The sequence below is a fragment of the Castanea sativa genome, chromosome 2 (genome assembly GCF_040712315.1).
Source record: "Castanea sativa cultivar Marrone di Chiusa Pesio chromosome 2, ASM4071231v1".
In the NCBI taxonomy this organism is placed as follows: Eukaryota; Viridiplantae; Streptophyta; class Magnoliopsida; order Fagales; family Fagaceae; genus Castanea; species Castanea sativa.
In genome coordinates, this window is record NC_134014.1 from 18,422,678 (window position 1) to 18,494,332 (window position 71,655).

The 71,655-nt window shown below is 37.5% G+C and overlaps 5 protein-coding genes, 2 long non-coding RNA genes and 1 pseudogene across 9 annotated transcripts; 6 read left to right on the plus strand and 2 right to left on the minus strand.

Moving 5' to 3' along the window:
• Positions 1-20,713: 20,713 nt before the first annotated feature.
• Positions 20,714-25,555, plus strand: LOC142623291 (protein FAR1-RELATED SEQUENCE 5-like). The gene is made up of 4 exons (XM_075796684.1): positions 20,714-20,818; positions 22,622-22,700; positions 23,017-23,145; positions 24,427-25,555. The coding sequence occupies exon 4, from the start codon at positions 24,453-24,455 to the stop codon at positions 25,404-25,406; it is 954 nt and encodes a 317-aa protein (XP_075652799.1). The 5' UTR covers positions 20,714-20,818; positions 22,622-22,700; positions 23,017-23,145; positions 24,427-24,452; the 3' UTR covers positions 25,407-25,555.
• Positions 25,488-26,804, plus strand: LOC142624987 (protein FAR1-RELATED SEQUENCE 5-like). Its single transcript, XM_075798703.1, has one exon. It carries the CDS (start codon positions 25,488-25,490, stop codon positions 26,802-26,804), a length of 1,317 nt encoding a protein of 438 aa, XP_075654818.1.
• A 1,006-nt stretch (positions 26,805-27,810) lies between these two features.
• Positions 27,811-29,655, plus strand: LOC142624988 (chaperone protein dnaJ 10-like). The gene is made up of 4 exons (XM_075798704.1): positions 27,811-28,055; positions 28,668-28,727; positions 28,922-29,004; positions 29,487-29,655. Exons 1-4 carry the CDS (start codon positions 27,969-27,971, stop codon positions 29,653-29,655), a joined length of 399 nt encoding a protein of 132 aa, XP_075654819.1. The 5' UTR covers positions 27,811-27,968.
• Positions 29,656-29,736: 81 nt separating this feature from the next.
• On the plus strand, positions 29,737-32,298 carry LOC142623789 (uncharacterized). 3 transcript variants are annotated; one of them, XR_012842228.1, is made up of 5 exons: positions 29,737-29,877; positions 29,999-30,088; positions 30,923-31,065; positions 31,163-31,306; positions 31,422-32,298. It is a non-coding gene; the product is annotated as an uncharacterized LOC142623789 (long non-coding RNA). The 3 variants fall into 3 exon arrangements; XR_012842230.1 differs by having other exon boundaries at positions 30,044-30,088; XR_012842229.1 differs by lacking the exon at positions 29,999-30,088 and having other exon boundaries at positions 31,422-32,296.
• A 13-nt stretch (positions 32,299-32,311) lies between these two features.
• LOC142623790 (uncharacterized) lies at positions 32,312-33,590 on the plus strand. Its single transcript, XR_012842231.1, has 2 exons — positions 32,312-32,421; positions 32,970-33,590. It is a non-coding gene; the product is annotated as an uncharacterized LOC142623790 (long non-coding RNA).
• Positions 33,591-35,512: 1,922 nt separating this feature from the next.
• Positions 35,513-39,538, minus strand: LOC142624989 (uncharacterized). Its single transcript, XM_075798705.1, has 14 exons — positions 39,497-39,538; positions 39,073-39,204; positions 38,377-38,985; positions 38,125-38,271; positions 37,897-38,010; positions 37,350-37,805; positions 37,085-37,258; positions 36,893-36,996; positions 36,722-36,806; positions 36,552-36,638; positions 36,318-36,419; positions 36,103-36,240; positions 35,789-35,803; positions 35,513-35,650 (listed from the first exon to the last, which is right to left on the minus strand). Exons 1-14 carry the CDS (start codon positions 39,536-39,538, stop codon positions 35,513-35,515), a joined length of 2,343 nt encoding a protein of 780 aa, XP_075654820.1.
• A 349-nt stretch (positions 39,539-39,887) lies between these two features.
• On the plus strand, positions 39,888-42,286 carry LOC142624990 (E3 ubiquitin-protein ligase BRE1-like 2; annotated as a pseudogene).
• Positions 42,287-43,809: 1,523 nt separating this feature from the next.
• LOC142624991 (uncharacterized) lies at positions 43,810-44,790 on the minus strand. The gene is made up of 2 exons (XM_075798706.1): positions 44,359-44,790; positions 43,810-44,184 (listed from the first exon to the last, which is right to left on the minus strand). Exons 1-2 carry the CDS (start codon positions 44,788-44,790, stop codon positions 43,810-43,812), a joined length of 807 nt encoding a protein of 268 aa, XP_075654821.1.
• Between the last annotated feature and the right edge of the window lie 26,865 nt (positions 44,791-71,655).

Consider the following 71,655-nt stretch of genomic DNA (forward strand, 5'->3'; position numbering starts at 1 on the left):
GCACCATCACGTTGCCAGTGGTCGTCAGAACGTATCCGCAGTAGATAACCAAGGAGGTAAATTTCCTCGTTGTTGATTGTGCATCATCATATAATGCAATTATTGGAAGGCCAACTCTGAATAGCTGGAAAGCGGTAACCTCTACCTACCATCTGTCCATCAAATTCCCAACCGAGCACGGAGTAGGCCAGGTACAAGGAGACCAGCTGGCCGCCAGAGAATGCTACTTAGCTATGCTGGCCATGGACGAGCACATGCAGGCAATGAGTATAGACGAAAGAAGGGTCGTGGCTGAGCCCACTGAAGCATTAGAGGACGTCCCTTTGGACGATAACCAGCCCAGGAAGTTTACTAGAGTTGGGGCGAGCATGGAAGAGGGGGCAAAGCACACTTTGATTCGGTTTCTGAAGAAAAACCTCGATGTCTTTGCATGAAGTCATGAGGACATGCCTGGCATTGATCCGAGCGTCATTACCCATAGCCTGAACGTGTGTCCCTATTCGAAACCAGTGCGTCAGAAGAGAAGAGTTTTTGCTCCCGAGCGAGACAATGCCATTAAGGAAGAGGTGCAGAAGTTGGTCGCCGCGAAGTTCATCCGAGAAGTTCATTACCCAGACTGGTTGGCGAACGTAGTCATGGTCAAGAAAGCTAATGGCAAGTGGCGGATGTGCATGGACTTCACTGATCTAAACAAAGCTTACCCCAAGGATAGCTGCCCATTGCCACATATTGACCAGTTAGTGGACTCGACGGCAGGTCACAGGATACTTAGCTTCATGGACGCTTTCTCAGGGTATAACCAGATTCAGATGAATGAAGCGGATCAGGAGAATACCTCATTCATCACGAGCCAAGGGTTGTATTGCTACAAGGTAATGCCCTTCGGTTTGAAGAACGCGGGGGCAACCTACCAAAGGCTGGTTAACCATATGTTCCGTCCTCAAATCGGGCGAAATGTGGAGGTTTATGTGGACGACATGCTGGTAAAGAGCCAGGACGAGGATAAACATCTGGACGACCTTCAAGAGACCTTTGATACGTTGCGATGGTACCACATGAAATTAAATCCGAGCAAGTGTGCTTTCGGGGTTTCATCGGGTAAATTCTTGGGGTTTTTGGTGTCGCACAGGGGAATTGAAGCGAATCCGGATAAACTCCAGGCGATATTGAACATGGAGCCACCAAAAAATATCAAGGATGTCCAGTCTCTTACTGGACGAGTCGCCGCCCTCAACAGGTTTGTATCGAAAGCTACTGACAAATGTTTACCATTCTTTAAAGTCCTTAGGAAGGCTTTTGAATGGACGGACGAGTGTCAAAAGGCCTTCCAAGACTTGAAGACGTATCTAATGACGGCACCACTGCTGAGTCCGTCTGTACCTGGGGAAGAGTTGTACTTGTACTTGGCAGTGTCCCCACACGCAGTAAGCTTAGTGTTAGTCAGAGAAGAGGGGAGAGTCCAGAAGCCGATCTATTACACAAGCCACGCGATGAGAGGGGCAGAAGGACGATACCCGATGATGGAGAAACTAGCCTTCGCATTAATCACGGCTTTTAGGAAGCTGAGACATTATTTTCAGGCACACGTCATCAACGTCCTAACAGACCATCCCATAAAAAAGGCGATGAGCAAGTTGGAAGCTGCTGGATGGCTAGTACAGTGGGCCGTTGAGCTTAGCGAGTTTGATGTCAAGTACCTCCCAAGGAACACGATAAAGGTGCAAGCGTTGGTAGATTTCATTGCAGAATTCACCCCCAGTCAGGACGACCTGAACAAGGACGAAGGAAATGAAATGTGGGTGGTTAATGTAGACGGATCGTCCACACTGTATGCAGGAGGGATTGGTATTGTATTGAAGTCCCCTGAGGGTGACAAGCTGGAGTATGCGGCCCGTTTGCAGTATCCAACTACCAACAACGAGGCTGAGTACGAGACTCTACTCAAGGGATTGGAATTGGCCAAGTCCTTAGGGGCGGAGTCGTTAACAATCAGAGGAGACTCTCAACTGGTCATTAACCAAGTAAATGGGATGTGTGATGTCAAGGAAGATCGAATGAAGAAGTACCTCAACAAAGTGAAATGCCTTGCCCGAAAATTTTCAGCCATAAGTTTTATTCAACTTCCCAGGGAGGAGAATGCGGAAGCAGACGCCTTGGCGAAAGCCGCCTCGGGAGGGGTCATAGACGAGTTCGGCGACATCCAGTACATGCCAAGCATAGACATCCCTGACATACAGCAGATAGGAGGAGGAGAGAATTGGATGAGTCCGTTAGTAATTTACCTCAAAGATGGGAGGCTTCCAGAAGACAAGGATGAAGCGAAGAAGTTAAGGGTCAGGTCGGCCAAGTATGTCCTCATAAATGAGGTGTTGTACAAGTGAGGCTTTTCCCAATCCTACTTAAGATGCTTGGCCCCTGACGAGTCAAATTATGTTCTAAGGGAAGTTCATGAAGGATCGTGTGGAAATCATTCAGGGGCAAGGTCCCTTGTCCATAAGATCGTCTGTGCCGGCTACTATTGGCCAACAATGCAGGCAGACGCTAAAACCTACGTCAAGGTATGTGATCAATGCCAGCGTTATAGCAATGTGCCTAGACAGCCGTCAGAATACCAGACCCCAATGACGGCCCCATGGCCCTTCGCACAGTGGGGACTGGATATCCTGGGTCCTTTCCCCGTAGGAATCCGGCAGATGAAGTTTTTGGTGGTAGGAATAGATTACTTTACCAAGTGGGTAGAAGCCGAGCCTCTTGCAGCAATCACTCAGCAAAACGTGAAAAATTTTGTATGGAAGAATATCCTATACAGGTTCGGAGTACCCAGGGTATTAGTATCTGACAACGGACGTCAATTTGACAACGCACCCTTCAGGGACTTTTGCAATCATTTTGGGATCAAGAATCACTATTCTTCACCCTTCCATCCACAGGCAAATGGGCAAGCAGAAGTAGCAAACCGATCCCTGCTGAAAATCATCAAGACTAGGCTTGAGGGGGCAAAAGGGATATGGCCAGACGAGCTACCAGGTGTTCTTTGGGCCTATAGGACGACTGCACAGACTCCGACAGGAGAGACCTCTTTTAAACTAGCCTATGGGAGTGAAGCTGTCATACCAGTGGAGGTCCATATGGCAAGTCACCGAGTGATGGAGTACCAGGAGAAAGACAACGGGGAACAACTTCGCCTTGACCTCGATCTTATTGATGAGGTAAGAATGGATGCGGAGCAAAGGACAGCAAGGTACAAAACTCTCATGGCCAGACAGCATGACGCCATGGTAAAACCCAGACGGTTCGGTGTGGGGGACCTTGTCTTCAAAAGGGTCTCCTTGGCGACCAGGAACCCAGCTCATGGAAAACTGGGACCCAATTGGGAAGGACCCTACAGGGTAATCAACTGCAAAAGGCGGGGGTCCTACTACCTGGAAGCCCTGGACGGGCGGAAGTTAAAGCATCCTTGGAACGTGGAACATCTGAGAATGTACTATCAGTGATGAGCAGGGACGAGGGAAGTCAGTGGCAAAATTACAGTTGTGATTTGCGTGTTTGCTTATATTTACTTTTGCTTTTACTACTGTTATGGTGTGTTATGAATAAAAGTGCACTAGTTCTTAAACTTTTGCACTACTTACAGACTAGCTTATGAAAGACGATGCTATGTACTTGAGTATCTTAATAAGGCACTAGCTTACAAGCATGTGCCGCGTTTGTGAACAATGTTCATATAATAATATGGTTTGAATTATAATATGGTTTGAATTTCTTATATATTAGGAGCATAAATCCAGTTTCCCTGATAATACTCACGGACGAGGCAAAAGCCTTAGACAAGTAAAATCTCTGGACGAAGGCAAACTCGTCTAAGATTTCCTTTAAATGAGGATAAAGCAAAGAAAAAATGCTAAGGCATGCTCGTCCAAGCTTTCCTTAAAAAAAATGAGGATAAAGCAAAGGGAAAAATGCTAAGGCATGCTCGTCCAAGCTTTCCTTAAAAAAAATGAGGATAAAGCAAAGGGAAAAATGCTAAGGCATGCTCGTCCAAGCTTTCCTTAAAAAAAAATGAGGATAAAGCAAAGGGAAAAATGCTAAGGCATGCTCGTCCAAGCTTTCCTTAAAAAAATGAGGATAAAGCAAAGGGAAAAATGCTAAGGCATGCTCGTCCAAGCTTTCCTTTTAAAAAAAAAGGGGAATTAGCAAAGAGAAAAATGCTAAGGCATGCTCGTCCAAGCTTTCCTTAGCCAGGGCCCACTCGTCTAAAGAAAGAAAGTAGGCATTAACACATGACATCCCAACGACGAGCATATGGTCGAGACGAGTATGAACTAGCGAAAATACGAGTAATAATCGCCTAAAAGGCAGGCAAAATGATCATCATCGTCCTAACGAGTCGTCCATAAGGGAATCGTGTAAACGATCACCCAACACTAGGGAATATTGCTTAAAAGGCAATGGAATAAAACATAAAAATGCGCAAACTCGTCCATGGAACAACAATAATGATAATCGAAAATAAACATTGATTAGACATTAAAGGGTGGACGACCATCTTCCAAAAACCCTTAAGAAATAAGCCTTGAAAGGCAATTGTTTATAAACTCATCAAAAGTACTCCAGACGAGATAAGTGTACTCTTATACATTTTAAAAAAAAAAAAGAAGAAGAAAACACTTGAACAAAGAAAAAATCTTCAAATAACAAAGGCATCAGGCATCAGGGTCGTCTTACGCAGGCTTGGTCGAGGCATCGTCTTCAACGTTGACATCTTCAGAGCTGGTCTAAATAAAAGAACTAGCAGCACCTCCAAGTTGAAGGACAATAGGGCTGAAATCAACTTCTGAAAACTTTTCTTTCGCCTCCATGCGAAAGTCTTCAAATCCAGTCGCATAGTTGGCGTCCAGAAGGTCAGTAAATTGCTTCGAAGCCCTAAATTCCTCCACAGCTTCGTCCTTAGCCCTCATAAGAGAGTTGCTTAGCTCGTCGATCTTCTTCTGAAAGTGGTCAAGACGAGAGTCTTTTTCCACTATATCAGCCTTTAGCTCCTCGACGAGGTTCAGCAAACCCTTGGCCTCATCCTTAGCCTCGGCAGCCGTCTCAGCCCAACCCTTGCAATCATCTTTGACCTCCTTGATCCTTCTCTCCAACAGCAGCCTCGTCCTGTCCAGCTCAGTAGCCTGCCTGGATGCAGCTATAAACTTGGACATGGCCTGCACAAGCAAATAAGAATTTTCGTATTAAGCAAAGTAAACAAGCATAAAAAAACTAGTGACGAGAACATATTCATATTAGTTACCTTGAAAAGATCGTGGACACCCGAGTGTTCAAAATCTTTCAGGGACATGTTATAGCATGCAGTCACGTCCTCGTCAGACACTGCTTGTTGGAACCTCTCCCAAGCCAAGCCCTCACTCTCAAGAAGGTTAGGCACAACGTCAACGGGAGGTTGGGACGAGGCAGGAACGCGGGTCTTGGACGGTGGAGTGGGAACAGGCTCAGACGACTCCACGTCGAGGATCTGGACGGACGGTGGTTGAGGAGAAGGAACGGGGGTAGCGGGAGAGACGACCCCAGGCTTGGACAACTTCCTGTGCTTGGCTCTCCGGCTGGGGAGGTTTCCAAGATTGATGGCCTTCGACAGGCTCCTCTTATCGCCAACAGCAGGACGAGCCCTAGTCTCAGTGTCTTTCTTACCACTCTCGTCCGCGACCCCCTTGCCTTTGTTTTCCTTCATGGTAGCCATCCCTAAAATAAACAACAATAATAATGAATGTAGGTGAATAAGTCAACAAAAGCGTCTAAGACGACAAAAAAAAAAAAAAAAAAAAAAAAAAAAGAAGAAGGGGGAAATGCAAGACGAGAACTCACGACGATGAACTGTAATCTCGTGGGCTAAGGCTTCTGGAGAAGGCTCTGGGCCAAGTCCCCAAGTCGCAAGACGCTGAAGGGTGACCAAGGAATGGAAGTCCCTCTCTGGGTGAAGACGAGCCTTCTGAACGCGTCCCAGATAAAACTTGTTCAACGACGGCCTTCTAACACCTGCAATAAAGACGAGAAGTTTAACATAGAAGGATATGTAACAAAAGCGATGTTACGGTAGTGGTAAGCATACCTTCAGGACGAAGGTTCCCTATGTCTCCTGTATAGGGGGGAAACGAATCCCTGCTCAACTCAATAGGGCGTCCTGCCCAAAAACCGGAGACGAAGAAGAACTCCGTCTTCCAACTTCTATCTGAAGTAACCAAAGATTTTATAATCCTACAATCTTTTCTACTGGCCGTAAACTGATAGAAGCCATGAGATTGACTAATTTCAGAGGGTTTATAGCAAAAAAGGAATTCGTCCACGGTAAGAGGACTATCCCCTTCAAGAACCTCTCTCCACAAAACTTGCATAGAAACAACTAGTCTCCATGCATTAGGATTTAGCTGACACAAACCTATACCTAACCTAGTAAGCAACTCCCTAGCGAAAGCGTTGAGAGGAAGCCTAAGACCCCCTAGGAGATAGGCTTCATAAACCCCAATGCCAAAATGAGGTTGGCAACACCACTCATCACGGATGGCCAATCTAGGATTTAGCTCGTCTGGAATTTGGTACCAACTTCGAAGATACGCTAATTTTCTCTCGTTTGTCCTGGCCGGAACCCCTACAGCACAGCTGTAAACAGTCTCAACCTCGTCCTTCTGAGTGGACGAGGGCGCACTAGAGAGGCCAGCCTTAGACCCTGACATCACTCTCGTCCTAAACTCCTCCTGGAAAACTTCTAAGGGAACCCCAAGAACCCCAGAAACATACTCGTCCGTAGTATTGCCACCGCTACTACTGCCATCACTACTAGAACCACTATAGCTAGTTGTGTTGTGATACTCGTCTATCTCCCTATTAACACTATTGCTAGACGAAGAAAAAACCTCGGACATTGTGGAAATGTAAGGGAAGCCTAAAGACGAGCTTAGAGAAAATACCTGGCTCTAGAAGACGGAAACTAGGGACGCTGGAATACTCCTAGACGAGGCGACAGACGAGAGATGTCAAACAAGGAAATTTGAAAAATGGAGAGGGTATGGGAGGAAATCCACTATTTATAGGCGTTGAAAAGAGAGGCCTGAAACAAAGTATCCAATCAGGGAGAACCACGTGGCAACTTCCTCGAAAACTCAAATCGACATGACGGTTAACCAAGTAAGTGTTGACACGTGGCACAATTTGGTGGCCGTTGGAGCCCCACCCTCTACCTTGGGGCATGTGGGATGATATGTTGAAGCGTGTCCAAAAACCGAAGAGCTTTGGACGACCCTTAAACAAGGGGCAACTGATGGGGTATTGATTTTGCCTATCTCCAAGTCATCCATAAAGGTCGTCCGTAACCCGTCTGGAATTGTAAACACCCTTCGGAACCTACCTGCAACTACCTCGTCCAAGCAAGAAGAGCTCTGGACGAGGTAGGCACCACCAGAAAATAGGCACTCGTCCAGAGCGCGAATAACCTCGTCCTGAAGAAGTTTCTGTCAGACGAGGCAGCCTCTGCGCAAGTGCCAAAACATAATCAACTAAGGAATTCTAGGACGAGAGTATCATACTTAGGAAAATCTCCGAATATAATGCGGTAATTCCTTATCCCACGCATAACTGTCAGGTATCCGTTGCGGAACAGAAGCATAACTTCTAAACGGTTATGCAAGTTACGTTTGATTTCTACCTCTCCTTGAATCCAGGAGAAGTTCCAATTTTGATAACCGCCTATAAGAACACTATATAAAGGCTGTTTCAGACAAGGCCAAGGTATGTTCATTTTTTACTCCAAAAAAGTTGGAACTCAGATAACATAGAGAAAAAAACTAACTTTGACATCGGAGGGTTTTTGGCCGGCAGCCCCGGTCGCCTTTGATTCGCTTTTCTTTCTTTTTTCAGGCCGCAGAAAGAACCAGTAGTCCTTTCAAGTCCGAAGCATCCAGCCTACTGATCTTCTTTGCGTCATCAAATGTAAAATAAATAAAATAGCTTTTTATGGAGTCATATTACTAAATTTATGGTCCCACCAAGGAACTACCCTTATTTTTTTGGTAGAAAGAAGGAGTATTATTTAATATAAATAGAGCTACATCAGTTTATATATATGTGGGGTATGAGAATTCCGAGTAAGGTGATCACATCACGTGTCACGCTTGGCCGAGAAGGACAGTTGCTGGGCCGAGGAAGCCACGCCCTTGGATTTTATGAACACGTCATCAATACGCAATCAAAAGAGGCTCTACTGTGCAGAAAAGGCTTTAGGAAGGGAGATGGCAGTGACAGGATTGAAAAGCTAGATACTGCCACCACATTTAATGCATCCCACCAAACCTTCTGACCGCATTTATGTGGAGAAGACCTGTAAACAATGTTGCCTTGGACGCCGCATCTCTCAAGAACTTGAAGAAAATGCTAGATAAGATTGGAAGATGGGGAAGGCCAGGATCATCTGAAAGTATATATATATATATATATATATATATATATATATATATATATATATAAAAGATAAAAGATCCCTAATGGGAAGGGGAATCGAAAAAAAAAAAAAAAAAAAAATTGTAGACTGAAGAACAATATTTGTAATTTATTTTGAGAAGAGAGAAATATAAGAATCAATCTCCTCAGCTTGAATCCGTTGACAAATCTCATTGTATAAACTATTCCATCTTCATCCCACTGTAACCTTAAGCCCATTGTCATCACTAATTCAACTCATTAAAACTTAGATCTAGAGCCCACTCTCTATAAATTTATTGTATTGGGCTGTTTTGACCTATCCCTATCTTGTTTTGGGCTTGGGTGCAAATTGCATCCCTACAATATGTATATATATGGAAAATGAGGTTCTAATGTAATGGAATAGCACAAATTCTACTTAAAAGTGACTGGAATTTTTACGTTTATTATTATCATTTAGTTATTAATTTTTTATTTTTAAAGAACATTATTATACTTAATTTGGTTTCCCTGAAAAAATTCTTGACTTATGGCGTTGAAGTCTCACACCGCGTGTAGATTATATACATGTTGGCATGATATATAAATGCAATGTTCCAGGCTACTTTCCAAAAATAATAAAAAAGTGCACCGATGGTTTCTCGATCCGATTCACACCAAAACGACTTTATTACTTAGACATTGCATCAGTGGTTAGAAGAAAGATGCAAACAAGTCATGTGACTATAATAATACAAACATATTTTAATTGGAAATGGTGCTTCCACCGTCAGCTGGGCATATCTGTGTTAAACTTTAGTAGTCTATAAAAAAAAATAGTATAATTTGATGGGACCAGAAATTAAACTTTGAAGTGTCATATAAAATATGTAGACAAGTTTATAAAAAAGATAATGTAATAAGAACATTAATGGATAGCAAATAATTAATAAATTATTCACACCGATCACGTGGCTAGTTTACAATTAAGTTCTATCTTTCGGTTCAGCTGGGAATGGGATTTGCTAGTAACGTTACAAAAGGAAAAATCTCCGTGAACGGGATTTGACTTTAAAGTGTCTAGATTTTGGACTTTTTGAGTATGAGCAAATCGAAGACGCGTTAGAGTGTATGAATTACCAATTTAAGAAACGATTAGAAAATAAAGTTCAGGTGGGAAGAGAAACACTTCTACGGCCCAATTTGTAACAAGTAATGGCTTCATGTGCCTTCAAGAGACTACCCCTCATTGCTGCAACAATTTAAAAAAAAAAAAATTTGTGCTAAATTAATTGGAGAGAAACCCTTCAAACCCTATTGATATCTTTTTGTTAAATTTGAATTTTGAAAATCTAAAAATCACTGATGTTTTTTATGTGTTGGTCCGAATCTCTAATAGGTAATGGCCAGTTATGTCATATTGATTGATTGATTTATTTATTTTTGTTCTGTGAGTGAGTGTTGTTGTTGTTTGTCAAATTTGTCCATGCCAATAATAATTGCTAAAACTCTCGGAGAAGAAAATCAAAGAAGAAAATAAGAGAAATTAATTCTCATTCATAATGAAATCTATACAAGAAGGGTCTTTGTTGTATAGCTTGAAAATATATACTAAATTAAACTTAGCCTTTGTTTGGATATCTCTCAGTTTTCGATAACTTACTTGCATAGTATTTATCAAAAGATATTGTTTTCTTTTTGGCATTGGCTTAAAAAGCTACATTTTTATTATTTAGTTTATTTTTACTACTATCCATGAGTTCCATTGCATTTTTTACAATACTTTCAGTAAAAATGTTCTAGTTTCAGCTAAATAAGTTGGTCCCAAATGGATTCCAAATGTGTGAAAAAGACCTAAAGTACCTTATTTTTATAAAAGCTAATTTTTTTAATTGTTTTTTATAATAAAAATTGAGACAATTAAAGGTTTTGTGCCAAATAGACACTAAATTTACTAACTAATTGCCTAATAGCCATCCTAAAAATGTAACTGATTTGAAAACGAGAAAATTGAACTAACCTCTCAAGAGGTTTACTAAAATCACACTAAAAAGGCTTCTCCAACTTTACCTAGCACCATCCAAACAGTACAGCTTTTTCCAAGCTAAAATACAATACTCCAATCGTAAACTAAACCATTTCAGTCAAATTCTAAAATCTCAAATCACTCGTATCGTCACATTAACTACTCCCAAATCACAGAGTAGGCCTCATCGTCAGAACCCATCCACCACCACAAGATAAATACTCAACAACAAGCTAACAAAATAAAGAGTATCTCTAGAGCAGATTCATCTTACTACAAAAATGGAGTTTGTGGTGCTAGATACCCTTCATTTTTTTTTCTTAGGACTTTTTAGTTTGATATACACAGCATGAAGGTTTGAAAAGTGAAGGTTTGAAAAGCAAAGTTCAAATAGGACTATATATAGGCGGAAATTCTGTTTAACAATTAGCAGAGAAGTGATTTCATTATTTATTTATTTATTTTTTGGGTTTGTTCTAAACTTATTAAAGACTGATTTTTCAAAATTGGGAGGACTACCTCTAAAATCTTCACGGTATGTCATCTTAGGCAATGGTGTTTTCAATTACTTTTTGGTTTATATGATATTATAGATGGTATTGAGCTCCTTGGTGTAACAATGTAGTTTAGGATTGAAGTTTTGTATTTTGGCTTGGGAAAAACTATACTATTTGGATGGTGTCAGATAAACTTTTATTTTTTATTGAAACGATGTAGTTTTGGGACTGATTTGGCGAAAATAAAACACATTAGCATGCATATGTGTCACTTAATAGCAAAAACTAACCGTCGGAGGTGGATTGCTAACAGAACCAAACTTCAAGGTGTAACTCACATTGAGGCCTGCTATGTGATTTGGGAGTAGCTAATGCGATGGTAAGAGTGATTTGGGATTTTAGAATATAACTGAAATGGTGTAGTTTAGGATTGAAGTTTTGTATTTTAGCTTGGGAAAAATTGTATAGTTTGGATGGTGCTAGATAAAATTTTATTTTTTATTGAAAGAATGTAGTTTTAGAGCTGATTTAGCAAAAATAAAATACGTCAGCATGCACATGTGTCACTTAATGGCAAAAACTAATTGTCAGGGGTAAATTGCTAACGAAACCAAATTTCAAGGTGTAAAATCAAAGTTTTTAAACTTTGTGGTGTAAAGTCCAAGCAACCTAAATTTCAAGAGTGTAATTTACAATTTAACTTTATTTTAACCTTAAACTATTAATATGTTTTATTTAAATCTCTAACTTTGAAATAAATATCATTTGGACAAGGATTTGCTGCAAACAAATTTGCAGCACTTCCTACATTTTGGTATATGTGTCAAGATATTAGAAGGACACCTGTTTATGACCAATTTAAAGAAAACTTCTGTTAAGTTCTTAACGTTTCTCTCTCTCACATGCATGGAAAAAATAAAAATGCAAAACCTTCTCTCTCTTTCTTCAAAACTCCACCAACGCTCTCTCTTCCTTCCTATGATAATATTTTTCCTTCTTACCCATAGCTCTTCATCAGTTCCAATTTTCTTGTAGTATTTGAAAACATCAGTATAAACCCCTTTTAATGATTTCCTTTAAAAGCTTTTAATAACATGTGGAAATCACATTCTGGCCCAAAATAAATGTGATCCTGCATGAGCCTTGAAACAGTTAGGTCTGTGGACCCATGACAAATTTTAATGTTTGTGAGGTTAAATCAAAATGGAATCATCTTATTTTGTTACAGAGAAGATGCAATGAATAATATTGTGAAGTTAACCTGTACCTGTAAAGTTAGTGATTTTATTATACCTGTAAAGTTGTAAAGTTAGTGATTTCTGGCATTGGAGATGATATTTGAACGTAACTAAGACGTAAATCTCTCAAGCTAGTTAAGTTTTGAACTAAACCATTTAGACTTGTGACATGAAGTATATAATCATATGACAGATCAAGGGATGTCAACTTGGAAAGCTCTAAAAATTTTGACGAAATGTGGCCAGAAAAAAAGTAGTTGGAGAGGTTGAGATATATCAGCCTAGAAAGATTGTTGTTCATCTTACTTCTCACTGCAACTCAAAATCCCAAATTACCACATCTCAAACCCATTTTTACCAAGACATTGAGACACCACCAAAACCACTGCCACTGCCACAAAATCCCTACAAAACCACCACCAAAACTTCCGCCAAACTCCACAGATTGTACAAATTTTTCAAACCCATAACCATCAATTTCTCCAACCTACTCAAATTCTTCACACGAATTCAACCCTCATCAAAATCAAATTCCAAAAACCCATTAAACCCCATTCAGTGAGAAACTCATAAATTCATTAGCAAAAAATAAAATAAAATTGAGGAACCCATAAACCAGAATCAAACCCCAAAAATCAATCAAAGTGATCTAACCCCTCATCAAAATCAAATGTCAAAAACCCAATGAGCCCCATTCAATGAGAAACCCATAAACCAAAACCAAACCCCAAAAACCCATCAAACACTCATCAAAATCATATCTTAAAAACCCATTAAACCCATTCAATGAGAAACCCATAAACCAAAATCAAACCCCGAAAACCCATAAAATCCCCATTCAATGAAAAAGCCCAAAAACCAACCCACAACTGCGAGCTTCAGCCATAGTGGAGCAGCGGGTTTTGGCGGCAGAGTGAGATTAGTGAAGAGGGATGAGTTGGATTTGGCGGGGCTATGCTAGGCATGAAGGATGTGGCTCGGTATCTGAGAGAGAGAGAGAGAGAGAGAGAGAGAGAGAGAGAGAGAGAGAGAAGGATTTGTAATTTTATTTTTTCCCAGGCATGAGAGAGAGAGAGAGAGAGAGAGAGAGAGAGAGAGACTTTTCATTCGACTTTGAATTTCTTTATCAATGACAGTATTTTCAACAACTCTCATGACTTTCCCAACACCTTGTTAGTGTCTCTGATGATGAGTCCACTAGCAATGGACAGGGATTCAATTTTCTAATTAAACGAGATTAATTTTTTGATGAATAAGGGTGTGATTGTATTTAGGGTAAATCTTAAGTACAATTTCTTAGGTGTTCCATAATTGAATTCAAACATATAACTACATATAATTGTCTTTGAAAAAAATAACAATATTTTTGCTTCATTAACCAATGTAACTATATACATATTTCAATTTAATTAGGAAATATACTATTGAGTACCTAAATAACTATTAGTTTTTTTAAGACATTCTCCCCCTTCCCTATGTGTGTGTGTTAAAATACTTAGTATTTCAAAAAAAAAAAAAAAAACTAAATAATTGTACCTTAAGTTTTGTCACTGTATATATATTATTCCCCACTTTTTATACAATAATAATAATGTAACATGTTAGATGGTGTAAACATAAACATAAATGTTTACACTATATTCTTATCAAATTTAATATTTTACTTTTCAAAATTAAGAAGAAATATAACTTTTTTTAGAAGTAGAAATTAGATTAGTTTCCAAAAACAAATATATGCGTGATTAGAAGTAATAATATATGTTAGAGGCCAACGTAATAGTCATGGACAAAGGATCATTTACAAGTGGTCCCGATAATGTATACTTAAGACATAAAGTGTGTGTGACGAGAATAATTAAATATAAAATAAGTAGAGAGCAATCCTACTGTTAGTGTGCCACTTAAATTAAAGATATAACTATATAAAATATATTATAAATATTAAAAAGATATTAACTAAAAGTCATTCTAATATATATGTGAATTTCAGAACAAACACAATACGCAATCTAAGGGTAATTCTAGCGTACCTCCCCTTTTTTTTGGGGGTATGGTACCCACTAGTAGTCAACCTGCTATATCAGGTTACCAAAATATCACATTTGATGGTACCATCCTCATATTGTGTAGTACTAATATCACATGTAACTGTACTTTTGTCACATTCAGTAGTTCCCTTATTTTTTCTCACATTTAATAGTACCATCCTCACATTGTGTAGTACCAACATCACATGTGACTGTACTTTTGTCACATTCGAAGGTTCCATTTTTTTTTTTCACATTTGATGGTACCATCCTCACATTGCGCAGTACCGTCATCACATGTGATTATACTTTTGTCACATTTGATGGTTCCTTTATTTTTTCTCACATTTGATGGTACCATCCTCACATTGTGTAGTACCAATATCATATATGACTGTATTTTTGTCACATTCAATGGTTCTTTTATTTTTTTCTCACATTTGATGGTATCATCTTCACATTGCGCAGTACCAACATCACATGTGACTGTACTATTGTCACATTTGATGGTTCCCTTATTTTTTTTCTCACATTTTATAGTACCATCCTCACATTACGCAGTACCATCATCACATGTGATTATACTTTTGTCACATTCGATGGTTCCTTTATTTTTTCTCACATTTGATGGTACCATCCTCACATTGTGTAGTACCAATATCATATGTGACTATATTTTTGTCACATTCGATGGTTCCTTTATTTTTTTCTCACATTTGATGGTATCATCTTCACATTGCGCAGTACCAACATCACATGTGACTGTACTATTGTCACATTTGATGGTTCCCTTATTTTTTTTTCTCACATTTTATAGTACCATCCTCACATTACGCAGTACCATCATCACATGTGATTATACTTTTGTCACATTCGATGGTTCCTTTATTTTTTCTCACATTTGATGGTACCATCCTCACATTGTGTAGTACCAATATCACATGTGACTGTATTTTTGTCACATTCGATGGTTCCTTTATTTTTTTCTCACATTTGATGGTATCATCTTCGCATTGCGCAATACTAACATCACATGTGACTGTACTTTTGTCACATTCGATGGTTCCCTTATTTTTTTTCTCACATTTTATAGTACCATCCTCACATTACGCAGTACCAACATTACATGTGACTATACTTTTGTTACATTCGGTGGTTCCCTTATTTTTTCTCACATTTTATGGTACCATCCTTACATTGTGTAGTACCAACATCATATTTGATTGTAATTTTGTCACATTCAATGGTTCCCTTATTTTTTTTTCTCACATTTTATAGTAACATTCTCACATTATGCAGTACAAACATCACATGTGACTGTACTTTTGTCACATTCGATGGTTCTGTTATTTTTTTTTCACATTTTATGGTATCATCCTCACATTGCGCAGTACCAACATCACACGTGACTGCACTTTTGTCACATTTGGTAGTTCCCTTATTTTTTTTCTCACATTTTATGGTATCATCCTCACATTGCGTAGTACCAACATTACCTGTGACTATTTTTTTTTGTTATATTTGATGGTTCCCTTATTTTTTTTATCACATTTTATAGTACCAGTCTCACATTTCGTAATACCAACATCACATATGACTGTACTAACATCACATTTGACTGTTCTAACATCACATGTGACTGTACTTTTATCACGTTCAGTAATTCCCTTGTTTTTTTTCTCACATTTTATGGTACCAGCCTCATATTGCATAATATCAACATCACATGTGACTGTACTTTTATACACTGGTGGAGCCAGAGGGGGGTGAGGGGGGGCACCTGCCCCGCTTGACTCTTTTTTTTTTTTTTTTTTGGGTATTAGTAGTCACATGAAAAAAAAAAAAAAAAAAGCTTCTACTTGTTGAAACTTGAAAGTGACCAAACCATATATTTCACTATTTTTTTTATTTTTTTATATCATTATTTACATCATTGTTACTAGTTATGATACTTTTCACAACATTTTATCTTTAAATGATGCTAGAGATATTACAAATTTTACTACTTATATCTTACAAATTAGCATGTCACCAATCACAAAAATATAATTTCAAACATTTATTCATTATATTTTTTAAGTAACACTAATCATATTTTTACTCTATCAGTTTGTAAATTTTTTAGTAGCTATGAATTGGTTGTTTTTGTTTATTTATTTTAATAATATGAAATATATTCATATTTGCTTACAATTTTTATTTATTTTGTTATTATTGTTGATTAATGTTTATTAGATAAATTTCACTTTTAATATCGTCTTTTAATTTTGCCCCCTCTAGACTAAAATCCTAGCTCCGCCACTACTTTTATCACATTCATAATTCTCTTATTTTTTTCTCACATTTAATGGTACTATCCTCACATTATGCAACACCAATATCACATGTCAGTGCACTTTTATGGAATTCCTTATTGAGTAGTACCACCGTTCTGTACTTTCGTATAAGAAAAATTGGATTCATAATCTCAACCTTTAATTTAATCCAACAGTTGCAACTAGTTGCCACATCATCGATCCGTGTCTCACATAGTGTTGGGCTACCTTTCTTCACCTCTCCCCTTTCTATTGTCTTCAGAATCACCAAATTCAATTTTCAAAACTTTTCTCTATTCCAACAAGTTTAATCTCCATAACCATACCTACAACTGGAAGCCTTCGAGGCCCACCAACCACCACCGGCAATGCTTGCCGGTCTAACCTTCTCCTCTCTTAAGGTCCCTCTTTTTTCTCGTTCTCTCAAGTCTAGCTGTGACCAAGATTTTGCTTGCCCCAACACCACCATCTCTAGCAGTTTCTCAACAATGTCACCAACGCTAGTGGTCGTCGGGTACCCTCTTTTTCTCCTTAATTTATTTTCTTTTCTATGTGGGTTTTTTTTTTCCTCTTGTTTGCTCACTGATTTTGGGGTGAGAGGGATGAGATTTTGTTTTATGACTAAAATTTTGTTTCAGTTTTGATTAGCTTGATGAATGGGTTTTCTTGTTTGGATTTCTGGAATTAGTAATAACTGTTATTATTGGCATTTTTAAAGCTGGTTTTTGGGTGAGCATTGAAGATGTTTGTTGAAATGCCTCATAGAGTTTTAGTTCATCTCTCTGTATTCTGCCCTTTTTTTTTTGGATTTTTATGCCAAAACTGTGATGCTATGTGTATGGAAATTGGATTTTTTTTTTATTAGCTTGATTAATGGGTTTTCTTGTTGAGTGTAAAACTTGATGGTTTTGCTTGAGTTTGAAAATTAGGGCTTTGCAATATGGCCGAATCTATTGTGATTGAATGAAAATGGGTTTTCTTGTAATTGTTGTGTGTATGGGTCTATTGGCTTTGGCATTTTGGAAATGTTGATACTAGATCTTTGATTTTTTCTTCTGATCTTGATTTCTTTGCCTAAGAGTATTCATTTCTTATTCCTTAGTTTCTTTCACTGAAACAAAACTATGATTCTTAGCTTGATAAAAATATCTCAGTTTGAAGTTTGATACAGTGGATCAGTTTTTTCTCATTCCCTATGTTACTACTGTGGTTTGAGTTGTGAAATGCACTGAAGATGTTTGAGAAAATATATGTTAGAAATTTGAAGTGACGTTAATCTAATTTATTTGTATGTTGTGTAGTCTTGAGGGAGATTCATCATAGTGATGTTAATGGCACTGAACCATGTCTTCTCTGAAGCTGCCAGAATCTTGCAAGACTTCCTTGAAGCTCACAATGATGCACCAGTCCTAGTCCGGAATCCAGTCCAGGCAAAATGGTTTGTCCCAACACGGCCACGATACAAAGTCAACTTCGACAGAGCTCTATTCAAAAGCACTGACTCAGCTAGTTTGGGCGTGATAATTCGAGACACCAATGCCGCAGTCATAGGCGCTCTGTCAATGCGAGTCCCACTCCCCCAATCCATGGCAATGGTTGAAGCTCTAGCTTGTAGGTGAGCTATACAATTTGTTATTGAAATTGGGCTACACGAAGTGATTTTTGAAGGTGATGCAACAGTAATCATCAACGTTATTTCTAATAGATCGGCCAACCAATCCTTGTATGGTCACATAGTCGATGACATTCTAGCCTAAGCTTCTCTTTTATATTTCTCTTATTTTTGTTTTGTTCCTTGGTCATGTAATAAAGTGGCAAATGCCTTGGCCAAACATGCTAAAGTTGTGTGTGATTTACAAGTTTGGTTAGAGGATTGTCTTGAGGATTTTGCCACTTTAGTTTTGGGTGATGTTTCTTGATGTTTTTTTCCTTGTTTCAATAAAGCCCAGCCTGTATTTGGGTTTGGTTTCTGGAAAAAAAAAATTCTTGTGTAATGGAAAAAAAAAATTGAAGTTTCGAACTTACTTGTCTTGGCCATGGCATCATTATTTTTGCCTTCAATAGTTGTCATTGTATAATTGAATTGCTAAGCACGAAACTAAAGTTTCCTACCGAAATTACCATAAAATCTAAATAAATTACTAAAATAACCACGAAACTAAAATATGACCAAACTACCCTTACAAAAGAAAATGACCATAATACCCTTAGAGAAGAAAATGACCATAATGGTCCCTATACATAGAGAATATCTAAAAATACCCTTAGAAACTTAACAAAGACCGAGATACCCTTAGTTAAGGGTGTGCATGGATTGGGTTAAGAAGTTTTTTCAACCCAACCCACCATGGTGGGTTAAAAAAAATCCAACCCAAACCCATCATAAGGGTTCAACTCAACCTAACCCAACCCACGTAGATTGGCTTGGGTCGGTTGGACCCATGGGTTGGACAAATTTTCTTTTCATTATTATTAAATTGAGCATTAGAACAACACCACTACAATTAAAAGCAAATTTATAACCAAATAATCATGAGCATAACGGCAAACAAACACAAACTATATAAGAAAAACTTAGGGTTTGGGTTTTGTATGTGCAAGTTAAATTTGAGCTTATATAAAGGAATAAAATAAGTTATCTAACAATACATTTACATGAAAAAGCTTGTAAGTGACAAAATGCTAACTTTGACATGACACATGTTAGAGAAGATGAAAGTGATAGCAAAAACGTAAAAAGGAAATAAGATGTACGTGGAAAACTCTAGGAAAATGGATGAAAAACCATGGTTTGAGCAAGAATTGAATGTTATTGCTCTGTTCAAATTTGTATTATGTGGGGAAAATAGGTCGCTCTTGTACAATAAAGGTGTTCTTCCTTAAAGAGAGACCTTGTTTTCTAACTTTCCATAGCTGTGATATGGAAAGCTGACTAAAGGATGGAGATTGCGTCAATGTGGCACTAAGACCTGTGGGTAGGTGACTTTGCTGCTGCTTGGGAAACAAGTCCTGGACATTGAGAGGGATATCAGGAGTACTGTGAATGATACACGTCTTTAAAGTAGTCTAGCATGCATTTAACCAATAAGGAGTGTCCCTATAGTTGCTGACCTTAGAAAGTCATTATCTCCTTTTTTGTGTGTATTTAAGTACTATGTTAGATGCATATCTTACTTCCTTTCCAAAGTAGTCATGCCTTTAGCACGGACCAAGAATAGAATCTTTCAGCCAATGCTTCCTCTTCCTTTGTTCACAGTCATTCCAAGTGTAGGGTCCAGATCCAACCACATATGCATTCTCTCATGCCTTAGTGGTGTAATGTACAGGGTTTGTTTAGGAAAAGGGGTAAAAAAAAATATATCAAAATTATATAATATATCTTTTTAAATTTAAAAATATATTAAATATAGGTGAGTCCGATTGGGTTAGGTAGGTTTTTAAATCTCATAACCCAAACCTAACCTAACTCACTATTAAAAAAAAAAAAAATCATGACCCAACCCAATCCACTATCTCCTAAAAATTGACCTAACCCGGTGGGTTGGGTCGGGTCGGTTTGGTTTTGGTGGGTTCGCTATACATCCCTATCCTTAATACCTACAAAATGATCTCGAAAACATTAAAAAGGACCGAAATTCACTCAAAACTTAAAAAATTACCAAAACTCCTTCAATTCCCTCTAACATTAAAAATAAAAAAAAAACCATTACAACCTATAAAATGATCAAAATACCATTAGAACATAAAAAATGACTATAATGCCCCTGAAATCTAAGAATGACTCTCTCCCTCAATTCTTGTAAATTCACCTCCTCTGACCAACAATTCTTTCCTTTCCCTCTTTTCAGTTTTCACCTCTCTCTCTCTCTCTGACCAACAATTCTTCACATTTTACGGAGCTCTAAGAATCCCACAAGCCCACGGAGCTCTAAAGTTGTCTGCTCCGGAATTTTCTCAGTTCGGTAGCAGCATATCTTCTTCCCTTCGATGTCGACGATAAAAGATACAGTTTCCTCTATCTCTCTCTGCATCTCTCTTTGTTCGCGAAATTTGCCGTTTATCGCCTCTAAATTTCGGTACATCCCTTTTTAACATTCCTTTTTCCATCTGGTTTTTATTTTTTATTATATGTATTTAAAATTTCCGTTTGGTCACTTTATTGCTTGATTGTTTTTAATTTTTGGTTCCCTTTTTGGGTTCGCAGGGTTGCTAGGAACACAACCCAGCAGGTTTTACTTCTTCTATTACTCCTTTTGGTCACTAGCAGGTGAGAAAACTATGATGATTGTATATACTTAAACCATGAGAATTCTATGATTATCTATGTTGCAGTGTTGGTTGATGTTTTTATTGATCCCTGTTCATTATGTAAGGCAAATTTAGACAGTAGTCAATTTTTTTCCTAAATTATAAGTAAGTTTGTTAATTTGTAAAAAATAGTATTGATCTATTGTTTATTTATTTATTTTGGGTCGGATGGGAGTGAAGATAAAGAATTTTAATCTATACGGGTATCACCTTGTAGTACATTCTTGGATGTTAGTAGCTGGTCATAATTTTTATTCAATTTTGAGTCCACCCCTGCACTATATTATTTTTCATGAAAATGATTGATGTGAATTCAATTAAATTTCAAAATGAGAGTAATAAGTTGGAACTTAATAGACTCATCAATCATGTACAACATGTGATGATAAATCCTTACCTTTTTTCCTGCTTTTTTTCTAAGAAAAAAAAATTGTTAGTGATGGTGAAAAAAGAGTTAGGAGATTCTTGAGCACATCAAAACAGTATACTTCTCTATCATCTAAGAAATCCAATTGTTTTTGGGTTGAGTACTATGTCATTTTCATGTTAGGCCTGATCATTAATTGCATGCTTGTGCACTTTTAGGTTTTAGTTGAGTTGTTGCTTGTTTTGTGATCTGGATCTCTGTGACTGGTTTCATGAAACACGAGCATGGGGTTGACAAATGGCAACCAAGGTGTTTGAAAAAATTGAAGGTTTTGATGCCTTGAAATGTATAATAAGTTTTTAATTTCTTTTGGTATTAGTGTTATTTGTCAATTGTCTTTGATTTTCTAGTAAGTTTTGGATAATGTGAGAATGTGTGTAGTATGTTGTGTCCAGGGAATAAATTTTTTCACTATCTAGTAAGCACCTTGGAAGTTGCTTAGCATTTATTGAAAGTCCTGAGTGGTCATGCCTTGTAATTTCCAATAAAATATCAAAGAGAAAGAGAAGAGAGGGCGTCTTTGATTCTGAAATATTTGCAAGTTTGTGTTACAATTGGAGTTTAGTTGAGTTATTACTTCTAATTAAGTTGGTCGTGTTGAGTAGCATTTGCTTTTAGTAGTGTTGATTAAGTCTGCTACCCCAAATTGAGTGGCATCCTTGGAGTTCTCCATTTTCTTGGTTGAATCCCTTGGTTTCAACCACCCCTCACAAGTCTTGGCCTGCATCATTTCATCAAAGTCAAACTGAAATTTGTTTCAGAGCCTTGGGGAATAGAATAAGAGCAGCTGAATTGTGGGCTTGATATGGTTATTAGCAAGATGTGTGTTAGGGGTTAAAAGGGTTTCTTGTGGGTTCTCTGGTACCAAAAAAGTTTTGCAGCAACTCGATATTATTTATAGATTCCAATTTGGCTATCTAGATGTGTGTGTGCGTGCATGGGAGCTTTGGAGTCACCTTCTAATTCTTTTTACTTTAGTTGAATTCTTTTTTTATTTGACTTTCAAGAAGTTGGAAATTTATTTGGCCTGAGGGTCCATCTGCTTTTCACGTATTCAAGGATTCTATGACTTCTAGATCCCTTGCATCTTTTCTACATGTGTACTTCTGCATTTTGTTTCTTTATTCCCTGTAATTTGATGCTTTACTCATTTGACAGTTGTTTTTTAATTATGGTGAGAAAAATATCATTGACATGTGAACAAAGATATTAAGAATAACCTTTATACATCAAAGAATAATAATATTTAATCTATTTATTCATATTGATTTTGTTACTTTTGTTATTGCCAGTACAAAATTATTGTTTCCTAATATTAGTGTATTCCATAAATAGGATATTGACTCAAAGCATTGGACTCCTCTTGTATCCATTTTTATCACGATCAGGCCAAGACAGAATAGTACTACACACGGTGAGTTTCACTGCTCTACTTTGAGGTCCTTGTATTGTGAGTAGTGACATTCCATGTATTTTCGCTAATTTGCATTTAAAAATTAAAAAATGTGAACTCGTACATATCATTTGGTTAGTGTATGAGCAATAAATGTGTTAATATGATCTATATTCATGCATTGTGGCGTGAACATCTCATAAGTTATACACTATGATTAGCCTGGGTAGAGTCTTGTTTTGTGCGAATAAATATTAAATCACAAAGTCATGGTAGGTGTCAATTACTGTGTGTTTCCTGGTTTCTCTTACTTTGAAGTCTACCATGTTGAATGCAGGTGGATTATCAGTTTAATTCATCAACTGGTACACCGAAAATCCTGCGTGGTAATCAACATTTTATGTCTAATCTTTTGATGCTGTTGCAGTGGTCTCCATATTTGTTAGAAGCAGACCTTCTGAAGGAGGTGAGCTTGTTCAAAAATTAATTTGTTCCATTGCAACTTGTTCTTTTTGACATTGTATGTTTATATTGTGTCTAATTCAAATATGTGTTGTGTTAATATGCAAATATTTTACTGTGTTTATTTGGTTAATTAGATAATAGTTTACAAGTCACATTATGAAATTTTTTGGAGATGGGTTTGTGCATAGGCTAAGGCACAAAACAACAAGTTTACATCCTTATTTAGCTTCTCTTTAGGTTAATATATAGCTACACATACAAGTTGCACATAATCACAGGCTATCCCATGCGTTTTCCATGACAATTTACTGTGCACCAAGTAAGTATATATTCTGTGTCTTACCAGATTTGTTGATCAGCAGAAAGCCAGGCCTTGTCCGGCTCATACATTTTTTTTTTAAAATAAAGAGAGAGGATATTTTAAATGAGTTCCATGCTAAATATTTTCAATATTCTATTATCAATCATTACTTGCAATATTTACGCATTGACTTTTCAAATTATTTCTTTGAACGGGTGAATTTTCAAATTATCCTCTTCTCTAATATTCAACTAGCTTCTGAATATACTAAGTCCTCTCACCTCAATTTTGTCCCAATTTTGTCATGGGTGCATATTTAATTGAAATTCAAAGACCAAATACTTGCAACTAACTCCAAAACTCTACAATAAGATTAAGTAAAAATGACACATTAAAAAAAAGGGCACCTTTGAATAACCTACTATTTTAATATCTTTTTAAAACATTTTCAGATTCTCTCTTGAAAGAAAAAGTTCAAGATGAACTCAAGTTTCTAAGGATTCCATTGTATTAAAGTATAGAGCTTTCATGTGTTATTAAAGTACCAAAGCTTCTACAAATTTTTTTACAAAAAATGTACAAATTGATGTAAGCTAAATAGGTTAATTAGATAATTTGTACAGATTCCTCATTTTGTAAATGAAATTGTGCAGTCATGCTGAGTTCTATTTCTCACATCTAAATGACTTCAAATTTTTTGATAATTAATCATTAACTTAAGAAGTTGGATCTTTTTAAATCCTCGTGTCAATTTTTTCATCCATGATTTCTGAGTGATAAAGGTCCAAATTACTGGTTTGTGCTCTCTATAGTGTAAGTGAAATGCTTGAAGTTATTCCAAAAGTATACATTATTAGTGACTTATTAACATGTAATGTTTTTTACTAATTGTTGGCGTTACTTGTAACATTATGTTAGCTTTATTGTGTTACCCTTTTTTATTTTTTTATTTTTTATTCATAAGTGTATATCTATTTTTAGGAATAATATATTGGTCCACAATCCACATGGATCATAATACAGAGAACAGTGGGGAGGTTGTGTTCATTGATTTGAATGATGATGCTGGCGAGGATGTTAATAATATTATAGATAATGACTGTATCATGGGACAACAAGGCAGTGGTGATGCTACACAAAATGTGCAAAAACACTGGATCACTATTCTTGAGAAAGGAATAGATCACTTGACAGATGCAGAAATAACTAGTTTGAGATTCAGTTCCATAGATGATGGCGGACAATTTTATAACACATATGCGAAGTTGGTTGGGTTTAGCATTCGCAAAGATGAGATAAAGCGTAACAAAAATAACATTGTTACCTCTAGGAGATGGGTTTGTGCAAAAGAAGGATTTCGAACAACAAGAAAGGAGGATAACTTAAATTGCAAGCGAGAGGCAAGGCCAATAACTAGAACTGGTTGCAAGGCAGCTTTTCGTATTAGGTTTGATCGAAGGTCAAATGAATGGGTAGTAGGAGAGTTTAAAAAGGAGCATAATCACGACTTAGTTGCTCAATTAGAGACTCAATTTCTCCGTTCACATAGGCATATTAAGGATTCTGACAAGGCTTACATTATAGCACTGCATAATGTTGGGATCAAATCAAATCAAATCATGGACAATTTGATCCAACAAGCTGGAGGGTATGAGAATGTAGGGTTCATTCCAAAAGACCTCTACAACCATGTAGTGGCAGATCGAAATTCTAACATAAGTGATGGTGATGCTGAATGTGCTTTGGCATATTTACAAGCCAAGGCAGATATGGACTCGTCATTTTTTTACCGGTACATTGTTGACAAAGAAAGCCGTTTGGCCAATCTGTTTTGGACAGATTCTCAAAGTTGGTTAGATTATGAATGTTTTGGAGATGTACTGGCATTTGATACAACATACAAAACGAATGTATACAAAAAGCCTCTTGTTATATTGGTAGGAGTCAACCACCACCGGTAGACCACAGTTTTTGGTTGTGCAGTATTGGTTGATGAGACCATTGAAACATATATTTGGGTGTTGCAAAATCTACTTGTAGCAATGAACAATAAGACTCCTATTTCGGTTGTGACTGATGGGGACAAAGCAATGAGTGCAGCTATTAAAAGTGTTTTTCTAGAGTCTCGACATCGTTTATGTGTGTGGCGTCTTGATAGGAATGCTTTTGCAAATCTACCCAATACTGAAGCATATGAAAGTTTTATCACGTGTATGGTACGGTATGTTACACCAGATGAATTTGAAGACATGTGGAAGAAAATGGTCAACAAACACAATTTACATAACCATGAATGGTTGCATGAAATGTATGCTAAAAAAAAGAAATGGGCAGAAGCTTACATGAGAGGTCATTTCTTTTCCGGGTGCAGGAGTACACAACGTTGTGAAGCCATGAATGCATTCTTCAATAGATACGTGAATAGAAAGACTAGGCTTTATCAGTTGTTCCAACAAGTTGATAGAGCACTTACACGTATTAGACACAATGAGATGGGGGCAGATTTTAGTTCAAATTATACTGAACCTATTCTGATTAGTAAGTTAGTTAAAATTGAGAAGCATGCTGCTAATATATTGACAAGGGAGATGTTCAGTAGGGTTCAGGAAGAAATAATGAATGAACAAACTTTCATTGTGCTTGATAGCACAAAGAGTGAAGGTTATCGTACCTATACCTTAACTCAATATGAATGTCCTGACTCAAAATGGGAGGTTGTGTATTATCCAAAAGATCAACATATGAAGTGCTCATGTTTGCTATTTGAATCGTATGGATATCCTTGTGTGCACTTATTTGCTATTATGAAGGCTGAACATTTGAAACAGATTCCACCATCATGTATAATGAAGAGATGGATGAAAACTACAAAGTCTGACCTATCTGACAAACATGAATCCCAAATTTCTCCGGATGTCATAAGTATGGCACGGTTTAGTGCATTGTCTTTTAGTTGTAGTCAGATGTGTTTCTTTGGCTCAAGAACAAAAGAAGGCTTTGAAGAATTGAAGGTTGAAATAGCAAGGTTGAAATGCCGCATGGAAGAACTTTACAATTCAAATATAAATGCAAATGGAGAAGGGATACATAGTAGAGTTGGAATCAAAAGAAATGTTCGTGACCCAGCTATTGTAAAGACTAAAGGTGACCATGGTAGCACAAGTAATAGCAGTGCCAAAGTTAGGCGATGCAGTAACTGTAGAGATGTTGGACACACAAGGCGCACATGTCCATCTATCCATATTCATCAAGGTGAACATGTTGACAGTGACAACTCACATGAATTCATGGAACAACCTGCATCAGATGCACCAGTTGACTCACCTAATTTACAAACAGATTATGTTGGAGACATTTAATCATGATGGGGGCAGATTTCAACATTCCTAATGCTATGCTGAGTACACCCCAACATTGTGAGGAAATTCTTTCATCGTTGTATTTCAATATCAACATTGCTCCTTTGAAAATTTATAAAAATTGTAGTTGATATGTGTTTCTTTCTTTGCAGGGAAGGTGCCTCCAGCATGTTAATGGTTGCGGCTAATAGATATCACATTCTTTGTCTTAGTTAGGTGCTAAGTGAAGTGCATATTTGTTTGCAGTTTGAGTGTGGGTGGGTGGGGGTTAGGGTAGCCTTTGTTGCTTAGTTAGGATGCTTTGTTATTAATTGAAGTTATAGGAGATACTATCAAGATATGATATTTGCACTCAATGTTGAGATAAGTTTTATATTTCCATTAATGAAGTTTGCACCGTAAATCTTGTTGAATTTGCCATTATAACATTTACAATTTAAATGCTGCAAGTAATTTTAAATTTGCAGAATCTTATGATAAATAGTACCATTGATACACCTTTAAAGCTTCAAATGGCACTTAGTAGCTGAGCTGTTCCTATATCAGAACTTCACCAAGGACACTCCATTTCAGGATTGCGAGCTTAGGTTGTAAATTTGATACTAACTTTCATTAACAAATCCTGAAAACTTGTTATCTGATAAATCAATTTTCTTTACAGGTTTAGGCAGTGGGGCTTTGAAAAAGAATGGGGAAATTCTGCACAAAGAGTGTTGGAGACAATGAGATATTCAGACATACTTCAAGCACCTGATCTAATGCATATGAACTAGTCTGGTTTAAAAGGTGTTACATAGCATGACTTAGGATAGAAATGACAAGGTAATTGCTTGGTAGATTTTTGATAATCTTAATGAAGAAGATTGTCATTTGATGATAAGCTTGACTTCAAATTATAAGTTAAAAAAAAAAAAAACAGTGAAATACAACCAAATAGCAAAATCATAAGTGACAGTTAAAAAAAAACTGTTTCCTCCCGCGAAAAAGCGGATTTTCAGGTATTAGTTTATTAGTGTTGAGAACTGGAAAATTAAATGAGGCTCGTAGTCCTCAGACACTTTCTTCTTATTCTCTCTTTCTGTGTTTTTTATTTATTTATAATTTATCTTTTTCTTGCATTCAACAAACTCTACGAAAATACCCAGAAAGGATCAAGATTCAAGAATGGTTAAGGAAACCGAGTACTATGATGTTATTGGCATTAGTCCCTCTGCTTCAGAGGAAGAAATCCGCAAGGCTTACTATCTTAAGGTCTGGTTTTTTTTATATATATAACATTTGATTCTCTCATGTTTGTTACAGTTTTAAGGTTGTATTTACTTGGTGGTAGTTATTTTTTCTTTTTTGATAAACTCTTTTTTTTTATATTATTTGGTGATAGTTTGGTATACATATTATTGGTATTAGTATTTCTAATATTTCACATGACATTTTTTTTATCATTTTTTTTTCTCTAGATCTTCATAGACAATTAGTAAATGGGGTTGTCTTATTTTATCTGTTATTGTATTGTTAGGATTGATAGAGGAAGCTTAGCTAGGAGACTATGACATAATAATTATGAGACCAGATGGTCTTTGATTGGTCATACAAACTTTGTTTGATACAATCAAGCCTTAGTTCCAAATTTTGGGATCGGCTGTGGATCCTCAAATAGTCTAGTCAGGAGGATTGAATAAATGCATTATTTTTGGCCATTATGCTATCCGAAATCAAACTATCTTTTACTTCCTTAACTGGCATGTATTTGTTTCATGAAATATTATTTAAATTATGGGGTAGGACTTTCTTTATTTTCCTTTCCTCCTCTGAGATCATATAGTGAATGATATATATCAGAGAGCTGCTAATTTTCTGGTGCAGGCTAGGCAAGTTCATCCAGATAAAAATCCAAACGACCCTCAAGCTGCTGAAAAATTTCAGGCAAGTTCATCCAGATAAAAATTTACTAATTTTTTTCCTTATAGAAAACTTCAAGTCTGCTACACCTTTCTTAATTTTCCACTTCTTTGTCATAAAGAAGCAACTATAGCCGAGCATAGGCAAGCAATCTTAGTTCCAAAGTATAGTTGATGTTTCTTTTATCATAGAACTCATGTTATTTTTTATGTTCGCAGGTATTAGGTGAAGCCTATCAAGTTTTAAGTGATCCGGTGCAAAGAGATGCATATGATCAAAATGGAAAAAATTGCATATCTAGGTACTGTTTTTTAGCTTGCGCTCATGGAGATATTGTGAGTTATTTTATTGAAGCTCTGTTGAATTTCATATTACTATTAAAGAAACAATAAGGAATCTACTAGCAGAAAAGTTTGATTTTCAATACTATTTCCTCTACTTTAGTGTTGTGGAATGACCTTTTTTACACAAATTTTGGCTTCATTTCTTCAACTTTTATTTCAGAAGGTGTTGTTAGACCAGACCAACAGTCAAACACAACATTGCATTGTCTTAAACTTAATTATGATTGCAGATTAAAAAAAAAAGTGAATGTAAACACATATGGTAGAACAAGGTGTTAGTTTATAAATTTGTCTTTAGCTACTTGAGTTCTGTGAGAAGCAAACTTACATTTAAAAACAAGACTCCAGGATAGTATCATTAAGAATTTTTTTCTTCTTAATGTTCTTCCTTGAAGGTTTTCACCTACACTCCTAATAATGTTTTGTTCTTCCATTCCAGAGACACCATGCTTGACCCCATGGCTGTCTTTGCTCTACTCTTTGGAAGTGAGTTATTTGAGGAGTACATAGGACATCTAGCTGTGGCATCAATGGCTTCTTCTGAATTAGTGAGTGAGAGTGACAATCCTGAGAAGCTGCATATCCTAATTGAAGGCAAGTCCAGTTAATTTAAAAATATCATTGTGCTCTGCAAGTATTTAACTCTTTGGAAGTAGCAGTCTTTTTAGCATATTTCTCCATGTAACTATATATAATGTAGGCTGTTCAGAGAGAAAGAGAACAAAAGCTAGCTAGATCACTGAGAAGTTTTCTTAATCAATACGTTCAAGGTGACAAAGAGGGATTCTTATGGCGTGCAGAATCTGAAGCTAGACGGCTTTCTGGTGCAGGTTAGTTAAGCTTCATCCTGCCCCTTGAAATTACATTTTAAACATAATGTTGGTAGTGCAGGGTTATTTGTTTTGCCTATATATTATGTGTTTTAATGATTTTCTTCCTAAACTATGCAAGGGATCTCTAACTCTAAAGTTTAACAACCAACATTGAATGATTCAGCACATTAGGTCTTCCATTACTCTACAATATTGACAAAAATAAGTTGTAAGTCACATTTTTACTCTCAACTTTAGTAACAATTGCTACTGTTGGTAGAGAAAATGATTAATGCTGTCTTTCAGGACTCTTTTTTTCTTTTTTGTTTGCCTGATTTAATAAAATTTACCCCTAATAAGAGCTTATATTGTATAAATAATTCTCCACGTAGTTTCACATTTCACAGGAAAGGAATTTATGATATTTCAACAATATTATACCTTAAACAATTGAGTTCAAATAGATCTCTTTATTTTGTTTTTCATAAACTTGATTCATATATACATTTCATAGATCTCTTTATTTTATTTTGTTTTTCATCGTTTATATTCCATGATAACCATTAATCTAAATTATGAACAAGGAGAGGGAAAAGTGGTGACTAAAGAAGTTACTCAGATTCTAAGGGCTTGGCCAAGAATGAGAGTTGGTATCAGATACTTTTAGTAACTATAAAATAATTTGCGGGAGGATTTTGGGAAGTTCCAAATATCTTTAAAAATGTAAACATGCATTTGATGGATGGGAAGAGGATATATTTCTGTTAAATGCACATAAGTCGCTGAAATATTCTGAATGGCACGTTCACTCCTTGTAAGAGCAGGGTGGAGGGTGAGTTTATGCCTTCAAGACCCATTGGATGCATAGATTATCAATAAAAAAGGAAATCTGATATTTATAAGCATGTTTATGGTGTGCACATATGGATGGCTATGGCCGGACATTTGCCCATTGTGGTTGCTATGCTCATTGATTACATGAGTAGTAAATCTTTTCATCAATGCAATTATTTCCCTCAAAAAATGAAGTTACGCGAGCGGTACAGTATTACTTGCAATGTAGGAGGTAATACAGCCACAAGGACGTGGGGAATTTCATCAATATTCGGCAGCAAATCATCACCTGGAGAGAGTCAAGCTAGCAGATCACTTGGTGAAACTGCTCACCATGTGGAGCAGATGCCCTCTATGATCCAATTGAGAGAGGTAATACTGTTGTTCACAGAAGTTTATTTCTATGTAAGTAATTTGTTCTGTGTTATTCATTTCCTCATTTTTCAATTTATATTACTCTCTCGTCCAGCCCCCATCCATCTTAAGGCCACTTGAAATGACAGAGCATGAAGCAGTAGTAATAACTGTAACAAAATTACTCTTGCGGTCTTACTATGACATTGTCAGAAAGAACATTCAAGACTTAGTTCCAAAAGCTGTAATGCACTTTCTGGTAAGTCTCTATCCCTGTCCATTTTCTGGCTTTATATTTGGGTAACTTTTGTCATCCTTTCTTTCGATATCTTGTCTGGTCCATTAATGTTTATTTTATTGCTGATGTATTCTAGGTCAATCATACGAAAAGGGAGCTTCATAGCATCTTTATACAAAAACTATACAGGTATGTGTTTAACTCAGGGACTCTTAGGTCTTTATTTTTTTATTATCATCAGTTGTTTGGCACTGTTGGAATTTTAAAAAAATACTTAAAAAATATCCAGTATATGTGATATGCCATCTCCTTTTCTGTGTGTCTACTTAGTTAATGCATTTCATTTTAATTAATATGTGTCACTTTAGATCCCACTTTGTGAAATAAATATATTCACCAAGGGTCCATTGTACCCCCAACAAAATAACTAGTCTGTTTAACTAGTTCTTTTATTACTTGATTGTTTTAAGTTTAAGCGCCTGAAATAATCCTTAAAAGTTAAAAGTGGGTCCCTTGACATGTGAGGTTTAAAATTTAATGAAAGAATTTAGATCATGTTTCACTGCAATCAACTGATTACAGAGACATTGAAGTGATGAAGTGATTCTGATTACCCAAAAGTCGATGGACTCTTTGGGGATTGTGGTATAGTCCCTGGTTTCGTTGTGGCAGCTTTATTGTAATTGGAACTTCAAGTCATAAGAAGTGGTGTTGGGACTTCAAAGATATGAGAAGTGAGAACCAACCTATAAAACTCCTCTAATTTGCTCGAAATGATCGACTCCTCTGATTTGCTCAAAATGATTCATTGTGTCAGCACTCTTGACGTATGAAAAGAACTGTATGGGTGAGGACTCCCTGTCTTCATCTGGATCAGCTGATTTTTAGGCTTGCTAATGATGAACCATGGCTTGTGTGAAGGACTCTAATGGACGTGTATTACTTTTGTGGTACTTTATTAGATTGTTGTTGAGAAACAACTGTGTATAAATGTTAATGGTGAAATTTGAGCTTGTTTTTACTGGTAATTATGCAGAGAAAGCCTTTTGGAAGAGCTATTGCAGGAGCAGGAAGAACTAGCTGTAAAAAGAAAACAGACGAGAGAAATGTACCTTGTTTTGCAACAGGCTATTCAGGTATTTAACTTTTAAATAGTACAACGAGTAATATAATTTTTTTTTGATAGGTAAAGATCCTTACTTGTACAAAGATTAATATAATAAGTAGTTTTGTCTAGAATACTGCGATTGTGAAAAGGGAAGGGATTATGTTGGTGGCAGTCCAGCTATCTCTGGTATCCCTTTTTATGGCCCAATTTCCAGAAATAAGATTTGCAGCCATCATGAAAACCTAACCAACATAACTGACCTGAAACAGCTTCAGTTGGTCAAATAGGTTCTTCCACTGGTAACTTCATTAGATCTTGTTCTTATGTTAATATGGTGGAAAAGCTCTTCGATATTCAGCGGTTGCTTTCAACATTTTTTACTACCATGAAGGATCCCCCCTCCCTCCCTTTCCTTCTCTTTTTCCCTCTTTATGTACTTGACTGAATAATTCCTTGGAAATTATACATGGCCTTTCACCAATTTACCTTATGAAATATTACTGTTGGACTACTATGGGTTTTATGTATTTCCCATCTTGGCGAAAAACCTGAACTACTATATGTTGTTGTTTGTAGACACTTGAGGAGGTTGAATCTGTTGTATTACCCCAAAATTCAAACTTACGCGTGGGCACGGATACTACCACTGGATTGCCAAGGATCCCAGGCTTTTCATCCCCGCTACCCTCAACAAATTATAATGATAGCAGATCATCCTACATATCATCATTTACTAACTCTAAAGCCTCTAGATTATTCCATTCAGAAGAGCATTCAATGTCCATCAACTCAAATGGACTGTAACTATCAGGTGGTAGGGCTGGACATCTACGCTACAAACACCTGATGTCAGATTGTACAGTGCTTTAATTTCTATATTGAAATTCAGCTAGTGGCCAATTTACTGCAATATTGGTTCATATGAATGAAGGAATTAATTGTTTGATGACAAAAGGTGGTAACTCTAATTTAAACGGAGCAGAACTACCACATCTCTCTTGCTCTTGGGGTTTTGGTTTGCACCCAAATAAAAAAAATTAAAAGGGCAGAGGAGAGGCTGATTGTATATGTTTTAAGAGCAATGGCATGTAGTATTTGTGTATTATATGTGTTAATTGAGGCTTAATACAGATGTTTGTGGTGCTTGATTATTGCTATTGTTACTGTTGTTTTAAATTTATTATTATTATTTTTTTCAATTGTGGGTCCGTTTGGATAGAACTTATTGCTAAAAACTAAAAATACTGTAGCAAAATAATTTTTAAATGTATGAATGGTACTGCGAGTCTCATTCTTAATAAAAAATTGCTGAAAAAGTATATCTACAGTACGTGCACTGCAGTTTTGCCCCCAGAAGAAACGAAAAAAAAAAAAAACACAAAACGCAAAAATGCAGAAAAAATAATTCGAATCCAAACGCATTTTGTATGTCTTAGTTGACAGAAGTTATATCTGGAAGTTTAAAACATGCGATTCCTTGAAATTGTTACATGCCATGGATATGGAAAGCGTCATAAGCAAAGTGTTTTGCGAGTGAAATTAAATGGGTAAATACTGTAAGATGTTATTCAGCCAAAAAAAAATTACTGTTAGATGTTCTCATCTTGTTTGAATGGGAAGCTGTATTTGTTTAAGCTTCTGATATGTAAGGGGAAAAACAGCCTTGATATCTAAATAAATTATTCACTTCTTTTGGAAGTTAAAAAAGATTTCACTTTGAGTTACTAGTTAGGGTAGCTTTGGACGTCTCTATCAAGCAACTCTTGTTGTTTCTCATCAGTGGTACCCCTCGCCCTTAATGCGGAATTGGGTTCAACCATTCAAGCATTGATAGATTGGGAGGAGCTGGAAGATTCTCGTTTATGTAGCTTAATAATTAACATTACTATTGGATTTAACACCATAAGGAAAAATAATTTGCTTGTTTTTGGATTTGGGTTCTCCCGTTAAGGCGTTTCTGAATTCTTAATGACAAATAAGTGGTTTAGGTGCGCTAGAGCCTATTATTAAAACAAAGCTTCAGGATGGATGCCTAGATCATGACAGAAATTCACAATAATTTTACATCAGTTAATTTGTGTACCACATCACACATGGACCATTAAAAAAATTTATATTGTAGATTTTAGTGGGCTCAAGTGTGATGAGGTGGGCAAATTAGGTGGAGTAAAATTATTGGGAATTTTTGTTGTGATTCAGAAGGCTATCCAAAAAACCCAAGAAAACATGAGCGATTGGGTAGCTGATGGAAATGGAATAGAAGTGTTGCTTGTAAATACCACCATGTCCATAGCATGGACACGAAAATGCACTATTTAATGGATCTATTTCTTTGGAGCGCAAATAGGAGGCACCGGTGCAATACGAATCTTGACGTAGAATAAATCCCAATACAACAATCTATTTTCAGATACTATATTATCCTTCTAAGAAGCTTTTAAATCCTATGATCTTCTTGCCTGAAAGTAATTAAACGTACCAACTGATCACTTACAATCTCCGATGAGTCCTAATGAAGTTCGTTGTGTTCATTGCAATAGCAGTTGAGCATCCATAAACTCCAGCAGAACTCACTGCTGCCAATACTAAAAGAATGGCCTTCCACTGCCTTGCAGACACTAGAATTGCCAATGCCACCAGAGCAATAGCTTGCAACTCCAGCACTTATTATTCAATACACAATCTTCAAGAAAATATATATTTTGCTTCTAAGCCAAAAGAGATTACCACAATAGTCAAGAGTACTTGCTTTACCACATTAAAATTGAAAACTATAATTTATCACATTGTACTCAATATCCTACAAGAAAGACACATATTTGCTAGTCTGGTAAAAAGGCCACAAACTTTTCTCTCAAGTACCTCTAAAAAACACTAAAATAGGCTAAACTCAAGATGGGTCTAAAAAGAAACTCAAAAACATCAATTACTATGATATGACCTTTACACAAACCAAAAATCTGTTCAATGCTTCAGATGAAGAGAGTGGGGAGATGTCAGAAGCTCTTTAAACCAAGCAGCTGAAATCAAAACAGTTTGTGCACAACAAAAACGTATCCTATTCATTCTTTTATACTAAATCACTAACTCATAAACAGTATCCTATTCATTCTTTTATACTAATCTTTGAGTGACCGAAAATATTCCTGTAGTGGAATGTTTCTAGCAATTTCAACAATTCTTGAACGTTGATCATTATTCTTTGAAAGCACTAGACTTGCTGCCAACTTGTACCGTAAACGTTCCGACCAACTCTCCTACAAATAATTAGACATGTAATTAAGAAGTAGTTTAAAAAAATTATGTGAAAATTTGTATTTAATTCAAAGAAAATTATTACCAAAAGGGTTAAATGCCTGCTGGAAGTATTTGTAAACATGTGTTTTATAACATACATCCCGCAATCGTACCTGAAAAATGAAAATTGTTAAAATTTTGCAATTTGAAAAATGCATAGAATAGTTATCCATATGTACTAGTACAATTTGGTACCTACCCATTATTTTGTTGAGGATTTGAGATGGGTGATTTGAATTTAAATCTGGTAATATTATCAATATACTTGTCTTTCTTCAAAAAACTCAACAACTTATCAAGGCCTGTAACCTATCGCAAAGTTGGATTTTAACATCAGTTATTTTTAGTACAATACCTAGCAAAATTACATTAAAAACAATCATTATTGAGTAGAAAGAGTAAGAAACAATACCATAGCTTTAACATTTTTTGTTCGAATGCCTTCACTAGTTCTACTTTGCAAAGAGTCCAGTATATATATAATTCTTTTTGCAAAATCAACGACACATAAGTACCAATGACTATTATTGTCATTCATAGGGATAAAAATCTACAGGTACAAATGAACAATGTATTAGCATGTGTAAATGTAATATACATGTGTGTGCGCGCGCTAAGTGAAATTACCCGTTCACACTTCACCAAATTTGACATATACTTGTCATCGTCCCTATATGTCTTTTTAAACCATTCTAGTGTGGGATTGCCATCTTCTTCAAGCATTTTTTGCTACAAAAATATATAAAAATTTCAAAAAAGTACGGTATTAATTAAACTCAACATGCACAATCCAAAACATATATTCAAGAAAAACAAATTAAACACTATAAGCACAAAAACCAAAATATTAGGAAAACTTACAGCAAAATGCGTTGGCAAATACCACACAAACATGTCTCTATATTTGTTTTCTTCCATCCTCATCTTGCAAACGAACAAATTAATAATCTAAAATACAACATAATGTTATAATTATTGTATAAATAAACAACACAAATATTTATTAGTGTATTTAAAGTTCATACGCTAACCTGACTGCTTATCCATTGGTTAGGGAGCAAGGTATTGAAAGCTGCACGATCACCATACTCATATTTCATGGAAACAAGAACTTCACTAAACATTATTCATTGACAAATTCTTATGTTAGAGCTTATTCAATAAATTCATTATTTTTAATACCAACTTCAAAAAGGACAAACCTCTCTTCAAAATTTTTATTAAAAATGTAGTTACATATGATCTTCTCCATTTCAGTAAATGGTTCGAACTCATTCATATCCTCGTCATCACCCAATCTAGATTCCTAAAAGAATATAGTATAATCAAATTAGCATATAAAAATTTGTTGTTTTCGCACCCTTATATATCAATGTACACATTCATGAACTCACCTGCGATGAATCTTTGATTTTTTGCCTTTTATTGACTTTTGGAACTTCAGCTTGTGATGTGACAATTGGGCTGCGTTTTTGTGATCTAGTGAGTTTAGGCTTGCTAGAAGGTGTAACACATGATGCATTAAGTCGAACATTATGAGGGAAAGTTAATTGCATCATATCCACATCCTGTGCAATAAAAAAAAAAAAAAACTCATGTTGCTACTAAACATCCTAAACACATTTAAAATAAATAAATAACAAATACTAATTCACTTACCACATTATGAGATAAGGGTGTTTTGCTGCCAGGTTTTTTATTAGATTGAGTTTGCCCAGCAATGTGAACACTACAGTCTTCCTCCATTGACACTATCTTAGATACTTCTTTAATGTGCTCTGTATCATCTTGTTTTATTTTGTCTTGAACTGGAGACGTAGACTCTATCTTAGATTCTTTTTTAGCACATACTGTATCATCGTCATCCATTGTGTCTTGGATTATATATGGAGATGCAGACTTCATTTCTTTTTTAACATCTACAATATCATTTAAGTTGAGGTCATTGGAATGTCCATAGTGTTCCCTTGCTGTTTTCTTTAACTCCAAAAGAATGTCATTCTTAAATGTGTCCACATTGTTTGCAATATTTGTCACGGTTTTCTGCATTACTAGCATTTCATCTTTAAGACTTGTTATTGATTGCTCAATTCTACGAATTGCTTCATCAAAACCCTGTGGATTAATTTATAGGTACAATCATCAACAAATGTCTAGCACCAAATTATCATCAAATTCATAAGATTTATTGGTTGAAAAAAGATACCATATTTGGCTTGTCTTCATGTTGAGATGGCATAGCATGAGATTCATTAATATCTTGTGTCTGTAGTGGAATATTTTCTGTCTCATGCCCACCATCCATTTGTGTTACAAACAACTATGATAAAAAGAAAATAAAAATTATGTCAACTACATGGGGGTAATAATTCACATATAGAACATATTTAACTTATTTCTAAATAGTCAAACATTAAAAAAAGTCAATTATTACCTTAGGACTGTCAAAACTTCCAATTGAATGTAATTTAAGCATCCTTTGGTTAACTTCTTTTTTCCCCCAATAACAGATACGTGGTTGAGGTCGTTTGGACACATGTTCAATATTCGTTTCAACATTGACATGCTCAAAATAAAACAACTGCAATATGTATAAAAGGGTCATAGAAATTTAGTCAAAAGAGTCATACAAATTTGATAAAAAAGAAAATCATATTCTTGAAAGTAATTATTTTCTACAAATTACCATTAAAAATAGCAAGCAACCACTAACGCCAACACGATTCTTTTTTTTATATTTGCACACACCTCGAATAAGAAAATCCAACACCAACTTCGCCCAATTCAAGCTTTTGAACTCATCAATATTAAGGAGAATTGAGATAAAGGACCGTTTGATATAAGGTTTAGAAGTGGGACATAATAAAGTACCCAATACAAACAGCACAAAACAACCAACAAATTCTTTTCCTGATGTTTTCATCTCCTTCAGCTTACCCTCTAAGAGGTTAATTGGTATATCCCCTACCACATTTAATCCATGTTGTTGGCATATATGATTTATCTCTTCAGCGCTTGCAACAATAGACACATCTACCCCACTTGATTTTACTCCTAGAATAAATTCTACATCTTTAGTGGATATTGGTAACCTCCTTCCACAAATATCCAATGCACAAGAATTGTGGTCAAAATGTTCAACTAACCATTTGCAAAAATCTCTATTCAACTGTATAGACCTTAAATCCAACATACTACCAAATCCCATTTCTCGAATAACAAATCTTTGTCTTTCAGTTAAATTTGAAACCATCAAATGAACACGATTTGGGGCACACCGAGTATATAATGAAACCTGCATTATATAATGAATAAAAAGGGTTTCATTGTGAAATTTAATACATAATCCTGAATGCTAAAAGTGTCATAGGTAAATACTTACTTTACGTGCTTTGCGAGGAATATTATGTGACAAATTAGCATACTTTTCAGAATTCTCACGTGCTTCCTTCTTGTACTCTAATTTAGAGTCTTCATCAAGATTCATCCACTTTTCTCTAATCTCCTTCTTAACCTATAATAGATATTCAAACTCAATTAAGATCTCCATGAATATGTCATGTCAACTAAACAATAACAATAATCTAAAAACTATAAATATTATTCACTTATAGTTGTGCTTATCTTATCGACAATGCCCTTAGATTTCATCAATTCCAATTGCTTTTTACTGAAAATCCAAATTTAATGAAACATATTATTTTAAATATAACAATAGGAAATATATTATAAATGGATATATAATGAAAATGAATCTTACTAATAAATTAAAAATGGTCCAACAGGTCTTTTCGGGGGGGGGGAACTTGGACAGCACCCTGCTCTTCAATATTTTCCACTCTCCCCATACTCCTATCTCAATATAACATGAAATAAAAACAAGGTAAGCAATAACATACATTTGAAAAAAAAAAACAGCAGAAGCAACAAATCTCTCAGCCAAAATAAGTTAACAAACAACACCCAAATCTCCTATCAAAATAATAAAAATAAAAACCCAAATCAGTTAATAGCATTAGGGATTACTAACAATGAATAAAACTAAATACAAATCATGCGTTGATAGTCAAAGAAACAAAAACAGCAGAAGCAACAAATCTCTCAGCCAAAATAAGTTAACAAACAACACCCAAATCTCCTATCAAAATAATAAAAATAAAAACCCAAATCAGTTAATAGCATTAGGGATTACTAACAATGAATAAAACTAAATACAAATCATGCATTGATAGTCAAAGAAGGGTGGGATCCTACGTGGCACAATGGCAGAAGGGTGGAATTAAATTCTAAAGCGACCGTTTTTTTAGACAGTATAGATATGCACTTTCTGTTCGTGCTTTAATTTTCTAGTCCATAATGACTGAAGTTCCCAATAAAAAATTTCATTGTTTTGCTGTATAGTTGGTTGATGACTTAATCCTTCTTGGAGTACGAGCTGGGGCAGGCCAGGTTGCTTTAGAATTTTTGGACTGTGCTGATCACTCTCGAGGTATTTTTTTCTCTAATTTTTTCAATAAACATATGTACTCTGTAGTATTTCCTATGATGGCTTAATTGGACTTCCAAGATTTTTCATGTCATATAAGGTTGATTGACTTGAGATACATTCTAGGTTCAATTCCATCATGTCTTGCTGAGGAAATATTTCTTTGTAGACTGCTACAAAGGGATTCTATTGAAGCCAATGGTAATGATGAGATCATTAGATACGTTGAAGATGCCCTTGCTTTGCGTCATTCATCTACTAGGGAGTTGTTGAAACTCCTGCAAGATTCAATTGATGATCAAAGGGTGAGGACTGAGAGCATTGCTCGGGCTTTGCATGGAAAACTATCTTCAGAAGGTCAGAAGAAATCTTGATATGAGGTCCAATTGTTAATTCATCATTCTTCATATCTGTTTTTTATGTTTAGATTGGTCGTTTTTTTTTGGTTAATCTTTGCAGTAGTGTCTTTTTCATGAAATTTATATTGATTATGTCATTATAACACTTTTGGGGTTCTCAGATGCCATCATCCAATTGTCAAAGATTGATGATATTATGAAAGAGGAGGCTATCAAGCTGGGTAAAGTGATTGATATTCTCCACTTGAAGCATAAAGAATACATTGAGAAGATTCAAACTTACATTAGCAGCCATTCAATTGATGAATCTGAGATTAAGCGCCTTGCAGGTCTCTAAGATAGTTCTTTCTGAACATATAATTTACATGATTGTGGCACAAATTTATTCTCTTACTTGTAAATGTATAAGTATCAAGATTACCATGATTGGGGGTATGCATTCCAGATTCAAGAAGTGTGCAGGCAGATAATTCTACAGTATCACAATGTACTAGTTGTGTATCCATCACACGAGACCTCTAGATTGTATATTGATGTGTATAACTTCTGTTTTTTTTTGGAAGGTGAGCTGGACGAGTGTGTTGCTGAACTTGTAGAGAGTAGAAGAAAACTAGTCAATCTGAAAATGCAAAAGGATGTAGCATACGGGATGCATACCCCCACTCATGGTACAACCAACGGAAACTTGTCAAATGAAATGCCTTCAGATAGGACAATGGGTTATCTGGAATTGAAGGACTCTATTGAGGAATCAAAGGTATCACAATGTAAACCAGTTGCTTCCCCCCTCCCCCCTCTCTCACCCTCCCAAATCCCGCTCTAACCAGGCATGTGTTTAAACAAATAATGTAGATGCGGCGAGAAGATCGTCTTTCGAGGTTCAAGATGCATAGGGAGAAAATCTAAGCTTGTCAAAACAATTGCAAGATCTTCGGAGTCTACGGAATTGAATTCTTTTCTTCTTCTATGGTTGATATTCCTTTTGTCTCAGGGTCTCACTTTATATTCACTTTAATTTTATGCATGAATCTCACTTTTGACATTGTACTCGTACAGAATGAACTGAAGGATGAAAAATATATTCGCTTATCCCGATTATACTCTTTGCGAAAGGATCAACTCCAACATTGGAATGCTGAAGTGGAGCAGTACAAAGTATTGACAGAGTCTCTGCAGGTTGAACTGTCTTGTCTTATGTGTTGGCATTTACTTTTTTTGCTTGTTCTATATGGGTCTTTTTAAAAATTATAATTTCAGGCTGAAAGGCCTCATATCATGAGAAAGGAGAAGGAGGTGAGTGTAAAACTAGAAGCAGCAGATGCTTTGAGGAATGCCATTGATAATGCTGAATCTAGGATTGGAGAGCTAGAGCTTCAGCTACAGAAACGTATAGATGAAAAAAATGAGCTTGAAATTAAGATGGAAGAAGCTGTGCAGGATGCAGGTTAGATTACACATTTGATTTTACTTTATTTTTATGGGAGCAATTTTTTGGAGCTTCTGGTTTGTAAGGGTGTTACTTACTGCAGGGAGAAAGGATATTAAATCAGAGTTTCGAGTAATGGCTTCGGCTTTGTCTAAAGAAATGGGAATGATGGAAACTCAGTTGAAGCGATGGAAGGAGGCAGCCCATGACGCACTGTCCTTAAGTGAGGAAGCCCAGTCTCTAAAAGCTCAAACCTATGTTATGTGTGCACGCCTCATAAAAGAAAAACAACATTTAAGCAAATGAGTGTGCAACAGTTACAGCAAGAGTACCCACCAAAAAAAAACACAGGGGTCTGATTCTAATGATACCTATGTGTCTACAAATATAAAACAATAATTATAATCAAAACCCAAAATGGGCAGGTCTCAAAAGCAGCCAAAAACCCAAATAAATCCACACCCATGAAGAAACAAAAACAGCAGACGCAACAAATCTCTCAGCCAAAATAAGTTAACAAACAACACCCAAATCTCCTATCAAAATAATAAAAATAAAAACCCAAATCAGTTAATAGCATTAGGGATTACTAACAATGAATAAAACTAAATACAAATCATGCGTTGATAGTCAAAGAAACAAAAACACCAGAAGCAACAAATCTCTCAGCCAAAATAAGTTAACAAACAACACCCAAATCTCCTATCAAAATAATAAAAATAAAAACCCAAATCAGTTAATAGCATTAGGGATTACTAACAATGAATAAAACTAAATACAAATCATGTGTTGATAGTCAAAGAAACTTTAATAATCTGTATATTAGCAGTAAAATCAACTTCGTCTGAGAGAAAGAGAGAGAGAAAGACAAACCTATTTCAAATATCGTCGCCGGGTAGAGGACGGCCGATACTGTTTCTTCTTCTTTGGGTTTTGTTTAGCCGCCCTGGGTTCTTGTGGTTTATTAGTAAGAGAAGAAGCCGATTCTGGGTTCTTTAGATAAACCGAATCGGAAGCGTGAGAGAAAGAAGCCCGATGGAGAGAATTTTGTTCGTGAGAAAGAGAAGCTGTTCGTGAGAAAGAGAAGCACACAGTGAAGACTGGTTTTTTTTTTTTTTTTTACTTTTATATATATATATAACTTGTTTGACCGGTAGCCAGTTTTAGCTTTAAATTACTCTAAATTAAATGAATGGTCTGGATCAAATTTTTGTTTATTCAATGGTTTAGATTTAGGTGGGTACCATACCCTCTAAAAAAAAGAGGGGGTATAGTAGAATGACCCCGCAATCTAAAAACAAATACAGTACTTATCTATACTCAGTCACAAAAGATAGAAAGGCTATCGTTTAGAGATCGATATGTTCTAGAGGGGCGAAGAGCATATACCGAGCCGTGGAGATCCGACAATGACACAACAGTTCCGTGAATCAAAAGTGATTTGGGTGAGTTGTATTTGTAGAGGTTGAATTGTAGAGAGCTGGAGACGGTGTGTGGTGACTCTGGTGAAAAGTGTATCTCTAAAAATAGAAGTTACTTTTTTTTTTTTTTGGGAAATACTGAACTTTATTGAAAGCAAATTAATGAGTTACATTTTGTCTTGCATACAAGCATGCTCTATTAGAGTAGGGCATTCCGCTTTCCATGCAACAAAATCCTCAACGTGCCTAGCGTGTTGAGCTAGTAAATGAGCAGGGATATTTCCCTGCCTCTTAACATGGGTAAACTTCCATTGCTTAAAGTGTGAGACTTCATTCATTATCCCAGCAAGTACATTCACTACTGAAGAGGGCGGCGACACCATTCCGTGCAGAGCATTACAAATCACCACTGAATCACTCTCAAACTCTACTTTCTAATTCCAACCTCCCTGGCAAAATTGACCCCGGCTTCCAAGGCTTTTGCTTCAGCTTCTATTGCACTCAAAGGGCTCTTCCACTTCTTGCTTAGGGCTGCGAACACTTCCCCGTCTCCATCTTTGATGACCACACCAGCTCCTGCTTGCTTCCTGTTCGAGAAAACCGCACCATTAGTATTAACCTTGTAGTACCCTTGACTAGGCGGCTGCCATGAGGCTAGAGGTACGGGTTCCACGTGATGCTCTGTTTTTTCTTCATTTGCGAGCCAAAATTCCTCCACCAGGTATATGGCGTTCCGCACGATCATACTACCCATTTTTCCTTTACCTCCCACCCGAAGGTCATTCCTATCCTTCCATATGACCTAGCAGACAGAGATAAATTTCTCCAATTGACCAGGCCGAGATTGATCGCACACCTGTAGGTTCGCCACCACATCCAAAAAATTCCATTGCATCGAGATTTCGAATAGCCATGTGAACTTGCTATTCTTCCAAACTTCTTTGGCATGATCACAGCTTCATAACAGATGGCAAACCGTTTCCTCATTTTGACCACATAGATCGCGTATTCCATTTGGTGTGATTTTCCGCTTCGCCAAATTATATTTTGTGGCTAGAATGTCTCGAGCTGCCTTCCATGCAAAATGCTTTATTTTCTGTGGGATTTTCAGTTGCCAGATGGTCTTCCATAGTATCCTCCTTGCTGATTCATCCAAGCAGTCAGCCCTAGTGTTGAGCACCTTCTCCTCCAATGCTAGTGCATAAGCACTTTTGTCAGTGAATTTCCCACTTCTATTCTCGGCCCAAACTAGTCTATCAGGAGTGTTGCTTGAGCTCAACGGGATGCCCAGGATAGCTTCCCTATCTTCGGGTAAGAACCAACTGTTTAGATTATTAATATTCCACTCCCTTGTTCCTTTGTTTATGAGCTCACAAACCAGAGCATTAGATGAATTAGGCTTTTCCATTGGGAAGCACGGGTGCGGCGTTTGGGCTGCCACACCCGCGTCTGACGCGGGGACGCGCAGGCGACGCTGCTACCTGCGCGTCCGTGCCGCGTCGAGCATTAAAAAAATATTTTTTTTGGCGCGATTCGCGCCGATATGGCGCTGATTTGGGCCGACGCACACGAAATCGGGTCGATTCGCGCTGATTCGGCCCGAATCGGTCTGTATCGGGCGCAAACCGATACCAGCGAAATCTGCCGATACCAGCCGAAATTCAAAAAAAAAAAAAAAAAAAAAAACAGGTGCGTATCATTTTAACTTGGCCGAAAAAAAAAAAAAAAAAAGGTGCAAACGCACCGTTTGGAAAAAAACCAAGATCTAGCCCTCTCCCTCTTCATTTTTTTTGCGCCTCTCTTCCACTCTCTGCCTTCACTCTTCAGCTAGGCTCTTTCCCATTCTCTGTATTCTAATTATTATTTACTATTGCTCTTAAATTTGGTATATATTTATATAATGTGAAAAAAAAATATGTTTAGTAATATATTAAAAATATAAATAAAAATATTTTTAATAATTTTTTAATCGCCGCACCCGCATCCTACTTTTTCAAAAATTGCCGAGTCCCACACCCGCACCCGAATCCCGAAACGCACCCGTGCTTCATAGCTTTTCCGTTGAAATCACCTTATATGTGCATGGTTTAGGAATCTGCTTATCATGCCACACCCTTATCTTGTTACCATTCCCTACTTGCCGTCTCATACCCCTTTGGACGATGCTTTATGCCGCAATTAAGCTTCACCACACATAAGATGGATTCTGACCCATTGTTGCCTCCGTAAAGTTACAATGTGGGAATGGGATGGATGAGTATTTTTTCTTTTTTGTAATTACTGAGGGAGCTACAATTTAGCCCTTAAAAAATGGTAAAATTGATTTTTTCTAAAATTTTCAGTGGCGAAGGGGATCCAGCATGCATTGATGCGTGTTGAACTATGTGGACGCCAGAAATAATCTACAATGTTTGTTGTGAATGTGATAACCAATGCTAATTCCAGTTTTGTTTTTCTTCTTTTTTTCATTTATGAGAGTGACCTTAATTCGATCAATAAGAGAGCCATGTCATGGACCCTCAAAATTTTAAAATAAGGTTAAGAATTTGTCCAATGCATCAATGCATTTGATACATTAACATATAGATATGTGTCTAGTTTTAGACATGTTTGTATCCTAACTGATACATTTTACACAAGTCATGTATTTAAAAAAAATCTTAATTAAAAAATACCTATGTATGTAGAGACAGTTCCAAATTTTCAAATACATAATAATGTCTCTTCTTTTTCTCTAGACTTATCAAAATACATGAATATGTCTCAAATAACATGCAAGAAAATTACTAAAGAAGATTTGCATGCCTAGAAGATTTGCATCGCGTTAAATTTATATAAGTTGGTCATGAATGTCTCAAGTAACAACGCATTAAATTTTAACAAGGATCAGCTTGATTTGCCATGGGTGTTAAATTTGTTTAAGAGATTTGCATGCATAGTGTAAGTTATCGAAGTATGGTTCCTTGCTTGATCGAAGGCTTTTGCACTTCATAATTATATTATCCGCAAGTTCATCGATAAGCTGGCCATGCTTTTGACTTATTTGTGGGCTGGTTCAAGTAATTTGTTGCTCTTGTTTAGCTTGTAAGAGTTGTTGGCTTGAGCAATTTATTTTTTTCCATTGGCCTAATTCGGGTTGATGTAATCTAAAGATGAAAATGTGGGTCATAAAGTCTGAAATGTGAAGAGGGAGGAAATGATCATAAAAGCCCAATCAATGATAAGAAAAATACGGATCTTTAAGCCGGATCCCCGAATTAGATACGTCGTTCATAAATGGTGATCTCAAGGGCCACACCGTGAAATGAAGATGTTAGGGTCCACGGCCGATTTTGCATAATGAAAATGTGCCAGAAACCCATTCACAGTCTTTTGTTTTTCAGTTCTGCTATACCGCATACACACACATATTTTCTGACAAACTCACTGGACTGGGATCCACCAAATTGGGCCACAACACATGAAAAACACTAATCAATGAAAATGTTGGTGACACTTGTCGGTAAAAATTTTGAACGTATGTAGCAAAATTCTTATTTTAATCTAATGATGTAGGTTATACCATACTATTTAGAATTTTAAATAATAATTAAAAATTCCAGTGTGAAGAATTGATTTTTTTAACCTAATATTGTCGGTGATACCAAAAATTTTAAATAGTAACGTAGGTGACGACTAGTAATATACAAATATTGTGCTTGGCTTCTTGCGACTGGTCTCATATTAATTTGGCTAAGGGGTGTGCCGTCAGTAATTATTCTATCATGGCACCAATCAACGTTCTTTTTCTTTGTTTCCAGATGAGTTTGTTGTACTAGTGTTTGTGTAGCATTAACCAAAGATGCACATAAAAGTCCCAAACAGGTTCCAATGAAATTTATACATAACAAGAGCAAAGTGCATGTCAATGTTCATAAGCAAAGACAGGAACCACGGACGCTACAATGAGTACATTAACGTGAACATATCCCACAAGTAGCTTATTAGAAGTAGCAGCAAGCTAGTGGTACATGCATAAACAGTTGTGGGAAGAAGAGAGGATATTATCAATTGCAGCTCTTATTATATATTACCCACGTACGCATATATATACTAATACTAACATGAGCCTAACTAGCTAGGCTCACTCAGTTGGAAGTTGGAGGCTTGTGCTTTGGTGGTGGCTTGTAACCCTTGGGAGGTTTGCCATCCAATGAGGTCTCCTGTGCTGGAGGCTTGTGTGGTGGTTTTATAGGGCCTACTGGTTGTTCTTTGTGTGGTGGTTTTTCCTCATTAAACCCATCCAATGAGGTTGGTGGCTTGTGTTTTGGTGGTGGCTTGTATCCCTTGGGAGGTTTGCCATCCAAATTTGATTCCAGGGTGGTTTCCTCCGTTGAAGGAGGCTTGTGTGGTGGCTTGTGTGGTGGTTTATGGTGGTCAGCAAGAGAGTGAGTGGTGAGAAGCACCACTGCGAGAAGCAACAATAACAAGTGTTTGGTAGCCATTTTGGGCTCTTGAAAGACTATGAATTATTGTTATACAAACTTAAGAAATTTGTTGGCCTTTTATAATAGGCTTCGGCCTATGATTGCACGCCACATGGCTTGTATTTGAGGAATTATAGATTTTTCTTATGATTACACGTTTTTGTGATAGTGTAAACTTGGAACCCACTCACGTTTTCTTGTTTTGTTTTTTTTAAAGGTCAGGAACCCACTGAGTTGAAAAGTTTGACAATAGCTAAGGCTGCGTCTGGGGCAGGTAATTTGGACAAGAGTTAGCCAAAAGTTATTATCAATTTAACTTTGGACATCATTGATCGGATCGATATAGGATAACTCAGATTGAAACTTTAGTTTGGCCCCATAATTGTGGTTTAAAACGATCTTTTTTTCTTTTTTTTAATGACTGAATAAATTTTGTTAAACCATATGATACACAAATGGAAATATAAATCAAATTTGTTAGAAAAATATCTCTGTATTTTTTTTTAATAAACAATAATATTTATTACAACACACACAATAATAATAATATTAATATTTTAAGCACGAAGATAATAAGCCTCTTCATGTCCATCCAAAAAAAGAAAAACATTATAAAGCCAACTTGTGTAAAAGCAAGAACATGCTAATTAAGCATGTGAGTATAGATACAAGTGAACTAATTAGGAATAGACAGGTTTTCATGATGAATGATGTCATCCATGATCTAGCATTTCTTGATTTTGTATGTAAGATTACTTAAGAGACCTACTGTCTTTCCTTCATTTCCAATTTTCCAATAAATGTAATATGGCCCATTAGGAATCCACTGTATTGATAAGTTAGCTCGTACAAAAAGTTGAACTTAGCGCTATAAATTGGTAAGGTACAATGCTTCTCTTTTTCTTCTATAGGTTGAAAAAAAACCAAAATTTTTTTTGTTGCTTTTTCCTTCATTTAAGTATTTAACAATAATTATATGCAAAAAAGAAAAGAAAAAAAGAGACAATAATTCTCTGCATTTTCTATTTACATGCGAGCTTAGAATGATTTTAGTTGAAAATTTCCTCAAATATGGTAGTCGGCAAAACGAATATATATTTATATATATATATATATATATATATATATATATATATATATATATATAGTGAGAGAGAGAGAGAGAGAGATTTTGCTAAATTAACAAGACTGGAAATGAAAACCACCACCTATTGGCTATTATACTTCCCAATCAAACCATAATAATATCATACTTGTATTTTATTCTTCTTCAAAAATTAAGAGGTCAAGAGAAGTAGGATTTAGAAATTAGCCACGGCAAAAAAGATGTGGATGAAAATTGCTTTAATCTCCGGGAACATACTGATAAAAAAAAGTTGTAATAATTGAAGTTGAGTCTGCCAAGAGTTTTATAGAAATTGATAATTTTTAATATTTCTAACGAAGACATTTACAATTTAAATCTCCCACTTCAATCATTAAAAATATCAAGGAAAAAAACATATTAAGAGTCGTTTTGTAATTTAACTAATTGGCACCTCCTAAAATAACAGAACATATAATTATAGTGACAAAAATATTCTGATAATGTATAATCTTTCCGATGTACATGTGTCATGCATTAGTGCATAATACGCTACGTGGGCTCAGCTAAAGCAATCTTCAAAATGTAATAAGAAAAGTAAGATTTTAAAAAGTTGTATATAAGATTTAAGAGCAAAAAACTTGGCGTATAATTCATTACCAAACAATCACTCCAACCTATTGCAACCTTTGACTGATACTAGTGTAAGGAAGCATGTGACTTTGTCCTTCAAATTTAATATCTTTTGCCAAACCTTCTGTGAGTTGATTAGAACTTTTTCTTTTTCTTTTTTGGAAAAACGTGAGTTGATTAGAATTTAGACGATAACAAAAGCACTATTTGTCAAGGGTAAGGTTTATTTTCAAACTAGTTTACTAAAAAACTCTTTAAATTCATCTAATTTTATTTTTATTGGATGTTAATTTCGAAAATCTAATCGTTAAATTGTATATTCTTATTATATTCTTCATGCTCACAAATGTTTTAGAACATTAAAAATCAATTGCTATATTATTAAATAAATGTTTTAATTTCAAGTTTTTTTTTTATAAATTATGCATGAAATTTAAGTTTACTGATTAAATATTAAATTACAATTTATTTGAACGAAATTTGACATGTGTGTTATGATAATAAAGAACATGTAATTTAACAGTTAAATTTTCAAAATTTACATTCAATATATATATATATATATATATGAGGAGTTTAAAGATTTAAAGAGTTTATCTCCAAACTAGTTTAAAGAGAAACCTTTCTGAGTTCTCCATTTGTAGTTAGCCAAGAGACAAGGCATGAATGTTTATTATCTTGTTAGCATCTCAATTTGAATCTGTATTGTTAATAACAATGTTTCTACTACAAAGATAGGGTATAATCTCAAACTTAAAAGCCAAAGTGACTAGCTAACTAAGTCATTAATATCATGGTGGAATTAAGAATTTTTATTTTAGATCGAGGCAGAGTTGTAATACTAATATATATTAATCAAGAAGAACCCTAATTGATGCACAAACACATATAGACATGTATACAAACCTTAACATTTTAATACTAGAGTAAATCATAATTCAAACCTATTTTTTTTTAGTAGAATTCAACTTTTATCAACTTTTACGTATGTTTACTAAATATTTTTTTTTGGGGAGAACTATTCTTCTTTAAATTCTAATGAGTATACTGTATACACATATTTTACAGTTCGATATTAGACATATGCAAAAATATATAATTAAAAAACTTAATATCTCTTATTAAAATTATGCTCAAAGATGATCTTTCATAAAATAAAATCATCTTTTACCTTTCCCACAGTAAAATTTTGAAAATTTTCATATGCAATAAAAATTACTAAATAGTGTACCAGTGAATAATAAAATTTCAATGAAACCAATGAAGTATAAAATAAGTGAATGATCCAAACTTTAACAGATGTGCAAGAAAAAAGTTAACAATAAAATTAAATTGAGAAAAAATTAACAAGAAAAACCTTTTTTTGACATACATATATATACCGCATGCAGCGGTGTATATTGTACTATGTGAGCACGACCAATCTACAACCTTTTTTGTGGTGGATGTGTCTGTAAAATAATATCAGATAACCAATGAACTATTTTAATTTCAGTATTGTTTCTTCTTTGATCAGTGGTTGAGTCATGACCCCTTAAAATTTTTAAATAAGTCTATATTAAATGACAATTAAGTGTGTGTGTATCTATATATATATATATATATATATATATATATATATATGGCCACCAGATGTAAATATTAATGAACTCCAAATCTCAATTGACACCAAAAAAAAAATAAAAAATGTTACATCTCAAAATACATGAATATGTCTCAACTAACATGAAAAAAGAATTGACTAAAGAAGATAGATCTAAATATAAAGTTTGGCTATAAATTTTATTATAATCTAAAGTTACAATGAACTAAGAAAATGATTGTAAGAGGCAAAATTTTAAGCCAATTACAAAATGCCACATCAAAATTTAGTGGCAAATTTTGAATTAATGTCATTAAATTAATTAAATTAGATGATGACATGTGTCATCCAAATTGACATCACACTGGCATATCAAAATTTGCCACATGTCATTTGGCCCACAAGATAAAGATAAATTTCCTATTCAAAATTTATGGATAATTATCTTTATTAAAATAAATAAATAAAATAAAGATAAATTTTCTATTCAAAATTGATAGATAATTATCTTAATTAAAATAAATTAAATAGAGATAATGATATATCTTTGTTGATTGTTATCTTTATCAAAATATGATATAGATAAATAAAGATAATTATCTCTAAGAAGAATTTGGGCCAATCAAAAGTCTACTACATATTTGCAAGCATATCAACTCAAAGTGGAGCTTATCCTCTAAAATCACTATAAATAGAGGAGATCCTCTCTCATTTTGGGGACGAAGTTTTCAAGAAGCCCAAGCTCTGGAAAAATTCTGTCTCAAGAATCTTTGAAGAACTTGAAGCATCTTTGAAGAACTTGAAAAACATTCAAAGAGATTGCTTGAAGAACTTGAAGGACAACAAATCTCTAATAAGCTTAAGGCTAGAGATTCATTGTGAAGACCGTTCAATCCATCTTCCAACCAAAGTCAAGAAGATCTTTTGTTCGAGTTCTTTGAAGTTCTATTGGAAGTAAGCTAAAAAGCCTCCATAAACTTCAATAAACCCAAATCTTTGAAGCTCAGCGGATCAAGCCTCTAAAGCCCCGAAGAACTTCAACCTAAGAGTCACTTCAAGAACAATAAATCTCTAATAAGCTCAAAGCTAGAAATTTGTTGTGAAGACCATTCAATCCATCTTCCAACTAAAGACAAGAAAATTCATTGTTCGAGTCAAGTTCAATGAAGATAGAATCAGGGGGTATTCTTTTGTAAAAGAATTGAAATAGAGATTGTACTCATTATGTATCAATACAAATTTATATTTGCAAACCATATTTCTTTTCAATTGTTTGATTTTCTACAATTGGGAAATTTTGTGTTTACAATGATATCTTCAATTCTTATTGTTATCAATTCCATTCTTATTGTTAAAAAAATTATTAAAAAAAAAAAACTCTTAACTTGGTCCTTGAAAATATTTTAATAATAAGTTTATGGGTACCGAATTAACAGTCTTTTCTTTTTGGGTGTGATGGGTGAGAGAGTGTACAATTTTTTTAAAAGAACTTCTGTAGCAGAATTGATATTTTAGCTTAATAACGTAGGTAAGATTCCATATTATTTAAAATTTTACATAAGAATTAAAAAGTTGATGCCTGTAGTAGAATTGATATTTTAACCTTATAATCCAATTTAAAATTGTAAATAATAGCACGTTCAACATAATAAGGATCTTCTCAAAAAAAAAAACATAATTAAGGAAACCCAAACCAACGTATCATACCATATGATGAGGCCGAAAATATCACCAGTGAGTTGCAAGCGCTCCTCAAACGAAAGCAATACCTGCAAAAAGGAAACGAAAGACCTAGAAGAGAGCACCGGTGTGGTGTCGGCCGAATACCCTCCGAAGGTCAAGTTAGAGTCTTGTTCCTTTAACCCTAGAGTGCTAGAGTTAAGAATATTATGCATACCTTCATGCCTAGGGTTTCTGGGATATTTATATTGAGTAGAATTACCTTTCTTTAAGGATACAACTTCCTTCTCAAGTTCCTTTCCATATAGGAGTCTTCCCAAACGTGTGTCGCAAGAAGTCTAAGTGTACACGTTTGCGTGGGGATAAAGCAAAGGCTTATCTGAAGTACATCAAACGGCATGCCACGTGGCATCCATAATTAATTTATACAAGACGGATATTCAGCAACATCCAACCGTCATATCTGGGTCACCGATGGTGTCGATCCGTCCTCAACGTCTCCGTCCATTTATCATTTTTATCCCCTTCAGTTGCCCCCTTCAGTCCTTGGATCCGTCCTTATAACCTGACGGATCCATGGAATGACTTGAAGACAATGTATTAAATGGGAACGGGCTTGGTGTACCACGACAGATGACACGTGGCCTGTATTTCTGACGAAGAGCACATGGCCCTCGTGGATTGGCTATTTCCCAAATTCGAGGCGTCGCTTCGTATTCCGTGCCCTTTGCTCTATAAAAGGCCAGATATTCCTCCCTTCATTTCTTCTTCTTGTCAAAAACTTGTGAGCAGAGCGCAACCGTCACAACTACAGTGTCTTCCTGTCGTACAGCAAATCCGGTATGTATTCCAAACCTTTCTCCGTCTTTCTTTGAATTTCATTGTTTTAAGTATATGCACTTTCTTTAGAACCGTCGGTGTCTTAGGTTATACCGTCATAAATGTAGGTAATGTCTAGTGCGTCAAGTAACCAGTCGTTTGTCCGCGAGGGGGCGGGCTACGATGAAAAGTTTCCGTCAGGTCCAAGAGATCCTGACACTTCAAGTGAAGAGAGGAATCCGTCAAGTACCTCTTCTTCCCTTGACGGTGGTATAGAGACGGATAGTTCTGACTCGTCCAGCAGTGGCTTGGACGGTGTGGATCCCCCCGTTCAATCAATAATTGGCCCAGATGGGCTTAGGGAGTTCGTCATGTTGCCTCTCTGGACGGTAAATGATTTTAGGTCGTCCATGACTGAATCTCAACTCAACACACTTAGGACAAAGTACCAAATACCTGACAACATCCGTCTTCGTCTTCCCAACAAATCCGAGAAATGCTACTACAAGGGGTTAAACGGTGTTGGGATCTACGAGCAAGCTTTAAAGGCGGGGCTCAGATTTCCCTTAAGTTCTCTTCACCGTCGACTCCTTCAGTACCTTGGTCTGTCCGTCACCCAAATCTCCCCAAATGCATGGAGAGTGTTCATTGGGGTTGAGGTTTTGTATGGGGCAATGTCTGAAGGTGCCCGAAGGTTGACGGTGGAAGAATTTTTCCATTGTTATCGTCCAACAGAGATTGTCAAGTCCAAGGGGATGTATAGCTTTGCAGCTAGAAGTCCCTTATTGAGGCTCGTCAGTGACACTCCAGACTCAAATAGAGACTGGAAGAGTCGTTACTTCTTTTTGGAAGGGGACGAATGGATGTGCCATCCAGGAGATGTAACTAACATGCCCGTCGACACAACATGGGGCATAATGCCTCCGTCGGGTATGTGTACCCCTTTTTGTTTCCGTCCAATCTTTGAAGTTAATTTATTTTCTAGGTCTAACCGTCCTTTATTGCAGCTCGGGACCGTCCTCAGATTAACTTGGAGCAGTGGAGTTTCTTGGAGAGAATTTTTAACAAGACGAAACTGCAGGAAAGAACTTGGGCTCAGCTCGTCACCCTTGATACTCTGAATTGGTATTGTGACAGACCCGAACCTTCATCCGCTGCCCGTCAATACGACAACAGAATTCGGAAACGTAAGTTCGTCAAAACTATTCCCGTCTTTCATTTTTCTTATGGTTACTTTACCTTTCCTCTCTCATCCGTCTTTGATTTGCAGAGATGGATGCCGCCAGAAGGAGAGCCCTTATTAAACAGCAAGCAGCGAAGAAAAAGCAGGACGGAGGTCAAGCAAAGGGGACGACCCCCACGGTACCGTCAAAACGAACTCAACATGAGAAGACGGACCGTCCTCAAAAGAAACAAAGGACCACCGTCGAACCCGTCGTGGCCTTACAAGCTGAGAAAACGCCCATCAAACACGGAAAAGGAAAGGCTTAATGAAGGGTCCAGCACCTTCAGGGGAGAAACCACCCGTCCTTTTCCGGGAAGATTCGAACTATGCCCTTGAGAAGATGTCGTCCATGCTGACAGCTGACGACTACGTAGACCTTGGCAACCACTTGACGGAGGCGATGGGTGAAACAGGCCTCTTCACCCTTGCACAGGTAATTTTGGATCCGTCTAGTATCGTTGCTAAGTTCCTTTACACCCGTCATTATCATGACATTGTTTTTTTTTTTTTTTTTTTTTTTTTTTTTTTTTTTTTTTTTTTTTTTTTTAAGGCCATGGTGATGATGAAGGGGCTTTTTGGCCGTTGCCTTAATCATGAGACATCCATGGACCGTCTGAGACAAAAAAACAAGACGATGGAGGAAGAGTTACATGAGCTGAAGACCTATAAGATTAATGTGGACAGAAAGCTCAAGTGCTCGGAGCAAGTTAGAGGCGAAGTGGAGAAAGAGAATGGGCATCTACGCGAACTTTTGAAGGATAAAGAGAAGCAGCTGACGGAGACGGTGGCGAAGCTTGACAACACCAAGGAGATAGCCGTCCAAGAATACCATGATTCTGAGAATCTTCTGACGGAGCTTGGAAACTCCTTTGCAGACGGGTTCGATGACGCTATCCGTCAAGTTAAGTCGTCGTACCCTGACTTGGACGTATCTCATATCAACATTGATGCTCAAGGGCAAACACTCGCGCAATCCGTCCAGTCAGAAAGTACAGACGAAGTGTTTGCCGTCACTGCTCCAGCCGATGAAGGTGAAGTTCAACCTCCTACTCAGCCAGACGACGGTCCATTGGACGGGAACTCATCTCCGAAGAATGAATAGAATACTTTCCCTTTTGTAAAAAATTTCACTGTTTAGAGAACTTTGTTTGAACCGTCATTTGTAATTTTTGAACTTGACTTTATCAAATCTTTTTATTGCATGTGGCTTGCTCATTAACCGTCATGTATCCAGTTAACCCGTCCACTTTTTGAATGGACTTTCAAACGTATTTTTTCTAACCGTCCACCATGCAAACATTCACTTATGGGATGATCCGTCCACTCTGTGGACTAGGTTTTTACCCTTTGGGTGGTCCGTCCACTTTGTGGACTTGGAGGTTTTTCACCTTTTAGGTAGTCCGTCCACTTCGTGGACTAATAGGTTTTTCACCCTTTGGGTGATCCGTCCACTTTGTGGACTAGTAGGTTTTTTCACCCTTTGGGTGATCCGTCCACTCTGTGGACTAGTAGGTTTTTCACCCTTTGGGTGATCCGTCCACTTTGTGGACTTGTAGGTTTTTCACCCTTCGGGTGATCCGTCCACTCTGTGGACTAGTAGGTTTTTCACCCTTTGGGTGATCCGTCCACTCTGTGGACTAGTAGGTTTTTCACCCTTTGGGTGATCCGTCCACTTTGTGGACTTGTAGGTTTTTCACCCTTTGGGTGATCCGTCCACTTTGTGGACTAGTAGGTTTTTCACCCTTTGGGTGATCCGTCCACTTTGTGGAATTGTAGGTTTTTCACCCTTTGGGTGATCCGTCCACTCTGTGGACTAGTAGGTTTTTCACCCTTTGGGTGATCCGTCCACTCTGTGGACTAGTAAGTTTTTCACCCTTTGGGTGATCCGTCCACTTTGTGAACTTGTTTTTGATTTCATTGTAGACTTTCCGTCAGGATGTATAAAAAATTCCTCTCATAAGTTCAATAAACCAAATTGTTCATGAAAAAGAAAAACTGAGCTCTAAAAGGTAAAAGCCATAACATTCTAAAATTAGACTGAAAAGTAAGGCAGTAGGTATTGTGACTGCTGCACTATTGGTAGTACTTCTTCAGGTGCTCCGTGTTCCAGGGGTGGCCTAACTTCTTTCCGTCTAATGTCTCCAAGTAGTACGTTCCTTTCCTGCGCCATGAGATGATTCGGTACGGACCTTCCCAGTTGGGACCCAGCTTTCCCAGGGATGCATCTTTCGTAGCGCCAAGCACTTTTCGCAACACTAGATCTCCAACTTTGAAGTCCCGGTGCCGAACCTTAGAGTTGTAATGTTTTGCCATCATGTCCTGGTACCGTGCCAGTCTTTCGGCCGCTGTTGCCCTAACTTCATCAACAAGGTCAAGCTCTAGACGTAATGCTTCAGTATTCTTACTCTCGTCATAACTTTCTACGCGATAGCTCGTCAATCCCACTTCTGCTGGTATGAGGGCTTCAGCACCAAACGCCAATCGAAACGGTGTCTCTCCCGTTGGCGTTCTTGCCGTTGTTCTGTACGCCCATAAGACACTTGGTAGTTCGTCCGGCCATATGCCCTTTGCCCCTTCGAGCCGGGTCTTGATGATTTTTAACAAGGACCGGTTCGTAACTTCAACTTGTCGGTTGGCCTGTGGATGAGCGGGCGACGAGTAGTGATTCTTGATTCCCAGCTGAGAGCAAAAATCTCGAAACGCACTGTTGTCGAATTGCTTCCCGTTGTCTGACACGAGCACTCTCGGGATCCCATATCGGCAAACAATATTTCTCCATACAAAGTTGCGAATATTTTTCTCCGCGATAGTAGCAAGAGCTTCTGCTTCCACCCACTTGGTGAAGTAGTCGATACCAACCACCAAGAACTTCAGTTGTCTTGCCGCTATTGGAAATGGACCCATGATGTCTAACCCCCATTGTGCGAATGGCCATGGGGCCGTCATGGGTGTGAGTTCCTCCGTTGGCTGCCTGATAAGGTTGCCGAATCGTTGACACTTATCGCAGGCTCTTACGTACATGTGGGCATCCTTCTGCATTGTCGGCCAATAATACCCTGCCCGGAGTAGTTTGTGTACCAGAGATCTTGATCCTGAGTGGTTTCCACAGATCCCTTCATGAACTTCCCTCATTACGTAGTCTGCTTCGTCATGGCCCAAGCATCTTAGATAAGGTCGGGAGAATCCTCTTTTGTAGAGGATGCCTTTGATCAGAATGAATCGGGCAGCCCTAACCTTCAATTTCCTTGCTTCTTCCTTCCTGTTTGGAAGCTTTCCGTCCTTGAGGTACGCCACAATTGGAACCGTCCAATCATCTCTAGTGGTTAATTCCTGCACCTGAACATTATCTAGTAACGATGAATATTGGACGAAGGACAATACCTGCTCTGGGACGACCATAGGTTCGGCCGAAGCAGCCTTTGCGAGTCGATCCGCTTCTTGATTCTCTTCTCTCGGTATCTGAGTTATCGTGAATTGGAGGGCACTCGTCCGACCCTTCACCTCTTCGAGATACCTTCTCATTCGTTCATTCCTACAATCATAACTCCCATTAACTTGGCTAGATACGATTTGGGAATCGGAGTAGACCATTGCCTTCCTGGCCCCAGCTGCTATTGCAAGCTCCAATCCCGCCACCAGGGCCTCATACTCCGCTTCATTATTCGTAGCAGGAAACTCTAGACGGATCATACATTCAATCTTATCTCCTTCCGGGGTATGGAGTACAACTCCGATTCCTCCCGCATGTTTATTGGAGGATCCGTCTATGTGAATTCTCCATGTAGGCGTCTCTTCTGCCCCTTGCTCCTCATGTGTAGTGAATTCCGCAATGAAGTCTGCCAATATTTGTCCTTTCACAGCTGTTCGTGGCTGGTATTGGATATCGTACTCGCTTAGCTCGATAGCCCACAAAGCCATTCGTCCGGCGGTTTCAGGATTGTGCATTGCTCTTCGCAATGGCTGATCCGTCAGGATTGTCATTGTGTGTGCTTGAAAATACGGCTTCAGCTTTCGAGCTGCAGTGACAAGTGCGAAGACGAGTTTCTCTATCCGCGGGTACCTCTCCTCAGCGCCTCGTAGCGCCCTGCTCACAAAGTACACAGGCTTCTGGACCTTCCCTTCCTCTCTAATGAGAGCCGCACTTACCGCTGCCGATGAGACAGCAAGATACAGGAATAATTCTTCCCCCGGTGTAGATGGGCTAAGTAATGGCGGGGCAGACAGATATGCCTTTAATTCTTCAAATGCCCTTTGGCATTCGTCCGTCCACTCAAAAGATTTCCTTAGCGTTCTAAAGAAAGGGAGACACTTGTCGGTTGCTCTTGACACGAACCTATTTAAGGTTGCTATCTTTCCCGTCAGGCTTTGCACTTCCTTCACCGTCCTTGGAGGGGATAGATCCATAATTGCTTTCACTTTCTCGGGGTTGACCTCAATGCCCCGCTGGGACACCATGAACCCTAAGAACTTTCCAGCAGTTACTCCGAATGCGCATTTACTTGGGTTCAGCTTCATTTTGTACTTTCGAAGAGTGTCGAAAGTCTCCTGGAGGTCCCTCAGATGATCCGACGCCTTTACACTTTTTACCAACATGTCATCTACGTAGACTTGGACGTTCCGGCCAATCTGGTGCTCGAACATCTTGTTCATTAATCGTTGGTATGTGGCTCCTGCATTCTTGAGTCCGAATGGCATCACCTTATAGCAAAAAAGCCCTTGACTCGTCACAAATGATGTCTTTTCTTGATCTGTCTTCTCCAACTTAATCTGGTTGTACCCCGAGAAGGCGTCCATGAAGCTCAACAACTCATGTTTTGCGGTAGAGTCGACTAAGGCGTCAATTCGCGGGAGCGGGTAGCTGTCTTTAGGGCACGCTTTATTTAGATCCGTGAAATCAACGCACATTCTCCACTTCCCATTTGACTTTTTGACCATTACCACATTTGCCAGCCAGTCTGGGTAGTACACCTCTCGTATGAAGTCCGCTTCTCGTAGCTTCTGCACTTCCTCTGCTGCAGCTCGATCCCTTTCGGGGGCGAATACGCGTTTCTTTTGTCGGACTGGAGAGAACGAAGGTGATACGTTTAATTTATGGACTATGACTGTCGGATCTATCCCCGGCATGTCGTCATGGCTCTATGCGAACACATCTTGGTTTTCTTTGAGGAAGAGTAGGAGCGCATGTCGAATCGTTTGGTCGACCGAAGTTCCTATCCTGGTGGTTCGATCGGGCCTTGAATCATCTAGTTGGACTTCTTCCAATGTCTCCACGGGTTCTGCCATTGTTCTCTGTTCTTCGATGCTCATTGTCTGTACATGGTCATCCATCTCCATCATGGCCACGTAGCATTCCCGTGCAGTTACCTGATTTCCGCGTAGTTCTCCAACCCCATGTTCAGTGGGAAACTTGATCATCAGATGGTAGGTTGAAGTGATGGCTTTCCATGCATTGAGAGTAGGACGTCCGAGTATGGCGTTGTATGCTGAGGAACAATGAACCACTAGAAAGGAGATATTTTTAGTTATCTGTCGTGGGTAGTCTCCTACCGTCACCTCCAATGTGACGGATCCTAAAGGATGGACCCGGGTTCCCCCAAAGCCGACGAGGGGCCCGCGTGCCGAGACCAGGCGCTCCTTTGCAATCCCCATCTGCTGGAACGCAGGATAGTAAAGGATGTCTGCTGAGCTCCCGTTGTCTACCAGAACTCGGTGGACGTTGAAATCCCCTACCTGTATGCTAACCACAAGCGCGTCGTCATGGGGGTGGTGGAGGCGCCGGGCCTCGTCTTCAAAAAACTCGATATTGGAGTCGTTTCGCCATATTCTTTCTAACGAAGGTCCCGTCGACTGGACACTTTGTACCGTCCGTAAATAGGTCTTTCTGGCCTTCTTGGACGATCCTACTGAAGCGTTGCCCCCCATTATCATCCGTATGTCTGCTACCGGTGGTCTGGGACGCTCGTTTTCCCGTCTAGGATTCTGCTCCTGAGGATGATCAGTTCTTTCCTTTCTCACGAACCTTTGCAACCTTCCTTGCCTTATAAGGGCTTCAATTTGTTGTTTCAAATCATAACAATCCGTCGTATCATGGCCGTGGTCACGGTGAAAGCGGCAATATCTGTCTCTTGGCCTCTTGTTCGGATCTCCCTTCAATTTGCCCGGGAATGTCAAGCTTCCTTCATCTTTGATTTGCATAAGCACTTGGTCAATTGGTGCTGTGAGAGGGGTGAAACTTGTGAACATTCCTGAAGGCGGTTTGGGTCTCCGGTCTTCTCGTCGATCTCTGGTTCTAGCCACTTTTCGTCCGTTATCTGGTTTCATATCTTCCTCTCTTTCCCTTTTCTTTGGTTTGTAGTCTTCTCTGGCCAGCAAGGCATCCTCCGCGTTCATATACTTTGTCGCCCTGTAATAGACATTGAACATAGTCTTTGGGTCATTCTTACATAGGGAAAATAAGAACTTACCCTCTTGTAACCCGTTTGTAAATGCTGCCACAAGTGTCTTGTCGTCTGCCTCGTCTATCGAGAGGGATTCCTTATTAAAGCGGGCTATATAAGACCTTAATGTCTCACCCTCTCGTTGTTTAATTCCCAGTATACATGCAATAGACCTCTTGTGTCGATGACTTCCAATGAAGTGTGATACAAACTGTGCACCCAATTCCTTAAAAGTGCCGATGGAATTAGGCGTCAACTTGCTGTACCAATCCCTCGCAGGCCCTTTCAAGGTGGTGAGGAAAGCCCTGCACATGATTTCGTCCGGTACACCCTGAAGATGCATTAGAGTTCTGAAAGACTCTAGGTGATCCAACGGGTCCTTGGATCCGTCATAGTTTTCCACATGGGGCATTTTAAACTTTGAAGGGACGGGGTATGAATTCACCAACGCTGTGAATGGTGAATCCGTTCTATGGACTAGGTCGTCCAGATTGCTGGATACTCGTCCCTTAAGGGCATTCATCATTGCATCCATACGTTCCCTCATCTCCTGCATTTCGGTGGCTATGTGTGTCGGCACAGGGTCTAAAGCCAGCGGTTGATTGGTTTCTTGTCGCTCGGGTCTAGTCGGAGCGTTGCTGCCCTCAGGTCTTTCCGCGTTCCTTCCTTCGGGACTAGCTCCCTCCTGATCTTCCTGTGGTGCGCTCTGATGTGCGGTTATTTGCCGCAACTGCTCTTCTAAATCATGGTTCTGCTTAGTGAGCCGCTCAACTGCCGCTGCAAGCGTTTGGACCTGCCTTTCCAAAGCGGTGGCGCGTGGTTCGTCGCCTTGATTGTTGTTCGTTGCCATCGATCGGGTGAGTGCCATGCAACTCTTTGTCTCAGGGATAGAGCGAGGTTGAAATAATCCGAAGTTTTTCTTCCTCCTCCTTAGTTGAATTCCCCACAGACGGCGCCAACTGATGAGGCCGAAAATATCACCAGTGAGTTGTAAGCGCTCCTCAAACGAAAGCAATACCTGCAAAAAGGAAACGAAAGACCTAGAAGAGAGCACCGGTGTGGTGTCGGCCGAATACCCTCCGAAGGTCAAGTTAGAGTCTTGTTCCTTTAACCCTAGAGTGCTAGAGTTAAGAATATTATGCGTACCTTCATGCCTAGGGTTTCTGGGATATTTATATTGAGTAGAATTACCTTTCTTTAAGGATACAACTTCCTTCTCAAGTTCCTTTCCATATAGGAGTCTTCCCAAACGTGTGTCGCAAGAAGTCTAAGTGTACACGTTTGCGTGGGGATAAAGCAAAGGCTTATCTGAAGTACATCAAACGGCATGCCACGTGGCATCCATAATTAATTTATACAAGACGGATATTCAGCAACATCCAACCGTCATATCTGGGTCACCGATGGTGTCAATCCGTCCTCAACGTCTCCGTCCATTTATCAATTTTATCCCCTTCACCATATATAGGTTCTTTTTCTTTTCTTTTTTTGATAAGATATATAGGTTCATTAGCAAGAACATATCCCACTTGTAGCTGAGAATTAAATAGCAGCAAAAGGTACATGCATAAACAGTAGCAGTCATCAGAACAGAGGATATTATGAGTTGCAGCTCTTATTATATGACATATATACTAATACTAACATAAGATTGAGCCCAACTAGCTAGCTAGTTAGGCTCAGCTCAGTTGGATGGTGGAGGCTTGTGTTTTGGGCGTGGCTTCGAACCTTTGGGAGGTTTGCCATCCAGGTTTGGTTCCTTAGATGAAGGTGGTCTGTGTGGTGGTAATAGAGAGCCTGCTGGTCTATGTGCAATTGGCGGCTTTTCCTCACGAAAACCATCAGGTGGTGGTTTATGGTGATTAGCAAGAGAGTGAGTGGTGAGAAGCACCGCTCCGATGAGCAAAACTAACAAGAGTTTGGGAGACATTTTGGGCTTGCTCTTCAAAGGCTTATTAGAATTATGCGGTGCAAATTTCTGAGAAACTTGGTGGCCTTATCTACACAGGCCGCATGTTTGTTTGTTTGTTTGTTTGTTTTTTTTTTTTTTTGCCCTTTTTTGATAAGGAAACTATTAGTTCACAAGGTGTATTTTTTTGACCGAATGATAGAAGTTCACAAGGTGTATTTAGTTTGACCTACTTTTGTTCTGTTCTATAGATTTATTTCTTTCTGAATTTTTCTACAGGTTTATAGAACCGCCTCCACATGGGGAATTATAGATTTTTCTTCTAGTTTCCGGTGTTATCGTGATAGAGTGCATTTGTAACCCACCGCTAATATATATATATATATATATATATATATATATATATATATATATATATATATATTAGTTTGACTATAAACTTAGTTGTAATCATTTCAATAATTACAATTTCGATCATATTTTTATTGGATATGAATTTTGACAAATCTATTATTGAATTTTTTTTATTCATATATTCTTCATACTTGAAAAATCTACAAAATATCAAAGCCCAATAGTTATGTCATTAATTAAATGTTTAAATTTCAAATTTTTATAGTCTAAAATTAGGTATAGAAAATAAGTTTTTAGTTTGAATAATAGATAATATCTTATTAATATGAAATATGTTAAAACCGTGAAAAAAATACAATTTAATAGTTGGATTTTTTTTCCTTCAAAATACGTAATCATATTTATTTTTTTAGTGTGAAATATAGCCATTGGATACAACCAAATATGTAGTCTAACTTTGTTCTTTATTTTTCTTCTTTTTTCATAGGTAAAGGATCTAATGAGGAGAAAGTTCATGTTTGATTATTTGTATCATAAAATTTCAAATGAGGAGTATATGTGTGTATGTTGAACTTTATTTAGATGGAAAATGCCACAAGTGAAGTTGAGGATGGAAAGTTGTGGCCTCCCCTAGTGAAGAAGCATTTCATAGATGTGTTGGTAGATGAGGGAGTTAGAGGGAACATGCCTTAAAGGCCAATTTAAGAAAGGAATTTGGGGATCCATTCAGCACGAGCTTAACCTATGCACAAATAAAAATTACCAAAAAGAAAAACTTAGGCAAAAATATCAAAGATTGAAGGTTCGACACCGAGTCTTCTCCGAGCTCCTCGGATGTTCGGGAATCAAATAAGATCTCGTTGCAAAAATGGTTGTAGGAGGTGATGCAGCATGGGCAAGTGCAATTGTGGTAAGTGCTGAACATAATTGAACATAATATTACCAAAGTCATTTGTATTGGTTTTTATATAGATAAATCGTTTAACCCCATATATACGATTGTTAATAGGCCAATCATCGATGCATGTAGTTCCGCAAAAAGGGGCTAGAACACTATGAGATGTTGGGCCAGCTTTTCAATGCCAACACTACCATGGGCTCGCTACAAATTTCATCTGCCCGACCAGCTCTAAAAAATTCCGAAGAGCGAGAGCTAGATGCGGCCTTCCTATCAATGCGGTCTTCCTTTCCTATGATTGATGTTGCATGTTTATTTTCTATTTCATTACAAGTTGCAAGGAAACTCACAATTTGAATGGTCTTGGTTTATGCTTCCTAAGGTTTGATTATTTCTTTCTTTCATCTGCCTATACTTTCGTTCCTTTTTGTGAATAATTTTTATTGTTTAATTATAAATTTTTTTTTTTGTTTTCCTATCATTGATATTGCATGTTTATTTTTTGTTTCATAACAAGCTGCAAGGAAACTCAGAATTTTAATGGTTTTGGTTTATGGTCTGCAAAACGAATTCCAACTATTCCTAAGGTTTCATTACTCCTTTCTTTCATTTGCCTATTGTTTTCGTCCTTTTTATGAATAATTTTTATTCTTTAATTATAAAAGTTTTTTTGTTTGTCTATGATTGATGTTGCATGTTTATTTCTTGTTTCTTAACAAGTTGCAAGGAAACTAGCGAATTGTTTGAATTGCAAATGAGAGTTCTTATAATGCATTAATATTTCGTTAATATTTCAAAAAACCTGTTTATATTGCACACACAGGGCTGTCTCCCCATGCTTTAGAAATTGAATTTCAAAACACTTTTGGTTCTACTTCTGCTTTTCCCCTAATTGCGTAATAGTATATGCTATTTTACCATAAAAAAGTGTTGGTAACTTATATGATAAAGGGTCTGTAAATAGCTTATTGTCTTAACAAAGGTCTTCTATGTTTTCATAGTTTATGTCCTTATTTGCTGTGCTTTTTTTGCCCACAGGAGATTGTCATAAAATTGGGAAACTTTGTTGCCAATGAACTGAGGCTTTTAAACTACTTATTTCCTTACCAAAGGTCAACTCTTTTTTATTGTTTATGTTGCTATTATTATTGGTCAATTATTTGATAGGCTGTTGATATTCTATTTATTGGAGCTTTTAGTGTTCTTATTTGAACGGTAGTCACAATTGTACCAAAACTTCCTATTATCCCTTGAATCTATTCTCAATTCATTAAAAAATTTGAAGAGTAGTTAGCTGTGATTTTCCATAGTAACTGCTTATTTTGTTAACAAAGGTTAGTTTTTTTCCCCTGTTTATGTTGTGATTACAAAAATATGGTTAGTATTTAACCCTAATAATATTGTTGTTAATATTACCAGTAAATTATGACTTATTGTTAATATGATTTTCATTAGAGCCTTTAACATTTTTTTAATGGTATTCCCAAACTACCAGCACTTTGTATTTTTCCAGCTAATAAACTTTCAAGTACTTAATAAATATGGTGAGTGCTTAGCGGTACTGCTGTGTTAGTGGTTTGATAATACAAGTATATTATTTGAGATAGTTATGGATGAAGCACGAGCTAAAAGGTCAAAAAGGCGTTCGATTTTAAATAATAAAAAAAAGAGCTATCCGAACTCAAGTAGATATGCATTGTAGAAGTGAAGTGGATCTTGGCAACCTATTTGATGTTCCTATTTCGTATGGTCCTGGTACCTCCACCCTTCATCGTAAAACCAGCAATGGAAATCTATTTGAGGTACCTATTTCGTCTGGTTCTGGTATCTGTACCATTGAAAATCATGAGAAAAATGGTGCTACTAAGAAATGGAAATCGGGAAAAATATTGGGAATTATCAACAAACAATTACTAAAGGCTCCTATTATTGGATGTGATTTTCATTTTGGTAATGTGGATGTCTCAATTGAATGACGAAATCCTCCAAAGATGTGACAAAGAAGTTATAGATCACAGCTTATTAGATGTTCTTGTGGATGTGATAGTAGAAGAGGTGGCAACTGATTTTATTCCAAATAATGCAAATACTATATTTGGGAGCACTTCACATGAATCCAATACAATATCAGGTTAGCCTTTTGTTATACTAATAATGTGTAATGGTTGTTTGGAATCTATCTTTGCACTACTAATGATGGTAAATTCAGTAGATGATCTTTTTAATGAGCACTCGATCCACATGATAAGCCCCGCCGAAGTTGTTGCCCCTACAGGTAATGAATGGAATAGAACTTAATTTTTTCCTTTTAATTTTTTTTTGTTCACATGCCTTTCAAAACTATATGTATCAACATCCAAATTAAAATGCATACATATGAATGTTTGGAAAAACACCCGAAATCCAATTTGTTTTCCATTACTCCATGAGTAAACCCAACTACCTAAGTAGCTGAAATAAATAAATAGCTGCCTGTTTTCTTTCACTTGCCCGCTAGCATTACAATCAACAATAAGACTCTCCATTAACCCCTCTCTGTTGTAAGTTACCAATTACCTCTTCACCTCTTCGTTGTTTTTGTTAATAACACTTTTATCTTCTTTTCCCTTACCAAAGATAAATGAGTTTCATACTTCTATTAATGGTTTCACAAACAAAACCAGATCAGCCCTCTAATTAGCCGGCTTTCTTAAAAACATTGAACCTTGTGCCAATACCTCTTTGACTCTGTTTTTGTCTCCCTTTCTGTTTATTATTTGTTTGAAACACATACTTAAAGTAAGTAAGTGTCAGAAATACTGAATTCAATAGTATTGTATTTCTTTCTGAAAGAATATACATGAGTGCCTTTATATAAGAGGCATATGAGTGCAGTACGAGTAAATATGAGTGTAGTACAAGTAAGAGTGCTATACAAGTAAACTAGTTGGGCCTAAAGCCTACAACATTATACATGTTAACAGCCCCCCTCAAACTCAAGGTGGATGTGAGACCAACTTGAGGTTGTCAACCAAAGTATGAAGGCGTCCCTTAGGATGTGACTTGGTAAAAATATCTGCAAGTTGATCTGTAGAGGAGACTGAGATTAATTTGAGAGCACCATGGACAAGATGATAACGGATAAAATGACAATCGATCTCGATGTGTTTAGTCCGTTCATGGAAGACATCATTGTGAGCAATATAAATGGCACTCTTGTTGTCACAATAAAGAGGAGTAGCAGAGGATGTAGACACACCTAAGTCTTTGAGAAGCCATCGTAGCCAAAGGAGCTCAGATGTGGTATCAGCAAGGGCATGATATTTTGCCTCAATACTAGAGTGGACCACATGAGTTTGTTTCTTGCTTCGCCAAGAAATTAGAGAAGAACTAAGAAGAAAGCAATATCCAGTGGTGGACCTGCGATCAGTGGGATCTCCTGCCCAATCGGCATCAGAAAATGCACGAAGAACAAGAGGAGACTGAGCAGAGTAGAAAAGACCATGGAAGAGAGTGCCCTTTAGGTACCGAAGAATGCGCAGCATAGTGAGTCGATCGTGGAGCAGACAGATACTAGCTCACCTGGTGAACAGCATAGGAAATGTTTGGACGACTAGCAGTAAGATAAACTAGGCTACCAACTAAGCGTCTGTAAAGAGAGGGATTAGACAATGGTTTCCCCCCTGAGGGAGTCAGATGCGTATTAAGCTCGACTGGAGTGTCAACAGTCTTGCTATCAGTAAGTCCAGCTCTAGACAAGAGTTCAGAGGCATACTTGGCTTGAGTAATGTAAAGTCCATCTGTAGAATCAGTGATTTCAAGACCCAAGAAGTAGCTGAGATGTCCAAGATCTTTCATCTCAAACTGCTGACTGAGAAAATCCTTGAGTTCTTGAATGCCACTAAGGTTATCACCAGTTATGATCATATCATCCACATACAAGAGAAGTAAAATAGTGCCTTTGTCAGTGCGACGAAGAAATAAGGCAGAATCATAATGACTGGCCATGTAACCCAAACGAGAGATGGTAGAGCTGAATTTGGCAAACCAAGCATGTGGAGCTTGTTTAAGGCCATAAAGTGCACGTCAAAGGTGACAAACCTTGTTTGATTCAACAGAGAGAACATGGGGAGGTTACATATAAACTTCTTCACTTAAATCCCCATTAAGAAATGCATTTTTGACATCCATCTGGAAAAGATCCCATTTACTGGCAGCAGCAACAGCTAAGAGGGCACAAACAGAAGAGATACGAGCAACCGGAGCAAAGGTCTCTTCATAATCAATCACATACTCTTGTGTAAAACCTTTTGCAACAAGACGAGCTTTGTAGCGCTCAATGGACCCATCAGAGCGAGTCTTAATCTTGTAGATCCACTTACAACCAACCACAGATTTCCCAGGGGGGAGAATGGCCAAGTCCCAAGTATGGTTTTTAGATAATGCATCAAGTTCCTCTTTCATTACAATCTGCCATAAAGGGTCAGTGGAAGCCTCACGATAGGTGTGAGGCTCGTGTAGTGTAGCAAGGGCAGTGTAACAATGATAGTCAAGTAAATGTGCAGGAATGGACCTTACCCGAGTTGAGTGACGAGGTGGAATGTCTTGTGCATGATCTTCAGGCGGAGCAGGAGCAGGGGAACCAAGATCAGGGTTGGGTAGCTCGTCTTCGATCTGTTCATCTTCCACCTGTTCATTAAAGGGGGAACTAGGAAAGGGATCAAGGATTTCTGGTGGTTGGGCAGAGAAGTCAATAAGAGAATCAGGAGCAACTACAGGAGGATCAGGATCAGCTATAGGAGGGTTAGGAGCAGCTACAGAAGGAATATGTGTCTCATTTGGAAATAGATCTAAGACAGAAGAGGAAGATAGAGAAGAACGGAAGTGAGAGAGCTCGACAAAGAGGCGATGTTCCCAAAAGACAACATTGCGGGAGATACAAAGACGATGAGAAATAGGATCATAACACCGATACCCCTTTTGGGATTCTCCATAGCCAAGAAAACAACAAAGTCTTGACTTAGGCTCAAGTTTGTTATACTCATGTGATTGAAGAAGAACGAAACAAGCAGTGCCGAATGAGCGTAGGTGGTGATAATCTGGAGGTGACCCAAAAAGGCGCTCATATGGAGTTTGATTTTGGATGACAGGACTGGGAATGCGATTAATAGCATAAACAACATGAAGAGTAGCTTCACCCCAAAAAGGAGCAGGAACTTTGGCAGAGAGAAGAAGAGTACGAACAGTGTCAAGAATATGACGAAATTTTCGTTCGGCTCTACCATTTTGCTGAGAGGTACCTGGACAAGTTAGTTGATGAACAGTGCCATAGGAATGCAAAACAGATTGGAAAGCATATTGAGTGTACTCAAGAGCATTATCAGATCGAAAAATTTTGATACGTTTAGAAAATTGAGTTTCAACCATTTTTGCAAAATTAGAATACACTTGTAATAGTTCAGAACGATATTTCATATTAAAGATCCAGCTATAGCGAGAGTAATCATCAACAAAGACAACAAAATATCGAGATCCACCAATACTAGAGATAGAGGAAGGTCCCCAAACATCAGAATGAATAAGGTCAAAGATATCAGTGGATATAGATTCATTAGAATTGAAAGGCAAAGCTGGTTGTTTTCTTAACTGACATGAAACACAATCAAAATTTTCTGTAGACATTGAACCTAACAAACCTCTAGAAGCCAATTGTTGTACACGGGAAGAAGATGCATGACCAAATCGAGCATGTCAAAGAGCAAGAGAAGGAATAGAAGAAACTGCAGTAGCTACGGCAATAGAAACAAGAGCAACAAGTGGAAGACGAAGGTTGTCCACGGGAAACATACGCCCAACTCTGGGACCGGTCCCTTGCTCCTGTCCCGTCCTTGGATCCTGCACAATACACCCAGAGTAATCAAATATAATTCGATAACCCAACTCAGCTAATTGTCCCACAGAAAACAAATTGTAAGAAAGGTCAGGAACATTAAAGACCCCAGAAATGGAGAGGTTAGAGGTTGAAACAGAACCTATATTATGACCAGACATTGTGGAACCATTTGCTGTGCGAATAGTAAGAGGGTGTGGTGCAGGTTTAAGTTCAGAAAATAAGGACGAGTGAGGTGTCATGTGATTGCAACAAGCAGAATCCATAAGCTAAGAGGAAGGAGACATACCAGATAAAGTTGAGAGAGAAGAGGAATAAGATGCATTACCAACCATATGAATAACATTGGCGATGATGTTTTTAAGGTCACCTGTGGTCATGGTGAAAGTGCGACCTGAAGACTTAGACTGTACAGAGACGAGAGCCATTGGTTGGACACTCTCAATGTTAGCAATAGTGGCAATAGAAATTGAAACAGCTGATTTATTGCGCTGAAAGCAAGTTTCAATATTATGGCTAAAACGTTTGCAAAAATTACAAAAACTACAAAAACGTTTGCTGGATTGTCGGCAACGATTGTTGCAAAAGGAAGAATACTTGTCCTTATGCTTCATTTAGAAGCAAAATATGCAAAAATGGATTGCAAAAAAGAAATCTACGCGAAAAACTAAGTAAGGAGAACCTGGACTGCAAAAAGTCAACGGTCAACGGTCAAAGTCAACAGTCAACGGCCAACAGTGACGTGGCGGGTGACGTCAGCAGCGCACTGGAGGATGACGTCAGCGATGACGTGGTAGTGATGACGTGGCAGTGATGCCGTGGCTGGGGCTGACGTGGCAGTGATGATGTGGCTAGGGTTGACGTGGCAGCGATGATGTGGCTGGGCTGACGTGGCTAGGGCTGACGTCAGCAGGGGCAGTCAGGCGCGTGGCGGCGCGTGAGCAAGCGGTTCGGCGTGTGGCGGCGTGTGATCTTCAGTGCAGAAGCTCTGGGCGGCGCGTGAGAGCGCGTGGAGCCTCCAATGACTGTGAGGTTTTCATGAAAAGGTAGATCGGAGAAAGACGATCTTCGTGGTACCTTCGGAAAATTTTTCGAAGCAATATTCACGGCGGTGCCGAAAAAGGCAGTGGTCTTTGCAGTGTTCAAATTCCTCAACAGTGGCTGCTACAGGTTCGGAACCTGAGGACGATGTCTGGAAGACTCGAAGATTCAACGGCGAAAGGCTGTGGCAGTTGTTGTGACAGCGGAAGCAATATTGAGAATGGAGTTACACCAATAAAGACAAGACTGCTAAGAAAAGGTCAAAGCAGTGGCTCT

Bases quoted from the DNA above. Each gene is read 5' to 3' on its own strand.
- LOC142623291 (XM_075796684.1), top strand. From the start codon at position 24,453: ATGGATCATAATACAGAGAACAGTGGGGAGGTTGTGTTCATTGATTTG.
- LOC142624987 (XM_075798703.1), top strand. From the start codon at position 25,488: ATGAACAATAAGACTCCTATTTCGGTTGTGACTGATGGGGACAAAGCA.
- LOC142624988 (XM_075798704.1), top strand. From the start codon at position 27,969: ATGGTTAAGGAAACCGAGTACTATGATGTTATTGGCATTAGTCCCTCT. The intron at 28,056-28,667 runs GTCTGGTTTTTT...TTTCTGGTGCAG, and splicing joins GCAAGGCTTACTATCTTAAG to GCTAGGCAAGTTCATCCAGA. The intron at 29,005-29,486 runs GTACTGTTTTTT...CTTCCATTCCAG, and splicing joins GGAAAAAATTGCATATCTAG to AGACACCATGCTTGACCCCA.
- LOC142624989 (XM_075798705.1), bottom strand. From the start codon at position 39,538: ATGGGGAGAGTGGAAAATATTGAAGAGCAGGGTGCTGTCCAA. The intron at 38,272-38,376 runs GTAATTTGTAGA...TACATATTGCAG, and splicing joins GTTGCTTGCTATTTTTAATG to TTGTTTTATTTTGAGCATGT. The intron at 37,259-37,349 runs GTAAGTGAATTA...TTTATTGCACAG, and splicing joins CACCCTTATCTCATAATGTG to GATGTGGATATGATGCAATT.
- LOC142624991 (XM_075798706.1), bottom strand. From the start codon at position 44,790: ATGGAAAAGCCTAATTCATCTAATGCTCTGGTTTGTGAGCTCATAAAC. The intron at 44,185-44,358 runs GTTTGCCATCTG...TCTGTCTGCTAG, and splicing joins GTGGTCAAAATGAGGAAACG to GTCATATGGAAGGATAGGAA.